Source organism: Triturus cristatus, chromosome 8, assembly GCF_964204655.1.
Source record: "Triturus cristatus chromosome 8, aTriCri1.1, whole genome shotgun sequence".
NCBI classification, from domain to species: Eukaryota; Metazoa; Chordata; class Amphibia; order Caudata; family Salamandridae; genus Triturus; species Triturus cristatus.
Window position 1 is genome coordinate 968716753 of NC_140591.1, and position 72089 is coordinate 968788841.

The 72089-nt window shown below is 52.0% G+C and overlaps 1 protein-coding gene across 3 annotated transcripts in view; it reads left to right on the forward strand.

The window, feature by feature from the left end:
* Positions 1–1296, forward strand: part of GPM6B (glycoprotein M6B) — a 367605-nt gene extending 366309 nt beyond the window's left edge. For all 3 annotated transcript variants that reach the window (XM_085622488.1, XM_085622487.1, XM_085622490.1), the window contains one exon: positions 1–1296. This exon is cut by the window's left edge and continues 262 nt beyond it. The gene's annotated coding sequence lies outside the window, so the exon portion shown is untranslated.
* Positions 1297–72089: the final 70793 nt, after the last annotated feature.

The window sequence follows — 72089 nt, forward strand, 5'->3', positions numbered from 1 at the left end:
TTAACTTACAAGTTAAGCCTAGTTTGAAGAATGATCGCCCAATGGATAACTGGTGACTTTTTTCCATTCTGCATCAGGTACTACATAATGGTGAGGATTTCCACCAAAACCTCTTAAAGGCAGCACTTAATATGTTCCTTGTACTAGAACATGGAAAATTGAGTTGCCAGTGCTCACCATGTTGGGCATAAAAATTATGGGCCGTTAGTGTCCATTGATCTAAAGGTTGTCCAGAAACAAAACGTTTTGAAATGTAATTTATATTCTACTGTCACCTCAGATTGATCAGCATTTTATAAAGTATTACAAGTCAAAAACGATTCTGGTTTAAAATTTCCCCAAAAAATCAAGTGATATCATTTGGAAGTTATATCTGCAATCTTATAACTAAAATGTGTTTGCTCTGTTCGCTTTCAAAATGTATTGTACAGGAAGAGTTATAAACTTGCTTTCTTACAATTTTTTTGTTTATAAATGGCTATATGGTACAGTAAATTAAAAAAAGGAACCTACTCCCGAAAATAGCTACAAAGCCTTGATTTGTGTTCCAGAAACTTTCAGTGAGATCTGTTTATTAGTGATTGTTAGAAATGATGTGCTGTTTTTCAATAAATGTTAATTTTGAAAATAAAAGGTGACTCGGTGCTTTGAAGATAAGGTAGTATTAATTTTTTTCTTTAAGTACAAATCAAGTTGAAAGTTGTACACTTGTGGTTAAATTAGTTCTGACATTTGCATTTCTGGGATAATAAAGCTTCTTTAAAATGTTTGTGGAGGTGTATTGAAAAATGTATATTGTATGTTTCTCCAGAAAAAAAAGAAACCACTTGATTACTGGTCTACAAGTATTGCTTTTAAAGTGTGGACAGATGTTGTTCAGGTATCTTACAATGTATTATATTTGAAATGTGCTTAGTACTTGCCTAAAACTTTAAAGATAGAAACTCATTTATAAAATTCAATTATGACAGAGTAGCCTAGTTATTTGTTTACCTTTTGCATGAATTATACTAGTTCAACAACAGTGCAAGGGTAATTGTTCAAACTAGTGTTCTTATGGGTAATTGAGGCAGTGTCTCAAAGCCTACATATTTTCTAATTCTATTTAGCCATTACTGGGAGTTTTCTGTTGGAGATTTGTTTAATTTGTCTAATATTTTTATGTAAAAAGCGTTACATTTTGCTATATGTATACATTTTTGTAACCTAACCGTGATTCAATATTTTCTATCAGTGCCAAGGGCTTCCTGTAGTTACATACAAGTGTTACAATAAATATTTGTAGATAATAAACAATGCTTTTGTGTATGCTTCCTCAAAAAATAGTTCCTAGACTCTGCCAACATTGAAAAGATTGTATATTGATTGTTGTCACTTAATTTGGAGTGCCAATGACTTGCCATCACTGCCAAGCATTCTCCCAATCGGCATCTTCCCAAACGGGATGGGTATACATCATATGGATTAAATTTAAAGCAAAAAGTGAACTTTTCTTTTTTATCAGTCCTTGTTAACATAATTTAGACCTAAACATTGAAAGGTTGGAATTTGTCATTTGAAAGCAATTGCTAGTTCAATCTTATTTAAGAACTGCAGCTATGAAAAACTGTATAACTCATTGGAATTCATTAAATTAATGCCTTGCACAACAGTTCTTTTCAGATCATTTTAGTTAGGGAAAATAAACAAGAAGTGCCTCTAAAAATGTAAAAGATATATAGAATTATAGCCGAAATAAGAACACAGAACACACTGTACACTGTCTCCTCTGCTTCAGGATGTTGCTGGCAAAGCTAGAATAAATGTAATCTCCAAAAAACAATATATTCATTAATATGCTAACTCTTTGTGCAGCTTTATAGTATCCTAGTATACATGCCACTAGGCCTTGGAATAAACTAAAGATATAGATTTTATGACCACAAAAAGCAAAGTGAATTTGAAGTGAAAGACCTTATAGTTTTTCAGCAAATCTAGTATGCTGATTCTGAAAGACCAATTTAAAAATATTCTGGCAATATTCTTAAAATCATCTCTGAAACGCATTTTGTGATTCAAATTAACCCCTTCAGCGCTGTGCGGATTCCCCCGCGGTGCTGAAGGGTTCTAGCGCGGGCGTGGTCATGACGGAACGGTTCCGTCATGAGCACAGCTCAACCGATGCTCATGACGGAACCGTTCCGTCATGAGCATCGAAGGGGTTAATCAGTTAGATACATATATAGAAGGCACAGACCAGGCAACAGTGTAACATGCCCTTGTAATTCCATAAGGGGGTTCTTGTGACAACATAAACCATGAAGCCAAAGCATATGGTTTCGAAATCCCACCTGAACCCCAATATTACAATATAGTAACCTATCAACCATATAGAATTTTCTCTTTTACATGTTAATTGTGGTGTAGGCATCATAAAAGCAATATTGTTCCCAAATAGGTGTGTTTATTGAAAATTGTAAGTGAAATTGGGATGTATATTATTTGATTGTATCCAGTGAAACGAAAAGTATTGAGGTATGTTTGAGACAAAACATTTTGCTTTGCTAAAAGCTCCTTCACTCTGTAGAAGTCCCATTTTTTAAGATACTGCCATGAATGTGGCGCTAACTATGGCCACTGATTGCAGTTAGGATATTTGGCTTTTGATAAATAGCTGATAGGCAATGGTTAATCTCAGAGCTTGTTTTAACCCACTCCTTTAATATTTAGTTAACATTGGGCTCTCATTGCAGTTAGAATGGTAAGGTTTTGCTTAGCTTTCATGAAGAGGTTGCTAACCAAACAATGGGTATGGTGATGCTTTGGAGGGCAGTTTTCCTGTTCTACATTCAAAGCACCCAAACAACTACATCACCAGAACCCTTGATGGCAATATTAAGACCATATAACATATATTGCTGGTTGTTTCTTTTTTGTTTGTATTACATGTTCATTTTGGAGCAGCTAGCTTGAGTAATGTGTGTGTGTTTTATTTTTTAAACAGGGATATGTTTGTTGAAAGTAGTAAGTGAAATACTGGACTTCAGCTGTTTGGCTGACTGTAGAAAAAAATTAGAAAAATGCCTTATGCACCACAGATTATAGGGGGAAAAAAGCTCAATGTGCATTGTTAAAAAAATGCTGTCTGTGTGAGGGAGGGGAGGTTGAAGTTTTTCTACTCAAGTTGCAGCTAACAATAAGCACCAATTAAAATTACACAGTTCAGGTTTTCTTTAACTTTTAGGGATAGAAGGTTGATTAACAATGAAAAAGCTCTGTAGATTGGTTTGGGGCGATCATGATGATGAATTTCCTAATTCACAAGTAACCTATGAAATATTTTCTGCATTTCATGGGATCCTAGGAAATCTGTCTGATGAAAATAAAGTTCACCGTTAACACTTCATTATTACCATGGTAGAGCTAAACTGTCGTGAATAAACATTCGCTCACAGATTCTATTTGAGAATCACTTTTTTACTGGGGGCCATATTCCTGAGGCCTAATTCTTGTGATTTTCCTCTCACTGCAAGGATTTTACCCTTCTGTTCTGGTTATGTTTAAACACCTTTTTTGATAAGTGCTGTACCTTTAAAAGCAGCATAGTGACACTTTTTTTAGTTTTCTGCAAAATACGGCACAGTTTTAGATCCCCTAACACTTTGGCCAAGCTCAGAGTCTGCTTACCAACTTGAGAAAGGGAACCTGGTGGTCTGTAACCCATTAACCTCTGGTGCATTACATGAGGATGGCGTGTTCCGGCTAACTATCAGTCCTGTGAGACAACAGGATTTGTTAGTGAGATGGACACACACAAGAATCCACACTATGGTAATTTAAGATGTTATTAATATCAGTGTCCCAATCTAGTGCAGATAATATGAATAGATGTAACTATAAAAACAATCAATATAGTGGCAATGAAAGCAGTTAATAAGTGTTTCAAATATTCATTGCATTGAATGATGAAACCAGTCTTTGTTACCCAACCCCTCCCTTCTAAGCATGTTTTAGCTTTAACAAGCTAAAATATACATTCCCTGAGAAGGTTGCTGTCTGTCTAAGTTGTGGTCTTCCCAAATGAGCTGGTAATGCTGTGCTGGCTCTGAGAAGTCGATGCCCCGGAGATGTTTGCAACTTCACTCACAGGACTAGACTCCCAGGGAAAAAGCTAAATATTTTCACCGAATTCTATCTCACACTAGAAATCACAGTGATACAAATGTAACAATATTTGATGCACTATACTATACTAAAGTAAATGTTACACATTATAAAACATTCACTCACTTCCATAAATATATGAAAGCAGTGGGAGTACATACGCAGAAAGCTCAAAGATTTCTTCAATGGCATAAACTAAAAATGCAGATCTGCTGAGTACAGCACGCTATTTATTAACACAATGGGTGGAGTGTATCTCAAAGCTTCGCCTCTTGTGAATCATATATATAGATATATATATATATTGATATATATATTTCAAAAAACAAATGATCAAGTGAAGTTATAGTTAGCTTTGTTTATAACACCTACATTTATAATTTAAAAACAAAAAAACATCACTAATGTAATTTGAGATGTCATCAGTGATATTATCATCAGAGATGTCATTCAACATGCCATGAGTGATGTCATCTACAATGCCTGCAGCAGTGCATGACAGGAGCGCATGTTTTGATTAGGTCGCCGGATCTTCACTAGTGAATTTCAGTTGTTTTTAGGTTTTGTTTAAGATTTTAAATGGTTTTTCATTGAATTTCTTAGTTTAAAAAAAAAATTATGTTCAGATGTTGTAACCAAAGCTAACTAGAGGTTCAATTTAATGTTAAAGTTTTCCCCCGTGAATTTCTAGGGTATTTTATCATACTCTGCATGCAACTTTGCTTTGAACCTTAACACCTGCTTATGGCTAACCCCTGCAGCACATGGACTTTGGTCGTTCGCAGCTGGGATTGGCAACAGGCCCTTATCTCAATCCACAAGCCTGTACCCAACACTGATGTGCTTAGTTTACCAACCCCCCCAGTGCATGACTTTCAGCTGTGCACAGCAGGGTTGGCCGCAGGGCTTGACCTACCTCTGGGCTGTGTGCCCAGCCCTACGTGGGCACCCAACCACTGCAAGCCCTGTGCCAAACCCACTGCAGGTCACCAATGTGCCATCTGTGTTCCCAAACCCCACTGTGCACAGCTAAAGACAATGCACAGTAGGGACTGATAGCAGGGCCTGGCCTACAACCACAGTCGGTGTCTATACCTCTGCAGGTGGCACACCGCTGTTGCACTCAGCCAAGGTTTAAATTCTACTTTCCTGTCAAGTTTGTTGGGATTCTGTTCAGCTGTGTTTCTGCATCGTGGAGCAAAGACAGCTGTAGGAGTTAACATTGGAAATGTCACTTTTAGGGTTTCTCATTTTTTTCGGCCCCTGCTTACTGGATCTACATTAAACTTGACAAGAAAGAAACACAAGTGGATTTTTTTAACTGGAAAATTATTAAGAAAACTAAAAATGTTATTTCTATGGAAACGCTGACCTAATCATAACTACAGCCTCTTACATATACAACCACTGTGCAGTTGCGGTTCAGATGCATTTTCAATTGATAAGACATTTTCGTGTTTATTTTTCATATAACTTGTGACCCCATAGTCATATAAGCCCCTAAAGTGGCATTCACTTGGCTCAGTCAGCTGAGGTTCGGTTAGCTCATTTTTGTGCAGATTCATTCAAGTGAAAAATATATTTTCCCATTGTTTTTGCTCCCATAGGAACCTTTGCTTGCATCTATAACTTAAACTCCTCTACACATTTACACACAACTTGGGACGAAAGTATAAGTTTACTCTGATCGTCTGATTTTTGTTAGTGAGAAGTTTTTAAGATAAAATCATTTAAACAAGGTTCCAGGTGAGCTTCAAAAGATTAACACTGTTGTATATTTCTTCTGTTTTAAGCCGCGATTCTCGATTCCATGCAATCACATTTGAGTTTTTGACAAATGTGATGAGGTGGAGAAGGGCTCTACATAATTGTTTTTCCATCTTGAAAATCACAAATCTATTCCGAATCGCAAACCTTTTTTCTTTCTTTTTTGCACTGTGGAAGAAGAGAATTCACCGCAATGGGGGTGCCCCATGAGAGGTGTTGGACCCCAGAGTAGTGGTTGGAGGCCCAGAGGCATGGAAAAATTGAGCACCACACTTAGGGGGGGAAAAAAGTAGAAAACTATGTACAATTCATGAGTCAAAACACAATTGTGCAAGCTGTCATTTTAGGTAGTGAATTTGTCTGCCAAGCGTGGTGTGTGCACAGTGGGGGTAGCAATTGTGGTGAGTGTGGTTCAGGCGCTGTGGCCAATCCCCGCTCCGCACAGCTAAATGCTGTGTGTAATGCGAGTTGACTGCCCAAGGAGGGTTTGTGTGCAGTGCAGGCGAAAGGCAAGTTTCTCCAGCCCATCCCTTAAGACCATGCACAGCAGGGGTTGGGAGCAAAGTGTTATATTATGAAAATTCTTGAAATGCCAGCTAAATTCTGAGTTGCACAGGAACAAAGGCAGTCTAGCAAGAGTAAAACATGGTGGATGACTTTAGACATGGCATGTGTTGTTTGCATCATGAACCATAACTAGCGAATTTGAGTGGCTTTACCTGTTACAGCCTGAACCATAGCTACATTTTTTACTGTAGTTGTGTCAGTGATATAGGTGCCTATTAAACAGGGGCTGTTGCCACTATGTAGTTATGGTTCAACCTCACTTTCTGTTGAAAAAGTTTTTATGATATGCCTATAACTTTTGACTTGTGGACAGGTGTGCACTAAATTTGGCTGACGCTTAATGCAGTCTTCTATGGGTCTCCATGAAAATTTCCATGTTGATCCATGCAGAGTAAAAAAGAAAACACTTCCATTTCTCTGTGGCCACGCCCATAGGAATCCAGAACATGAATCAGTTGCTACCAATATATACTTATATCGGTTAACAGAATTTATTGAGCTGATATGGTCCAAATAAATTACACAGAACAGGAAGTTGGAGACTGTGAGAGGAGTTGGCACGGGTCTTAACATAGTTTCTAGCCTGTTTATATGAACAAGGCCTCCAGAAGCGTTGCTGTATAATTGCTACAGTTGCATTAACCCCTGAATGAGCAGATGCCAATCCCTCATGTGCTTCCCCTGAAATGGCCAAATCTGGACAGCTTATTAGGAATTACCCTGACTCCTACTCCTGGTAGAGTAACCACAGAAATGTTGTCTAAATTAAAGGTGTAGGAATATTTAGGAAGATAGCCCACAGGAGGCTTTCTAACTTGTTTCATTGTATATATTGCGGGTAAATATATCTGTAATGATCTTTGTCTGAGATCTGGTTAAGGCTGCTACTGTGACAGTCTGAACTGCGGCTAAGTCAGCCGCCCAGTTCCCACTGGTCTGAATCCGTCACTCTGAGAGCCCAAAGTGTGGCTCAGATGGACCAATGGAAGCTTATCTGGTGAGATAGCTACCTTTCGCCAAAGCTGTTCCTCCCTAATAGGTTTCTCCTTTGAATCATTGAATCTGTATCTTTCTTACACCTTGCACGGCTGTGTAGTACTTAAATATTGTTCCTACTGCTAGTTAAGCAGACCCATTCATACAGAACACACACTGATAAGACTCTGATTAAGGCATTTAGAGTTGTAGTGGCTTTCTGTTCATATTGGAAAAAAGCCTGTGTATGAAGAGTGGTACAATGCACAAACTTTACATTCATTACACTTAAAGAAGAGGCCCATCACATCCATCTTTGGTGTGGACCACAAGCATTAGCCATGCTCACTTTAGTGTCTGTCTCTAGTGCCAGTACAGGAAAAACCGCAATCAAGAGTTTTTCCTGCGCCAAAGGGAGCTCCTTCAAAATAGCTGTCTGCAGTGCTGTAAGAACTTTTTCAATGGTATCAAACAGTGAGACTTGTATGCTATAGGAACAGTCTCCCCTCATTGCATGTCACATAAGTTTAACCTAACTTATTTGGTAAGACTCCAGCACTAGGTTGATCTTACTGTCCTAGTTTGTAAATATTGTGTCTCTAGCATATCTGCTTCCTGAGCACGCAAAATAACAGTGTGTTTGTTTGTCTACTATTTTGTTGTAAGTGTGAGAAATATCAAGTCATACAAGGGTTTTTTTACTCGCTCAGCATTGTGAGGTAAGTAAGTTCGCCCAAAGTTAAGAAATCTCAGCTGGGATTGTTACTACATCAGTGTATCAGAAGGCTGCAAGGTAGCACACTTTTGAAGGAAATCAGAGGCCAAATCCTTGCCCTCAATGGAAAACTCCTATCCAAGGAAGGTGACCCTAAGGTAGGCAGTCTTCAACTTTTTAAAGTTAATCTTGTAAACATGTTATGTTATTATTGTTACATTTCTGTCCACCCTAGTTAGGTGTACATCTAAATTATCATCAGTGAGATAAACATCATCAATGTATGACAATACCTAGGGATCTGGTTGTTAGATCTCCATGATGGGTGCTGAAAAGAAACCAGGAATCTTCTTCTAGCCCACAGTCAACTATCGAAATGAGAACTGCACACCGTCAAAACTAAAAGTGGTTAGATACTCACTTTCAGAGCTATGATTTGACAAAACAAAATTCAACAATGTCCAAGGTGGTTGTCATCAAACCCATGTTGTACACATTTTGCACCGCATATGTGAGTTTAATTTCCGATAGTCTAAAACTGTCCGATAGGATCTGTCTGGGTTGGAGACAGGAAAAAGGGGTGTGTTCATTGGTAAAAGATGAGGCGCTATTGTGCCATTATATTGGATTAATCCAAAATTGCTTTTATACCACCCTTTGCTTCTGTCTTTTAAGTTAATTGCACTTGAGGTTCACTGCGTAAGGGAATAATGTGGGGAATAGAGTGCTTATCCCACCCTACTTGATTTCTGTATATGGCTGGAGCCTGTCTTGCAGCCCATCCACTGGTGCAAATTTCCCTGATGGCTTTAGGTAGTGTGGGAGAAAAACTATCCTAATTCATTTCACCACCCCGGGGAGCTTCCCTAAGAAATACTGAAGGCCAATCATCATCATCTAGTATATCATAATCCTTAAAAAAACGCGGCCAGAAGACTGCTTTAATAATTCCATGGTGTATCTGTAGTTCTAAATTATAAACCCTATCATGAGGATCTAATGCTTATCTGGAATCTCAACTTGTATGTCATCGGTTGAACTCTCCACCAGAGTCCTCTGAAGCACTATTGTGACTTCTGCTGCACTGTCTAGAAGCGCTCTTCCCCAAATCTTGTTTTTCAGGAGTATCCGTAGCTGTATCAGCATGTTTCTTAGAAAGTCCTGCTACTTTCTTCTTCTTAACTAGGGTCTAGGAGTCAAATTCTTTCTCTTCCCTCCATATGCTGACTTGTGTCTCTTGTCCTGTTTTATCTTTACCGCAATACTCTTCCTTTCTTCGGTACTTGGATCGACTCCCTCTTTCTGCTCATTTACCATCCTTGTCCTAAAAAGAACGTGGAGAGTAGATATCCGAAAACTGATACCATTCTGTTTTCTATATTTTTATTTTATTGTGGACCCCTTAAGTTATAACCACCCCTGCTAGATTCCCAAAATATAGCCGATCCAGTCGCTCTCTCTCCCTCAGTTTCTTCCTACCTTCCATTGCAGATTTCTTTTTAACTGAACACTCAATGTCACTCTTAGTGTGGCCTAACAGCTCATAACCCCAAGGTATCACAACCCACAGAAGTGTCAACGTCCACAATTATTTTTGTTCACTGTTTATGATCTGAACTGAAACTGCTTCCAGCATATGGCCGGAAACGAAGCTTCTCTCTTAATGTTGCTCCAGATGATTGAGGCAACAGAAATGAAGTTACTGGGGAAACATTTCTACAAAGTCTAGCGCTGGTGCGGCCCCTTGCTAGTTCTGTACTTATTTCAGTACCTCCGGGAGAACTGCCAATGAAGGCATGCGTGTTAGTGTAAATGCATACAAATATGCTCCTTCAGGTGTTGCATTCCTCTTCAGCTAGCACCATCCCAAGAGAAAGACACATGGTCAATATTTTATGTTTGTTTCAGGGTGTAGTGTGCGGAAAGACCGTTTCCAACTAGTTGGTCTTGCGAGCAGTCATGAAGGCAATCTCATTGAGCTTCATAGCATCCTTTCCCTGATGACGTTTATAGTCTGTGGATTTGATTCTTGCAGGGTCACGCCCACTGTGTACCCTACAGAATAGTCATTGACCCACATAGATACTCATTTTTCTTTAGTAACTGCATACCCCACATACATTTATTAGATTAATGGATTGTACCTATCCCTAAACTACCGTCCCGCCGCGAGAGCAGGTCTAGACTTTATGGTACACGGTATAAACTGTACAAGTCTCCTATATAAGGCAACTGTGTAATTAAGGATCTGTACAACATCAGCTGGTGCTTGTGCGTCAGGACAAGGAATACGTGTGTAGCTAGCTAGTACTGGCCATGTAGCCCCATTGCTTAAGGGATCCAACACAGACATTTCTGTACATACTGTGACCTGCCAGCAAACCAGTTTCAGTATTCCAGGGCAAGTCAAAGGGATTTCCAGATAGTAGGATGCCCTGTACTGTGCAAGCGGTGCTACAGCCTTGAAAGCTTGAGACTGCCCTGAGGTAACATCCATAGCCTCAAACTCCACCCATGAGTAAAATAGCTCAAAGGCGTATGCTGCGTGAACCGCTACTACAGAAGTAACTTTCCCACATTGGGGACACCTCGAAGTTTGAGAGGTTGAGTAACTGCTTCCACGTAATTTGGCCCAATCACAGTAGAGGCCACTATGTAAACAAATGAATTCAACTAAATTTGATTAAAAGAATTAGAAAAAGCCACAAATGGGGAGTTACATTGTGAGAGGGACGGGCGGAAAAAGAATCGAGGAGCTCTTATGCGTGGATCAATGATGGCGGGTTTTATTTAAATAGCAGGGCAGTCAACACAAAAAAAATAACATGTAGGTTTCGGTGAGTTCTCTTTCCAGGTGGTTGGGGTTCTTCTTTCCTCCTTTCGTCTCCAGGTCAGTGGTGGTGAGGTTCCCCGGGTCCCATGGAAAGAGAAGGAAAAAAAGGGCGTAAGCCTGGCTATCCGGAAACTTAAAAAGGGATTTAAGGTCAGGAAAAAGGGTACTTTCAGCAGGGCTAGGAGTGAAAAACACCGGGTGCTCCAATTAAAGATAAAGTGCAGGGTTCTGGATGGTGCAAAATTTGGGCGTGCTTTAAAGAAAGTCTGATATATATATATTCTCGCCCCTTAAGTCAGGTTGCGAGATAACATACGCTTAGCGTATGGTTTTGACTAAATTACTCCGTTAGCAAAAAACCGTAAGGCGACTACATACAGGGTCTATACCTTCAGGGCACATGCGTGCATCCAAATGAACCTTTTACAGAAGTCATTACTTTCCCTTCATACCGTGTAATGTTTGTGCGGCCCCCTCCATTCCCTGAAAACAACCACAAGAAGGGTCCAACTGCCCCAGTGAGCCCGTGCCCCCCTTCTCCCTTCCTAGACCACGTACCGCGAAAGCCGTAACTCCGGAGTTACGGCGGCGTGTAGGCGTCTTCCGGGGCTGTCCACCAGACCTCTGACCAGGTCTCGGGCTCCACTGCTTCGTCGTCTGCTTCCTCTCGGTTGGCGGCTTCAGCCAGCCTTCGGTCCTCTTCAACTCCCGGGATATACCGCTTCACGACCTCTGTCTCCACTTTCTCTTGACTCCACGCGTTCAGTCCTCGCTGGCCGTTTTCCTGTCTCGCGGCGTCTTCCGGAAACTCCTCACTAGCTGACAGGTCCGTTCTTCTATTCCCCGAGGCCTCCTCCCATTGGTTCTTTTCCTCCTCTGGGTGTTCCTGTGGGGAAGAGGAGTCCGGGTTAATTAACCCCTTGCATGTCATCAGGGTTCTGTTTAGCTGATGACAAAGCGGCTCGTGATTCTGAGTTGGGGTCTGCCAAGTGGGTGAAAGCGGGCTCCTCCTCACATACATTTAAAAACTCAAGCTCGCGAACTTACGGCAATAGCTACTCCCCTATATCCTGTTGGAGGTAACCATGATTACTACGGATGTCTCCATATGGTTGTAATAATTGTTCATTTGTATATGTTTATTAAAGGAAACTATTCAAGGTTTCCAAAAATCCAGGCCCAGCATTGGGTGCCAATCTTGCATAAGCTAAGACCCTGGCTTAGCTCTACAAGGCTTGTTTTCACATCCACGGGTGACACAAGTGAACTTAGTTCAATGCACCAACGCTTGAATGTGAAACAGAGGTAATTGTAGCACCACTGAACCTTTTCCAGTACTTAGTTGAAGTAGTGTCAGTGCCTTTGGGTTGCTAACAGTGCATATACAGGGTTCCAGGGACACCGCCGTGATTGGCAAGAAACCTATTTCGTTCTTTACAAAATCACAAACTGTACCAAGAAAAAAACACTTTGAAACTGTTGTAATCAACGCTTTTTATTTAATCTATTGCTTAGTACATGTAAAATAACCACAAGGACTATAATTAAAGCAGCATTAATGCATGTTGCAAACAACAAGAATAAAATCAACATTTCTACCATATTTGAAATGCCATTGAACCTCTTAAAACCTGCTTCTATGCGCTACATTAGGAGTGCATGGAGTAGCATAGCTAGCATAGCTTTCGTCTAGATTTTCTTAGGGGGAAATCAATCTCCTCTTCTCCCAAACTAGGCTCAGTATCAGCTTTGAGCAGAAAGTGTGATGTGGCAGCTTCTCTGGCAGTATCTTGTGCGATAATCTGGGACGAAGTCCTACTTCTGACAAGTAGTCAATTGTTGGGCCTTCTATGCTGTATCTTATCGGAATTTCTGACATAAGCTACCTATGTGCATCAAGAAGCTAGTCTTGGACACATTCTTATAAACAAATAAGTTAAAATCACATCAATTCAGACTACACTGTTTATGTTCTTATTCTTGTTGAAATAGAGATACAAGGCACTTGTCCCAGACTGATTTTGCATCTGATGTCTTATCAGTGTCCTTGTCTGCACATCAGATGTCTTATTGGTGTCATTGTCTGAGTGACTTGATACTTTCAAAGCTTCTTGGAAAGATAAGAACAGGTGACATCTGGGTCAAATGAAGACATGTCAATGATTCTACAAAAATAGAGAAAATTGAGTCTCGGCCTGCTCAAGATGGAGTCGAACCTTATGGTCTTTGCGTCACAAGGATAGCTCTATGCCCAACCCTGCTGCAAACAGATGAAGGCTGTGCATAACGGCGATTTGTCGCCTACAGTGGGTCTCTGCAGGGCCTCACTTGTAGCCGGGATGATGGGAGTTGGAAAAGACATACATCATAAAAAATCCCAGGAAATTTACTGAGAAAACATAGCTAAAAACAAAGTTATGGTTCTTGTCCAAAGCCCAAAACCACAGAGATGTGGAATTCATGGTTACCAGCGCACACATCAAACTCCATAAGTTGTGCTGACAGTCATGCTCACAATATCATGGGCCTCATTTATGAGTTTTTGCTGTAGTGCAGCGCAGCAGTCCTTCCTGCTGTGCTGCCCTATGGCAAAAGAAAAGGGAAGTAATGCACCATATCTACCAGATACAGTACATTCCTGTACTTTTCCCCCTGCTCTGGTTCACAATGGGCTGCCGTGCACCAACGCAGGCATCTTTGCATCATGGTGTAAGGATGCGTGCGTTGCGGGGATGATTATTTTTGTGCAGGAAGGGAAAACTTCACAAGAGGCTTTTTCCTCTTTCTATTTGTGTTGCAGAATGCAGCACACATAGGAGAAATTAAGATATTTCTCCTCATTGTGCCTCCCTTATGCCTTTTTCCCTAGTTTTTGGCACTGCCTCAGAGTTATGATTTCTGAAATCTGGCGCAGTGTCAAAAAGCTATGGATGTTGATGGGAATGCCCGTAGCAACACCCATTGCACTCCTCTTTAATGCAGGAATCTGCTAGAAAGGGAACAATATTTATTAGGCAGCATCTGAACCTCTGACCTCACGGCCAGAGACCTGCTCTCTCCCTCGGTAGCTCCGCTGCTGTGCTGTGCCGCTGTCCTGTGCAGGGCTTAGTGCAGGGAGGGGTTCGATCCTCGGCTCGTGACTAGGTTGTGCCCGTTTTTAGTTTTACTCTGTTGTCTCTCTGCTTGCCTTTTCCTTATTGTGTCTTTTTCCTTATTGGACCACCTTCTGTGCCTTTTTCCCTATTGTACCACTTGATGTGCCTTGTTCCTTATTGTACCACCTGTGCTTTTTTCTTTATTGTACCACTTATTGTGCCATTCTTGTTCGCACTCTCTGCCCATTTTTCCCGCCCACCGCTGCTACCGCGGCCCCTCCCCCACCGATTCCCGCTCCTGCCTCCCAGCTGTGCCGCCCTCCCCCTCCCCTATTTAATGGCGGCCGCAGCGTGGGACCGCGAGCAAGACCTCTGACCTCACAGCCAGAGACCTGTTCTCTCCCTTGCCAGCTCCGCTGCTGTGCTGTGCCACTGCCCTGTGTAGGGCTTAGTGCAGGTAGGGGTTTTAGCCTCGGCTCCAGACTAGGTTTTACTCTGTCTCTCTGCTTGCCTTTTCCTTATTGTGCCTTTTTTACCTTATTGTACCACCTACTGTGCATTTTTCCCTATTGCACCACTTGTTGTGCCTTTTTCCTTATTGTGCCTTTTCCCTATTGTAGCACTTATTGTGCCTTTTTCCTTATTATACCACTTGCTGTTATTGTGCCATTCTTGTTTGCGGCCTCTGCCTGTTTTTCCAGCTTCCCCGCCCGTCCCTGCTGCTCCTGTGGCCCCTCCCCTTGCTAATTACCGCCTCCCAGCTGTGCCTCGATCCCCCCTCCCCTATTTAATGGCGGCGGCTGCGCGCATATGGTGCTCCGCTGGCACGCCAATGACAAGCCTGTCTGCGACCAGAGCCTGGGACCCTGGATCTCCAACCACCCACCGCTACGACTCAGCTGCCCTCCTCGCACTCCACCACCGCAGAAACAACTGCCAGCTGTCTGCGCCGAACACCACCCACAGCCACTTCTCCTGCCGCCAGACCTTCAACGTGTGCTCCCTTCACAGACACGCCACAGAGATCTGGGAACTCCTCGACACCCTCTCACCAGACGTCACCTTTACAGAAACCTGGACCAACGCCTCCTCCGCCCCCGACATCGCCATCCCGGACAGATCAAGATCCAGAGGAAGGACCACCCCAACCACCCAGGAGGAGGATTCGTCATCACACACAAAAACTCCCTCTGACTCTCCACCCCAAGCGACTCCTTCTCCAACGCCAAACACCTTCACTTCCAGGTCCAGACAAGCCCTAGAACCACACTTCGCAGCACCCTCGCCTACAGACCCCCCGGCCCCTGCTCTGTTTGCCACCACCATCACCGACTTCGTCGTATACCACGCCATAGCCTCCATGGACTACATACTCATCGGAGACCTGAGCTTCCACCTTGACAACCCCAGCGACCCCCAACTCTACCACCCTCCTGGACAACCTCACCATCATCAGACTGAAATAGCTCGTCACCACTCCTACCCACAAGGCAGGACACACCCTTGACCGCATCTTCGCAGGAGGAAACAGCATTCACTTCAACCACACCATGCAACCCCCATGGATGGACCAGTATTCCGTACACTTCCACGTCGACAAACCCAAGCCGCCCAATCGTGCACCGCGCCCTCTGTGAAGGAACTGGAGCAAAGTCACTGAGAAGCTCAACTCCACCCTCAACCCCGACACCCCCACCATCGCGACCAACGCCAATCTCACAGCCAAGAAATTATACAAATGGATCTCCAACTGCGCAGACAAGTTCACACCTGAAGACGTCTCGAGAAGAACTGGAGAAACAGCAAAATGTCAGAAGACCGCACCACCTACAAGAACGCCATGACGGAATACCACCAACACATCAGAACCACCAAAAGGACCTTCATTCATAACAAAATCCTCGCCAACTCCAGCAACTCCAAGGAACTCTTTAGCATCATCAAGGATTTCACCAAGCCCCACAGCGAAACCACGGACATCACCCCTTCCCACGACCTCTGCAACAAGCTTGGATCCTACTTCCATCTGAAAATCAAGAGCCTCTATGACAACTTCAACGACCAGACACCTGACTCTGCAACCACTCCCTAATCCAGTAACACCAGCCAGCCCACCATCTCCTCCTGGACACTGGTCATGACCAAAAAGGCCACTTTGACCATGAAAGGCATCCACGGGGGGCCCCCCCACAGATCCCTGCCAGCAGCACATCTACCACAGAGCCGCCGCTGCCATCACTCCAGAACTACGATGCACCATCAATGCTACCTTCAAGACCGGCACCTTTTCCAATGACTGGAAACGTGCAGAAGTCAGACCCCTGCTCAAGAAGCCCTCAGCAGATCCCATGGACCTCAAGAAGTACTGGCTCATCTCCCTCATCCCCTTTGCGGCAAAAGTCACTGAGAAGACCGTCTACGCACAACTAACAAGGTTCATCGAAGAAAACTCCATCCTCAACCCCTCCCAATCCGGATTCTGCAGCAACCACAGCACTGACACTGCCCTACTCACCGCCAAAGACGACATCTGCATCCTTCTTGACCAAGGACACACTGTGGCCCTGATCCTACCCGACCTCTCAGCAGCGTTCAACACGGTCTCCCACCGCACACTCACCACCAGACTCCACGACGCCGGCATAAAAGGAACTGCCCTCGACTTGATCCACTCGTTTCTCACCGGCAGAACCCAAAGAATCAGACTGCCACCCTTCCTCTCTGAACCCACGGAAATCAACTGTGGAGTACCCCAGGGATCATCACTCAGTCCCACTCTCTTCAACATCTACATGGCCCCCCTGGCCGCCATCGTCAGACAGCACGGTTTCAGCATAGTATCCTATGCCAATGATACCCAGCTCATCCTCTCCCTCACCAAGGACCCCACCACCACCAGACTTCGCTTCCAGGAAGGAATGCAGGACGTTGCATCCTGGATGAGCAACAGCTGCCTGAAGCTCAATTCGGAGAAGACAGAAGTCCTCGGACCCTCCCACTCTGCATGGGAGAACAACTAGCCGCCCTCGGCAGCCCCACGGACCTCGCCCAAATCCTCTGCATCATACTCAACTCCTCCCTCTCCATGAACTGACAGGTCAACATAGTCTCCTCCAGCTGCTTCAACACCCTATGCATCCTCCGAAAGACCTTCAAATGGATCACCCAGAGTCTAGGAAGACTATCACCTACGCACTCATAACCAGCAGACTGGACTACGGAAACGCCCTCTATGCCGGGATCAACATGTCACTACTCCGTAAGCTCCAGACCATACAGAACATCGCAGCCAGACTCGTCCTCGGCATCCCTCGACACGAACACATCACCCCACACCTACGGAACTTCTACTGTGTCCCCGTTAAGAAGAGAGTCACTTTCAAGATACTCACCCACACCTATAAATGCCTTCACAAGACCGGAACCCAATACCTCGAGAGAATCTCCTTCCACATACCCAAAAGAAACCTTCAATCCACCAACCTCGGCCTCGCTGAAATCCTGTGCATCCGCAGAGCCAAAACAGGAGGAAGAGCTTTCTCCTACATCGCTGCCAAGACCTGGAACGAGCTCCCGATCCACATCAGACGCGCCCCCTCCCTGAACAGCTTCAGGAAGACACTCAAGACCTGGCTCTTCGACTGAACGGAGCTGCTTTGGTTGTTGTACTGTAGTTGTTGTACTGTATTGTGGTGTTTTTCTTTTTGTAAATGTAATCCTATATATGTTCACAAACCACAAATAATCTTTTGTGAGCACCTGAAGTTGAGTTCATATGCTATGAGGCAAGCATAATAGGGTGCTGACATCAATATGCAAATATCAAGGGGTCACAAGCATGTAAAATAGAACCTACCACAATGTAGGCAAGGGCAAAGGCTCTGCTTGCCTGATTGTACAACTTTTTGTTTTATGGAATGTGATGTTTGCAAAAATGTGTATAAGGTTCCACTTAAAACACACAGAGCTAAACATCTGCACCAGGTCACAGAGCTGGTATATCTATATGAATCTTGATATAGGCTAAGCTAACACCCTGCCAATGCTAGAAGTTGGTGCTAAAAGGAATTTGAGATTACGAGTGCTAAATGTAAAGCACTGAATTACACACACTGAGCATTCAAGGAAAAACCTACTTTTTAGTTTGAGCATTTAAGACCTCTTGTATATACTTTAGTATATACTTACATGTGTATGTACTTTGTGGGCTCTGGAGATCAGCCCAAGTACTTGGCTGCTTCCTCTTAGGGACTTTTTTTTCTGTTCAACTGCCTCTATTTAACTGTCTTGATAGAAAACAACCTGTAGAGGTCAGTAAAATACCAGAATTGGTTTCTGCTGAGGGACTTTCTGGTTTTTAATTTTTCTGGCAACTGCCTCTATTGAACTTTCTTGATAGAAAACGACCAGCAGAGGTCAGTAAAATACCAGAATCACTTTAGCATTCTCTAGATTCCAGTCCAAAGAAATGGTCTTAGACGATAATATTTTTTGCAACTCTTGTATTTTCAGTGATGTAACCACCGAAGGCCCTGATTTTATATTAAAAAACAGAGCTTTGGACTATACCATTTTCCGCTGAAAGGCAATATTTCTCTCCATGTTTTCCCATACCTTGCATGTCACGCAGTTTGGTGCTTACTTTCCCTCCATGTTAAAGAACAGTAGATGTTTCAGCACCCAGGCTATTGTGCTGCATAGCTAAATACATATAATGTCCCAAAGGCGTGACCGATTGCATTGCAAATGCTTGTTAATAATTTTTGCAAACACCATAAGAAGTTTCTCCGTGGAATCGCAAACTCGGTGCTGTACACCTACATGAAATCCAGAATGGGTGAATTCTACATCCGGCTGAAGTGGACACTACACATGGACATTGCATGGAACATGAAGATTGAGAACCGTAAATAAAAGGCACTGCACCAAATATTAGTTACTATATATTAACAGACTGAAGATGCTATAGACCTATTCAGCCCAGTGTGGGCAAAGGCTATGCGCAGGTAATGATACGAGTTGGTGCAATATAATGTTCAGAGATGTATACCATTGGCCACTATATGACTAACGAAGCACTAAAGAATTAAGTTAACATACTAGGTAGGTGCTAAACATCCACATGGAGACAGATCAAGTGCTAGGTAACTGCTGGGACAAATACATGAGTGACAACCCTATAACACTTACCCTAAACAAGGTACAAGTTATGCTGTCTTACTATACAAAGTAGCATCAACAAATGTTCACGAAAAGTAGCTGCAACACAGACTGTGTTGGATTTTCAAAAATATACAACATCGAGCAAGTTACACGGAGGATGAAGACATAGCAGCGAACACAAAGGTAGTTGGATGTTAAAATCCTTCATGCAGTTCAATTCAAGCCCTTGGTGGAGGCAGAAGGCTACACTAAACAGCCAGCAGTATTTAAAGGAGATATGAATATTCCACTGTGCTGAGAAAAAGTGTGAATGACAAAGGGGTATATTTACTAATATGTGTCGCAACACAGTGACCAAAGTTGCTGTGTTGAGTTGCATGAGATGGAGGGAGCAAGGAAGCACAATACATACAGAGATATGGCACTGTCTTGCTCTCTCCCCTGCACTGGCACACAATCAGTCTGTCAGCGCCATCCACACACCTTTTCATCTTAGTGCAAAAGTATCTGCACCAAGTCTGGCATAGGTTTTGTAATGGAAAGTTACCCATCCAATTCAAAATACTATGGCCCTGATTTCGACTGTGGTGCAGGGGAGATGGTGCAATGCGGCCTCCACTGTGCGAAAGCCACGCAAGCACCGCCGACCGTGTTACAAGTCAAAAATGTGTAACTCTGTTGGCGGTCCTTAGCTATTCCCATGGCAGTGCCTGGAAAACAGGCACCGCAATTGGAACAGCAAAAAAGTTCCAGCACGGCATGGATGTCCATGCCGTTCTGGAACTTTGTGGGGGTACAGACTGGGGCACTTGTACCCCCCTGAATGTATCCCCATAGTGGGCGGGCCATGAAGGCCCTGTAGGGACCCATTTGTTTTTGTTTCTGCACCACCAGCCTTTTCATGGCGGGGCTCCCCCATGAAAAGGCTGGCAGTCCAGGAACTCAATATATGCTGAGTGGGACTGCCCCGCTCAGCATATTGCGTTGTGGCGCTCCTGCACCACCGCCAGGGAACAGCTGTTTCCTGGTCCAGGCGACAGTCCACCGCTGCAAAGGCTTTAGTAGTAATACGGCTGACGGTGGACCGCCACTGCGAGTCTGGCCAGACTCGACATCAGGCCCTATGCTTTACCATAACCTTTAAACTTTTCGTACTTTGCATGTGTTATGCACAGTGCAGCACACATGCAAAGTTGGAAAAGATTTGAGAAATAAATGCATTTATCTTCGATAGCATCAATGTCAAAATAGTGTTATTTTATATGCAAATCCCTGGCTACTTTGTTCTAGTAGCTAGGGTGCTGCATTAAAAACCATAAGTGGTTGCATGGAAACACCCATGTACCATCCATGAAATGCTCCTTTATTGCAAAGCAATGCAGAACCATTGAGGTGTAAGAAAAGAAACACATTTCCAATTAATCCCAATAAGTATTCAAAAATCAACATACAATTTTACCCTCTACACACTAACCCACTACATGACTATTGATTCAGCCCCTTCTGATCTAATTTCATCTAGAGATGTCATAACAAACTAACAGGTCAAAGCAAAATAGTTTCAAAGGCAGTATCGTATTAGTCTACACATGGGATTTCAAGTGTCAATTATTTACTCTGCATGCTATTAATAATGCACATTCTTGATTAATACGTAAATGCTCCCACAATTTCCCGCCTCTGATATTTCTTTCATCACCAAAAACCCTCCATGATTTTTGACACAGTCTGCATCACTTTCTGACTCTGTTTCGATTCTTTCAACATCTTGAGTTGACTATATACACTACCTCTGGCATCCACCATCTTCAATTCGCTCCTTTTATTGTTTGACAACATCTTTTTCTTCTTAAACCCATATTTAAAAATTATGAATTCAGAAATTGTGAACAAGAGAAACAGACCCCTACACGGCCCGACCACCACTACACTGCCCTAAACCCTGAAACACCACCCACAGCACCACCACCTACACTGCCCGAACACCACTGCACTGCCCTAAACCCTGAAACACCACCCCCAGCACCACCCCCTACACTGCCCGAACACCACTGCACTGCCCTAAACCCTGAAACACCACCCACAGCACCACCACCTACACTGCCCAAACACCACTGCACTGCCCTAAACCCTAAAACACCACCCCCAGCACCACCCCTACACTGCCCGAACACCATTGCACTGCCCTAAACCCTAAAACACCACCCCCTACACTGCCCGAACACCACTGCCCTAAACCACCACCCCCCTACACTGCCTGAACACCACTGTACTGCCCTAAACCCTAAAACACCACAATCTACACTACTCTAAAACACTCCCCTAAGCACCACTCCCTACACTTCCCGAACACCACTGCACTATCCTAAAACACTACCCCAGCATGACCCGAACACCACTGCACTAACATAAACCCTAAAACACTACTCCCAGCACGACCCCCTACACTACCCAAACAGCACTACTCTACCCTAAAACACTACCTCCAGCACGACCCCCTACACTACCCAAACAGCACTTCTCTACCCTAAAAAACTACCCCCAGCACGAACCCCTACACTACACAAACACAACTGCACTACCCTAAAACACTAGCTCCAGCATGACCCCAACACTACACAAACACCACTGCACTGACCTAAACTCTAAAACACGACCCCAGCACGAACCCCTACACTACCCAAACACCAATGCACTACCCTAAACCCTAAAACACTACCCCCAGCACGACCCCTTCACTACCCAAACACCAATGCATTACCCTAAAACACTACCCCCAGCACCAGACCCTACACTGCCCAAACACCAATGTACTACCCTAGAACACTACCCCCAACACGACCCCCTTCACTACCCAAACACCAATGCACTACCCTATAACACTACCCCAGCACAACTCCCTACACTGCCCGAACACCACTGCACTGCCCTAAACCCTGAAACAACACCCCCGTACGACCCCCTACACTCCCCTAAACTCCGAAACACCTCCCCCTGCATGACCCCCTACACTGCCCAAAGAACACTGCGCTGCCCTAAACCCTGAAACAACACCCCCGCACGACCCCCTACACTCCCCTAAACTCTGAAACACCTCCCCCTGCATGACCCCCTACACTGCCCAAAGAACACTGCGCTGCCCTAAACCCTGAAACACTACCCCCGCATGACCACCTACACTGCCCGAACACCACTGCACTGCCCTAAACCCTAAAACATAACCCCCAGCATGACCCCCTACACTGCCCGAACACCACTGCACTGCCCTAAAACACCACCCCCAGCACGACCCCCTACACTGCCCGAACACCACTGCACTGCCCTAAACCCTAAAACACCAGCCCCAGCACGACCCCCTACACTGCCCGAACACAACTGCACTACCCTAAACCCTGAAACACCACCCCCCTACACTGCCCGAACACCACTGCACTGCCCTAAACTGTGAAACACCACCCACAGCACCACCTACACTGCCCGAACACCACTGCACTGCCCTAAACCCTGAAACACCACCCCCAGCACGACCCCCTACACTGCCCGAACACCACTGCACTGCCCTAAACCCTGAAACACCACCCACAGCACCACCACCTACACTGCCCAAACACCACTGCACTGTCCTAAACCCTAAAACACCACCCCCAGCACCACCCCTACACTGCCCGAACACCATTGCACTGCCCTAAACCCTAAAACACCACCCCCAGCACCACCCCCTACACTGCCCGAACACCACTGCCCTAAATCTCCACCCCCCTACACTGCCTGAACACCACTGTACTGCCCTAAACCCTAAAACACCACAATCTACACTACCCTAAAACACTCCCCCAAGCACCACTCCCTACACTTCCCGAACACCACTGCACTATCCTAAAACACTACCCCAGCACGACCCGAACACCACTGCACTAACATAAACCCTAAAACACTACTCCCAGCACGACCCCCTACACTACCCAAACAACACTACTCTACCCTAAAACACTACCTCCAGCACGACCCCCTACACTACCCAAACAGCACTTCTCTACCCTAAAAAACTACCCCCAGCACGAACCCCTACACTACACAAACACAACTGCACTACTCTAAAACACTAGCTCCAGCATGACCCCAACACTACACAAACACCAATGCACTACCCTAAACCCTAAAACACTACCCCCAGCACGACCCCTTCACTACCCAAACACCAATGCATTACCCTAAAACACTACCCCCAGCACCAGTCCCTACACTGCACAAACACCAATGTACTACCCTAGAACACTACCCCCAACACGACCCCCTTCACTACCCAAACACCAATGCACTACCCTATAACACTACCCCAGCACAACTCCCTACACTGCCCGAACACCACTGCACTGCCCTAAACCTTGAAACAACACCCCCGTACGACCCCCTACACTCCCCTAAACTCTGAAACACCTCCCCATGCATGACCCCCTACACTGCCCAAAGAACACTGCACTGCCCTAAACCCTGAAACAACACCCCCGCACGACCCCCTACACTCCCCTAAACTCTGAAACACCTCCCCCTGCATGACCCCCTACACTGCCCAAAGAACACTGCGCTGCCCTAAACCCTAAAACATAACCCCCAGCATGACCCCCTACACTGCCCGAACACCACTGCACTGCCCTAAAACACCACCCCCAGCACGACCCCCTACACTGCCCTAAACCCTAAAACACCAGCCCCAGCACGACCCCCTACACTGCCCGAACACAACTGCACTACCCTAAACCCTGAAACACCACCCCCCTACACTGCCCGAACACCACTGCACTGCCCTAAACTGTGAAACACCACCCCCGCACGACCCCCTACACTGCCCGAACACCACTGCACTGCCCTAAACCCTGAAACACCACCCCCAGCAAGACCCCTACACTACCCGAACACCACTGCACTACCCTAAACCCTAAAACACTATCCCCAGCACAACCCCCTACTCTTCCTGAACACCACTACACTGCCCTAACCCTGAAACTAGCCCCAGCACGACTCCCTACACTGCCTGAACACCACTGCACTGCCCTAAACCCTAATACACCAGCCCCAGCACGACCCCCTACACTGCCCCAAGACCACTGCGCTGCCCTAAACCCTATAACACCACCCAGCATGACCCCCCTAAATTACCCGAACGCCACTGTGCTGCCCTAAATCCTAAAACACCAGCACGAACCCCTACACTGCCCGAACACCACTGCACTGCCCTAACACCTAAAACACCAGCCCCAGCATGACCCCCTACAATGCCCGAATACCACAGCACTGCCCTAAACCCTGAAACACCACCCCCTACACTGCCTGAACACCAATGCACTGCCCTAAATCTGAAATACCAGCACGACCCCTACACTTCCCGAACACAACTGCACTACCCTAAACCCTGAAACACCACCCCCCTGCACGACCCCCTACGCTGCCCGAACACCACTGCACTAAACCGTGAAACACCACCCCCACATGACCCCCTACACTGCCCGAACACCCCTGCACTGCCCTAAACCCTGAAACACCACCACCAGCAGACCCCCTACACTGCTCGAACACCACTGCCCTAAACCCTGAAACACCACCCCCAGCAAGACCCCTACACTACCCGAACACCACTGCCCAAAACGCTGAAACAGCACCCCCAGGAAGACCCCCTACACTGCCCGAACACCACTGCACTGCCCTAAACCCTGAAACACCACCCCCTGCATGACCCCCCCCTACACTGCCCGAACACCACTGCACTGCCCTAAACCCTGAAACACCATCCCCAGCAAAACCCCCTACACTGCCCGAACACCACTGCCCAAAACGCTGAAACAGCACCCCCAGGAAGACCCCCTACACTGCCCGAACACCACTGCACTGCCCTAAACCCTGAAACACCACCCCCTGCATGACCCCCCCCTACACTGCCCGAACACCACTGCACTGCCCTAAACCCTGAAACACCACCCCCAGCAAGCCCCCCTACACTGCACGAACACCAGTGTCCTAAACCCTGAAACCCCCCCAGTAAGACCCCCTATACAGCCTGAACACCACTGCACTGCCCTAAACCCTGAAACACCACCCCTTGCAAAACCCCCTACACTGCCCGAACACCACTGCACTGCCCTAAACTTTGAAACACCACCCCCAGCACGAACCCCTACACTGCGCGAACACCACTGCACTGCCCTAAACCCTGAAACACCACCACTAGCAAGACCCCCTACACTGCCCGAACACCACTGCCCTAAACCCTGAAACACCACCCCCAAACCCGGAAACACCACCCCCAGCAAGACCACTACATTACCCGAACATAACTGCACTGCCCTAAACCCTGAAACACCACCCCCTGCATGATGCCCTACACTGCCCGAACACGACTGCACTGACCTAAACCCTGAAACACTACCCCCAGCAAGACCCCCTACACTGCCCGAACACCACTGCACTGCCCTAAACCCTGAAACACCACCCCCGCATGACCCCTTACACTGCCCAAACACCACTGCACTGCCCTAAACCCTGAAACACTACCCCCAGCAACACCCCATACACTGCCCAAACACCACTGGACTGCCCTAAACCCTGAAACACCACCCCAGCAAGACCCCCTACACTGCCCGAACACCACTGCACTGCCCTAAACCCTAAAGCACTACCCCAGCATACCCCCTACTCTTCCCGAACACCACTGCACTACCCTAAACCCTGAAACACCACCCCCAGCAAGACCCACTACACTGACTGAACACCACTGCACTGCCATAAACCCTGAAACACCACCCCCAGCAAGACCCACTACACTGACTGAACACCACTGCCCTAAACCCTGAAACATAACCCCCAGGAAGACCCCCTACACTGCCCGAACACCACTGCACTGCCCTAAACCCTGAAACACCATCCCCAGCAAGACCCCCTACACTGCCCGAACACCACTGCCCAAAACCCTAAAACAGCACCCCCAGGAAGACCCCCTACACTGCCCGAACACCACTGCACTGCCCTAAACCCTGAAACACCACCCCCCTACACTGCCCGAACACCACTGCACTGCCCTAAACTGTGAAACACCACCCACAGCACCACCTACACTGCCCGAACACCACTGCACTGCCCTAAACCCTGAACCACCCCCAGCACGACCCCCTACACTGCCCGAACACCACTGCACTGCCCTAAACCCTGAAACACCACCCACAGCACCACCACCTACACTGCCCAAACACCACTGCACTGCCCTAAACCCTAAAACACCACCCCCAGCACCACCCCTACACTGCCCGAACACCATTGCACTGCCCTAAACCCTAAAACACCACCCCCAGCACCACCCCCTACACTGCCCGAACACCACTGCCCTAAATCTCCACCCCCCTACACTGCCTGAACACCACTGTACTGCCTTAAACCCTAAAACACCACAATCTACACTACCCTAAAACACTCCCCCAAGCACCACTCCCTACACTTCCCGAACACCACTGCACTCTCCTAAAACACTACCCCAGCACGACCCGAACACCACTGCACTAACATAAACCCTAAAACACTACTCCCAGCACGACCCCCTACACTACCCAAACAACACTACTCTACCCTAAAACACTACCTCCAGCACGACCCCCTACACTACCCAAACAGCACTTCTCTACCCTAAAAAACTACCCCCAGCACGAACCCCTACACTACACAAACACAACTGCACTACCCTAAAACACTAGCTCCAGCATGACCCCAACACTACACAAACACCACTGCACTGACCTAAACTCTAAAACACTACCCCAGCACGAACCCCTACACTACCCAAACACCAATGCACTACCCTAAACCCTAAAACACTACCCCCAGCACGACCCCTTCACTACCCAAACACCAATGCATTACCCTAAAACACTACCCCCAGCACCAGTCCCTACACTGCACAAACACCAATGTACTACCCTAGAACACTACCCCCAACACGACCCCCTTCACTACCCAAACACCAATGCACTACCCTATAACACTACCCCAGCACAACTCCCTACACTGCCCGAACACCACTGCACTGCCCTAAACCTTGAAACAACACCCCCGTACGACCCCCTACACTCCCCTAAACTCTGAAACACCTCCCCATGCATGACCCCCTACACTGCCCAAAGAACACTGCACTGCCCTAAACCCTGAAACAACACCCCCGCACGACCCCCTACACTCCCCTAAACTCTGAAACACCTCCCCCTGCATGACCCCCTACACTGCCCAAAGAACACTGCGCTGCCCTAAACCCTAAAACATAACCCCCAGCATGACCCCCTACACTGCCCGAACACCACTGCACTGCCCTAAAACACCACCCCCAGCACGACCCCCTACACTGCCCGAACACCACTGCACTGCCCTAAACCCTAAAACACCAGCCCCAGCACGACCCCCTACACTGCCCGAACACAACTGCACTACCCTAAACCCTGAAACACCACCCCCCTACACTGCCCGAACACCACTGCACTGCCCTAAACTGTGAAACACCACCCCCGCACGACCCCCTACACTGCCCGAACACCACTGCACTGCCCTAAACCCTGAAACACCACCCCCAGCAAGACCCCTACACTACCCGAACACCACTGCACTACCCTAAACCCTAAAACACTATCCCCAGCACAACCCCCTACTCTTCCTGAACACCACTACACTGCCCTAACCCTGAAACTAGCCCCAGCACGACTCCCTACACTGCCTGAACACCACTGCACTGCCCTAAACCCTAATACACCAGCCCCAGCACGACCCCCTACACTGCCCCAAGACCACTGCGCTGCCCTAAACCCTATAACACCACCCAGCATGACCCCCCTAAATTACCCGAACGCCACTGTGCTGCCCTAAATCCTAAAACACCAGCACGAACCCCTACACTGCCCGAACACCACTGCACTGCCCTAACACCTAAAACACCAGCCCCAGCATGACCCCCTACAATGCCCGAATACCACAGCACTGCCCTAAACCCTGAAACACCACCCCCTACACTGCCTGAACACCAATGCACTGCCCTAAATCTGAAATACCAGCCCCAGCACGACCCCTACACTTCCCGAACACAACTGCACTACCCTAAACCCTGAAACACCACCCCCTGCACGACCCCCTACGCTGCCCGAACACCACTGCACTAAACCGTGAAACACCACCCCCACATGACCCCCTACACTGCCCGAACACCCCTGCACTGCCCTAAACCCTGAAACACCACCACCAGCAGACCCCCTACACTGCTCGAACACCACTGCCCTAAACCCTGAAACACCACCCCCAGCAAGACCCCTACACTACCCGAACACCACTGCACTGCCCTAAACCCTGAAACACCATCCCCAGCAAAACCCCCTACACTGCCCGAACACCACTGCCCAAAACCCTGAAACAGCACCCCCAGGAAGACCCCCTACACTGCCCGAACACCACTGCACTGCCCTAAACCCTGAAACACCACCCCCTGCATGACCCCCCCTACACTGCCCGAACACCACTGCACTGCCCTAAACCCTGAAACACCACCCCCAGCAAGCCCCCCTACACTGCACGAACACCAGTGTCCTAAACCCTGAAACCCCCCCAGCAAGACCCCCTATACAGCCTGAACACCACTGCACTGCCCTAAACCCTGAAACACCACCCCTTGCAAAACCCCCTACACTGCCCGAACACCACTGCACTGCCCTAAACTTTGAAACACCACCCCCAGCACGAACCCCTACACTGCGCGAACACCACTGCACTGCCCTAAACCCTGAAACACCACCACTAGCAAGACCCCCTACACTGCCCGAACACCACTGCCCTAAACCCTGAAACACCACCCCCAAACCCGGAAACACCACCCCCAGCAAGACCACTACATTACCCGAACATAACTGCACTGCCCTAAACCCTGAAACACCACCCCCTGCATGATGCCCTACACTGCTCAAACACCACTGCATTGCCCTAAACCCTGAAACACCACCACCTGCATGACCCCCTACACTGCCCGAACACGACTGCACTGACCTAAACCCTGAAACACTACCCCCAGCAAGACCCCCTACACTGCCCGAACACCACTGCACTGCCCTAAACCCTGAAACACCACCCCCGCATGACCCCTTACACTGCCCAAACACCACTGCACTGCCCTAAACCCTGAAACACTACCCCCAGCAACACCCCATACACTGCCCAAACACCACTGGACTGCCCTAAACCCTGAAACACCACCCCAGCAAGACCCCCTACACTGCCCGAACACCACTGCACTGCCCTAAACCCTAAAGCACTACCCCAGCATACCCCCTACTCTTCCCGAACACCACTGCACTACCCTAAACCCTGAAACACCACCCCCAGCAAGACCCACTACACTGACTGAACACCACTGCACTGCCATAAACCCTGAAACACCACCCCCAGCAAGACCCACTACACTGACTGAACACCACTGCCCTAAACCCTGAAACATAACCCCCAGGAAGACCCCCTACACTGCCCGAACACCACTGCACTGCCCTAAACCCTGAAACACCATCCCCAGCAAGACCCCCTACACTGCCCGAACACCACTGCCCAAAACCCTAAAACAGCTCCCCCAGGAAGACCCCCTACACTGCCCAAACACCACTGCACTGCCCTAAACCCTGAAACACCACCCCCTGCATGACCCCCCTACACTGCCCGAACACCACTGCACTGCACTGCCCTAAACCCTGAAACACCACTCCCACCAAGACCCCCTACACTGCACGAACATCAGTGCCCTAAACCCTGAACCCACCCCCCGCAAGACCCCCTATACAGCCTGAACACCACTGCACTGCCCTAAACTCTGAAACACCACCCCCAACACGAACCCCTACACTGCGCGAACACCACTGCAGTGCCCTAAACCCTGAAACACCACCACTAGCAAGACCCCCTACACTGCCCGAACACCACTGCCCTAAACCCTGAAACACCACCCCCAAACCCTAAAACACCACCCCCAGCAAGACCCCTACACTACCCGAACAAGACTGCACTGCCCTAAACCCTGAAACACCACCCCCTGCATGACGCCCTACACTGCTCAAACACCACTGCATTGCCCTAAACCCTGAAACACCACCCCCAAACCCTGAAACACCACCCCCAGCAAGACCCCTACACTACCCGAACATGACTGCACTGACCTAAACCCTGAAACACTACCCCCAGCAAGACCCCCTACACTGCCCGAACACCACTGCACTGCCCTAAACCCTGAAACACCACCCCCGCATGACCCCTTACACTGCCCGAACACCACTGCACTGCCCTAAACCCTGAAACACTACCCCCAGCAACACCCCGTACACTGCCCGAACACCACTGGACTGCCCTAAACCCTGAAACACCACCCCAGCAAGACCCCCTACACTGCCCGAAAACCACTGCACTGCCCTAAACCCTAAAGCACTACCCCAATACGACGTCCTACACTATACGAACACCACTGCTCTGCCCTTAAACCTAAAACACTAGCCCCAGCACGACCCCCTACACTGACTGAACACCACTGCACTGCCCTAAACCCTGAAACACTACCCCCAGCAAGACCCCCAAACTGCCCGAACACCACTGCACTGCCCTAAACCCTAAAACACCACCCCCAGCAAGACCCACTACACTGACTGAACACCACTGCCCTTAACCTTGAAACAGAACCCCCAGGAAGACCCCCTACACTGCCCGAACGCCACTCCACTGCCCTAAACCCGGAAACACCATCCCCAGCAAGACCCCCTACACTGCCCGAACACCACTGCCCAAGACCCTGAAACAGCACCCCCAGGAAGACCCCCTACACTGCCCGAACACCACTGCACTGCCCTAAACCCTGAAACACCACCCCCTGCATGACCCCCCTACACTGCCCAAACACCACTGCACTGCCCTAAACCCTGACCCCACCCCCAGGAAGTCCCCCTATACAGCCTGAACACCACTGCACTGCCCTAAACCCTGAAACACCACCCCTTGCAAGACCCCCTACACTGCCCGAACACCTCTGCACTGCCCTAAACTCTGAAACACCACCCCCAGCACAAACCCATCCACTGCGCAAACACCACTGCACTGCCTTAAACCCTGAAACACCACCACTAGCTAGACCCCCTACACTGCCCGAACACCACTGCCCTAAACCCTGAAACACCACCCCCAAACCCTGAAACACCACCCCCAGCAAGACCCCTACACTACCCGAACACGACTGCACTGCCCTAAACCCTGAAACACCACCCCCTGCATGACGCCCTACACTGCTCAAACACCACTGCATTGCCCTAAACCCTGAAACACCACCACCTGCATGACCCCCTACACTTCCCGAACACGACAGCACTGACCTAAACCCTGAAACACTACCCCCAGCAAGACCCCCTAGACTGCCCGAACACCACTGCACTGCCCTAAACCCTGAAACACCACCCCCGCATGACCCCTTACACTGCCCAAACACCACTGCACTGCCCTAAACCCTGAAACACTACCCCCAGCTACACCCCGTACACTGCCCGAACACCACTGGACTGCCCTAAACCCTGAAACACCACCCCAGCAAGACCCCCTACCCTGCCCGAACACCACTGCCCTAAACCCTGAAACAGCACCCCCTGCATGACACCCTACACTACCCAAACACCACTGCACTGCCCTGAACCCTAAAACACTTCCCACAGCATGACCCCCTACACTACCCGAACCCCACTGCACTAAACCCTAAAGCACTACCCACAGCACGACCCCCTACACTACCCGAACATCAGTGCACTGCCCTAAACCCTGAAACACCACCCCCAGCATGTAAATGTAAATTTGAATGTAAATTTGACACTTGTATAGCGCACTACTCACCCGCAAGGGTCTCAAGGCGCTTGTACGAATACCGCTGTGGAACCCATCCTGGCTTTCCCTGTGAGGCGTCCACTCCTGGGCACCCCCAAGGTGGAGGCAGGCATCCTTAGCATTGTGGGGGCCGTTGTGGAGATTAAGCAAGCTATTGCCCAGAGTTGCAGAGTAGGACTCCATGATTGGAAAGGGCACCGAGGCGAGAGAATTATCAGGTCCGTGGAATTTTGAGCCCAAGACCCGCCGAGGCGGGGAATTGAACCCTGGTCCCGGGCTAGACCTCTGCATCAGGGTCTGCCGCTCTAATCATTGAGTCACACTTCTCCATGACCACCTACACTGGCCAAACACCACTGCACTAAACCCTAAAACACCAGCCCCCGTGTGACCCCTTACTCTGCCCAAACACCACTGCACTGCTCTAAACCCTGAAACACCACCCCCCTGCATGACCCCCCTACACTGCCCGAACACCACTGCACTCACCTAAACCCTGAAACACCACCCCCATGCGACCCCCTATACTGCCCGAACACCACTGCACTGCCCTAAACCCTAAAACACTACCCCCATACAACCCTCTACACTACCCAAACACCACTGCACTACCCTAAACCCTAAAACATTACTCCCCGCACGACCCCTATACTGCCCAAAGACCACTGCACTACCATAAACCCTCAAACACTACCCCCAGCACGACCCCCTACACTGCCCAAACACCACTGCACTGCCCTAAACCCTGAAACACCACCCACAGCACCACCACCTACACTGCCCGAACACCACTGCACTGCCCTAAACCCTAAAACACTACGCACAGCATCTCCCCCTACACTGCACGAACACCACTGCATTGCCCAAAACCCTAAAACACTAGCCCCAGAACGACCCCTATACTGCCCAAACACCACTGCACTGCCCTAAACCCTGAAACACTAGCCCCAGCACAACCCCTACACTGCCCGAACACCACTGCACTGCCCTAAACCCTAAAACACCACCCCCAGCACCATCCCCTACACTGCCCGAACACCATTGCCCTAAACCACCACCCCCAGCACCACCCCCTACACTGCCTGAACACCATTGCACTGCCCTAAACTCTAAAACACCACAATCTACACTACCCTAAAACACTCCCCCAAGCACCACTCCCTACCACTGCACTATCCTAAAACACTACCCCAGCACAACCCGAACACCACTGCACTACCTTAAACCCTAAAACACTACTCCCAGCACGACCCCCTACACTACCAAAACACCACTGCACTACCCTAAACCCTAAAACACTACTCCCAGCACGACCCCCTACACTACCCAAACAGCACTTCTCTACCCTAAAACACTACCCCCAGCACGAACCCCTACACTACACAAACACAACTGCACTACCCTAAAACACTACCTCCAGCATGACCCCCACACTACACAAACACCACTGCACTGACCTAAACTCTAAAACACTACCCCAGCACAAACCCCTACACTACCCAAACACCAATGCACTACCCTAAACCCTAAAACACTACCCCCAGCACGACCCCCTTCACTACCCAAACACCAATGCATTACCCTAAAACACTACCCCCAGCACCAGCCCCTACACTGCCCGAACACCAATGTGCTACCCTAAAACACTACCCCCAGCACGACCCCCTTAACTACCCAAACACCAATGCACTACCCTAAAACACTACCCCAGCACGACTCCCTACACTGCCCAAACACCACTGCACTGCCCTAAACCCTGAACCACCACCCCCTGCACGACCCCCTACACTGCCCAAACACCACTGCACTGCCCTAAACCCTGAAACAACACCCCACACGACCCCCTACACTCCCCTAAACTCTGAAACACCACCCCCTGCATGACCCCCTACACTGCCCAAAGACCACTGCGCTGCCCTAAACCCTGAAACACTACACCCGCATGACCCCCTACACTGCCCGAGCACCACTGCGCTGCCCTAAACTCTGAAACACTACACCCGCATGACCACCTACACTGCCCGAACACTGCACTGCCCTAAACCCTAAAACATTACCCGCAGCACGACCCCCTTCACTGCCCGAACACCACTGCACTGCCCTAAAACACCAACCCCAGCACGACCCCCTACACTGCCCCAAGACCACTGCGCTGCCCTAAACCCTAAAACACCACCCAGCACGACCCCCCTAAATGACCCGAACACCACTGTGCTGCCCTAAATCCTAAAACACCAGCCCCAGCACGAACCCCTACACTGCCCGAACACCACTGCACTGCCCTAACACCTAAAACACCAGCCCCAGCATGACCCCCTACACTGCCCGAATACCACAGCACTGACCTAAATCCTGAAACACCACCCCCTACACTGCCTGAACACCAATGCACTGCCCTAAATCTGAAACACCTGCCCCAGCACGACCCCTACACTGCCCGAACACAACTGCACTACCCTAAACCCTGAAACACCACCCCCTGCATAACCCCCTACATTGCCCGAACACCACTGCACTGCCCTAAACTGTGAAACACCACCCCCGCACGACCCCCTACACTGCCCGAACACCACTGCACTGCCCTAAACCCTGAAACACCACCACTAGCAAGACCCCTACACTTCCCGAACACCACTGCCCTAAACCCTGAAACACCAACCCCCTGCACAACCCCCTACATTGCCCAAACACCACTGCACTGCCCTAAACTGTGAAACACCACCCCCGCACGACCCCCTACACTGCCCGAATACCACAGCACTGACCTAAACCCTGAAACACCACCCCCTACACTGCCTGAACACCAATGCACTGCCTTAAATCTGAAACACCTGCCCCAGCACGACCCCTACACTGCCCGAACACAACTGCACTACCCTAAACCCTGAAACACCACCCCCCTGCACAACCCCCTACATTGCCCGAACACCACTGCACTGCCCTAAACTGTGAAACACCACCCCAGCACAAACCCCTACACTACCCAAACACCAATGCACTACCCTAAACCCTAAAACACTACCCCCAGCACGACCCCCTTCACTACCCAAACACCAATGCATTACCCTAAAAGACTACCCCCAGCACCTGCCCCTACACTGCCCGAACACCAATGTGCTACCCTAAAACACTACCCCCAGCACGACCCCCTTCACTACCCAAACACCAATGCACTGCCCTAAACCCTGAACCACCACCCCCTGCACGACCCCCTACACTGCCCAAACACCACTGCACTGCCCTAAACCCTGAAACAACACCCCACACGACCTCCTACACTCCCCTAAACTCTGAAACACCACCCCCTGCATGACCCCCTACACTGCCCAAATTGTGCTTGGGTGCTAGTGGGCTGCCAACTTCCCCCCCCCCTCTCACCGCATATAATCTTGTTGTTCACCGCCGCTTTGGTGGGTCCGGGTCACGGGGATTCCCGGGGTGGACGCCATTTTGGATTGGGCAGTCGATCTCTGTGGCGGGCGCCATTTTGAGCGATACAGCGCTCGGGTTTGCATCGCAGGAAGCCTATTTAAAGCTGCTTCCTCCCGCGCAGCGGTTCCGCGCAGTGGGACGCCGTCGCTTAGCCGGAGTCGTGCCAGAGTCCTGCCCGTCTGCGCTCGTCCGCCCTAGGGACGCGCGGGTTGTGGCGGGCTCTGGCTCTGGTTCGTGACAGTCATCGCTAGTGGGCCGTTGCCATGCTGATTTACTCTAGGGAGAGCTTGATGTCCATCAACCAGGTGAGCCGCTGCTGCGCTCTACCGCCTGTCCATCCTCTCTGTGGTCCGTATTATTGTCCTTGCAATGGTCTGATACTTGACCCCCCGATGCCTCTCCTTCGGAGATCTCCCTCTGTTGTCCATCATGGCAGGGTCTCTTTTCCTTTTCTGCGGATTATGAACCTAAATGTGAGGTCGATCCTGAAACATCAGCAGAATCTGTATGATCTCATTGAGGATGAAGCTCCGGATATCCTGGCTATCACTGAAACTTGGCTTCAGGAAGCTGACACTGCCATTTTCAATCTGGCATGCCCCTCTGACTATTCGATGTACACCTTGAATAGAGCATCTAGAGGGGGTGGAATAGCGCTGATAGTCAGGTCCTGTCTTCCCTGTGTGTGGAACAGCCTTAAGATCACTGGCTGTGAAAGCGCCTCTTTTAAAGTCTCTGTCAACCCAGAGTTTACACTCTCTGGGATGGTGGTATATCGCCCGTCGGGCAGTGACGTGTTGTTTAGAAATGCTTTCTCAGATACCGTCGGTACTTTGATTACCGGCTGCGCTAACTTTTCTATACTGGGCGATTTAAATCTGCATTTCGACACACTGTCCAGTCTGACAGCTCGTGCCATCTCTCTGGACTTAGAGGCTTTTCAATTGATTCAGCTGGTTTCCCAGCCTACGCACATTGGGGGACATACTTTGGATCCTTTCTTTACCAACTTGATTGAGGCCAAAGTCACTGCGATTACCCCAGTAGAATGGTCTGACCATTTCCTGGTGTCTATCCAGTGTCCTGTATCAGTGACTACTCCCTCTCCTTCAGCTAGACGGGTACTCAGGAGATCGTGGAACAAACTTAGGCTGGAAGACTTTCATCATCTTTTGTTGGCGGAGCCCTTGGGCCCATTGAACAATGTTGATGAAGGATACGACCTCTTCTGCTCCTGGCTTACCAGGGCTCTGGACGCTCTGATACCTATTGTATCGACTAAGATCAATCCTCGCGAGTCGAGTCCCTGGTATGATGGGGCATTGCGCGCCTTGAAGGGAGCCAGTAGACGGGCAGAGAGGGCCTGGCGTAAGACATATGGGGCCGATTTAAAAGCCGCATATTCTGCGTCAGTTAAGCTCTATCATCGGGCCATATGTCGTGCTCGTGCGGCCTTCTATGCCGATGAATTCCGGAACAGCACCAACCCGTCGAAGGCCATCTTCAAGGCGGTTAAAGATCTTATGGCCAAGCGGACTACTTCTTTAGCCGAGAGTTCAGTCTCCCATTGTGAATCTCTTGCCTCGTACTTTTTGGGAAAGGTCCAAGCAATCTATCGGGCTTTCCCTAGCATTGGGGTTCCGCTGGGAAGTGTTAATGAGACACCACGTCAGATCACCCTGCCTTCATTTCCCCCTCTCACCTCGGACGGGTTTGATAAACTTGCTTTGCAAGTTAAATCTGGATCTCCATCCGATCCAGTAAGGCCTGCTCTCTTTCGTGACCAGACCTTTATGGGACTCCCCATTGTGCGTTCCCTTGTCAACCTCTCCCTGGAATCTGGGGTGGTTCCTACTAAATGGAAGCAGGCGGTAGTGTCTCCGATCATTAAAAAACCTTCCTTAGATCCATCTAAGCCTGAAAGCTTTCGCCCCATCTCGCTGCTACCTTGGCCGGCGAAGTTGACAGAGGCCCATGTCAATCTGGCCCTGTCAGAACATCTAGCCCGGACCAATGCTCTTGATCCTACACAGAATGGGTTCCGTGCTGGGCACAGCACGGAGACCGCTCTCCTCGCAATGGTGGAATATCTGCGTGCAAGGTTGGATGCGGGTCAGACGGCGGCGCTGATATTGTTAGATCTCAGCGCCGCCTTCGATACTGTATCTCACGGCATCCTCCTGCATCGGCTTGAGGAGATCGGTGTCAGTGGCCTGGCGCTGCAGTGGTTCCGCTCCTTCCTGGATAACCGTTCCTTCTGTGTGGCTATTCCTCCCTTTTCGTCCAGTTTCCAGCCTCTGGCCATGGGGGTTCCGCAAGGGTCTTCGCTAATTCCCACGTTGTTCAATCTTTACGTGAGACCGCTGGCTGATGTTGCGAGGCAGTGGGGCCTCACTTTGGTCTTGTATGCCGATGACACTCAGCTGGCGGTTACTCTTAGCGGAGATGTTCAACAAGATGCCCCCAGGTTTCAGTCCGGACTGAAGGCGGTGGCTAGCTGGTTGACAGATAACTGTCTTCAGCTTAATGCCACAAAAACGGAGGTAATGGTTGTCGGGAAGGGAGTGGAGCTCTGGGGCGATCAGTGGTGGCCTGCTGAGTTGGGCCCTACTCCGACCCCAGTGTCGGAGGTGAAAAATATGGGGGTCTGGTTGGACGCTGGCCTTACCTTTATAGGACATACCAAAAAAACGGCAGCCTGTTGTTTCGGTCTTTTAAGAGGACTTAGACCTGTTCTTAAATATTTTGATGCCCCAACCAGACAGCTCGTAGTCCAGGCTACTATCATCTCTCGCCTGGACTACTCCAGTTCTCTTCTGGCTGGGGCTAATCAGGCTGAATTAACCCGCTTGCAGCGGGTCCAAAATGCTGCGGCTCGAGCCATTGTTGGCCTACCTAGATTCTGCCCGGTGGCGAATGTCCTTCGCTCCTTGCATTGGCTCCCTGTCAGGAAGCGTATTCTTTTCAAGGTCCTTTGCTTGGCTTTTAAAATATTAAGAGGTATAGGCCCTGAAATTCTGTCCAACTTCATTTCTTTCTATGTCCCCACCCGTAGCCTCCGTTCTCAGGGCCAGGCCCTTGCTGTGGTTCCTAGATTTAGACTTAGTCGGATGGGGGGTCGCTCCTTCAGCGTGAAAGCTGCACTGATTTGGAACACCCTCCCAGTTGAAGTCCGTCAGTTAGACGATCTGTTGTCTTTCCGGAGAGCCATCAAGACCTTTTTGTTTTAGCTCTCTATTTTAGGTATCTCTTCTCCGGCTGTGTTATGTTTCTCCTTGTTTCTGCGCCGGGACGCTCCTTTGCTGGAGTAGCTGTGCGCATAATAAATCAATATAACATAACATAACATAACAAAGACCACTGCGCTGCCCTAAACCCTGAAACACTACACCCGCATGACCCCCTACACTGCCCGAGCACCACTGCGCTGCCCTAAACTCTGAAACACTACACCCGCATGACCACCTACACTGCCCGAACACTGCACTGCCCTAAACCCTAAAACATTACCCGCAGCACGACCCCCTTCACTGCCCGAACACCACTGCACTGCCCTAAAACACCACCCCCAGCACGACCCCCTACACTGCCCCAAGACCACTGCGCTGCCCTAAACCCTAAAACACCACCCAGCACGACCCCCCTAAATTACCCGAACACCACTGTGCTGCCCTAAATCCTAAAACACCAGCCCCAGCATGACCCCCTACACTGCCCGAATACTACAGCACTGACCTAAACCCTGAAACACCACCCCCTACACTGCCTGAACACCAATGCACTGCCCTAAATCTGAAACACCTGCCCCAGCACGACCCCTACACTGCCCGAACACAACTGCACTACCCTAAACCCTGAAACACCACCCCCCTGCACAACCCCCTACATTGCCCGAACACCACTGCACTGCCCTAAACTGTGAAACACCACCCCAGCACAAACCCCTACACTACCCAAACACCAATGCACTACCCTAAACCCTAAAACACTACCCCCAGCACGACCCCCTTCACTACCCAAACACCAATGCATTACCCTAAAACACTACCCCCAGCACCAGCCCCTACACTGCCCGAACACCAATGTGCTACCCTAAAACACTACCCCCAGCACGACCCCCTTCACTACCCAAACACCAATGCACTACCCTAAAACACTACCCCAGCACGACTCCCTACACTGCCCGAACACCACTGCACTGCCCTAAACCCTGAACCACCACCCCCTGCACGACCCCCTACACTGCCCAAACACCACTGCACTGCCCTAAACCCTGAAACAACAACCCACACGACCCCCTACACTCCCCTAAACTCTGAAACACCACCCCCTGCATGACCCCCTACACTGCCCAAAGACCACTGCGCTGCCCTAAACCCTGAAACACTACACCCGCATGACCCCCTACACTGCCCGAGCACCACTGCGCTGCCCTAAACTCTGAAACACTACACCCGCAAGACCACCTACACTGCCCGAACACTGCACTGCCCTAAACCCTAAAACATTACCCGCAGCACGACCCCCTTCACTGCCCGAACACCACTGCACTGCCCTAAAACACCACCCCCAGCACGACCCCCTACACTGCCCCAAGACCACTGCGCTGCCCTAAACCCTAAAACACCACCCAGCACGACCCCCCTAAATTACCCGAACACCACTGTGCTGCCCTAAATCCTAAAACACCAGCCCCAGCATGACCCCCTACACTGCCCGAATACTACAGCACTGACCTAAACCCTGAAACACCACCCCCTACACTGCCTGAACACCAATGCACTGCCCTAAATCTGAAACACCTGCCCCAGCACGACCCCTACACTGCCCGAACACAACTGCACTACCCTAAACCCTGAAACACCACCCCCCTGCACAACCCCCTACATTGCCCGAACACCACGTCACTGCCCTAAACTGTGAAACACCACGCCCGCACGACCCCCTACACTGCCCGAACACCACTGCACTGCCCTAAACCCTGAAACACCACCACTAGCAAGACCCCTACACTTCCCGAACACCACTGCCCTAAACCCTGAAACACCACCCCCAAACCCTGAACCACCCCCCCAGCAAGACCCCTACACTACCCGAACACGACTGCACTGCCCTAAACTCTGAAACACCACCCCCTGCATGACGCCCTACACTGCTCAAACACCACTGCATTGCCCTAAACCCTGAAACACCACTGTTAGACCCGGCCTCATGGCATGGCCATCCCTGTCCCCACACCACATATCCTGACCCATGTACCTCATGCAGCCCCCGAGCACACGGCCTAGCCGATCCTTCCCACCAGGACACACACACACACGACCCGGACTTCCCCGTCCGTGGCCTTCCTCCTTTCGGCCACACCGGGCCCGCGTGCCCACTTCATGCACCATGATGGCCGCCCGACCCCAGCGCGACCCTGGCCTAGAGGCGCCACTCCGGCGGGAGGACATCGCGCTCCCATTGGGATGAGAGAGGGAGGAGCAGTTTCCATCGCACCTCTGAGCTCCCCTGGGAAGGTGGGTTTCGATCGGCCCTCCGGCCTCCCCGAGGGCTGGCTCCACGCCTGCTGGGTGTCTGGGACTCCTCCCGACCCGGCCCTGAAAGGATCAAAAGACAATGGCAGGAAACCCCGGCAAGCGACCCCCAGGTGACGAGACCCCTGCCTGCACAGACTCCGGACATCAAAGAGGAGTCGACCTATAACAAGGGGTGCTCTTGGACTATCCGGCAGATTCGCCTTTGGAAACCCCTGAGCCCTGCTGAGTGACTCGCGGCTCCCTGAAGATCGTAAGACCTCCGAACTTGTGCTTGAGCCCTGCTGAGTGACTCGCGGCTCCCTGAAGATCGTAAGACCTCCGAACTTGTGCTTGAGCCCTGCTGAGTGACTCGCGGCTCCCTGAAGATCGTAAGACCTCCGAACCTGTGCTTGAGCCCTGCTGAGTGACTCGTGGCTCCCCGAAAGATCGTAAGACCTCCGAACTTGTGCTTGAGCCCTGCTGAGTAACTCGCGGCTCCCACAGACTCTCCTGGTCCCGCCGGACCCCGATGACGACAAGCGTATCCCCCAGCTCGAGGATTGTGAGCTGTGCGCCGGGTACGCCCCTGCATTTGATCCATATCCCCAAAGACTGTCCCGCTACCTCCTACCCCCCCGAGACTCTATGAGCCCGTGCTCTACTTGTATATATTTGCCTTGCTGATCATAAAGATCCTACGGCTCCGATTTGATAAAGATTTGTTCTTAAGAACTCACGGTGTGGCGTCTCTCTGTCATGTGGTGCCGAGTGTACGATCCTAGATACGAGATTCCCCCCCTGAGGAGTCTCCCGCCAGTGCCCGGCTACGATACCTCGAGGGTTGGTCTCGGGATAGTCAGGGCCCTGAGGTCGCCTTCTAACATTGGTGGCAAGCGACGGGATTCGGGCCCATAATGTAGAGATCGTACCGTGAACGGCTAACGCACTACCGACAAAGATGGCAGAAGGAAACGCCATGAGTCTCACAGAAAACGACACCAGTACCGTGTTCCAGGCAGAACAACTGGAAGAGTACACGCACAGAGAACTGAAGCAATTCTGCAAAGAACTAAAAATCGCTACCACTGGTCTCAACACCAAAGAAGATATGCAGAAGGCACTGAAAGCTTGGGTGGATTCTGGAGCCCCCCGCCCAGAAGGAGCGGTGGAGCTCCCCGACGAAGCTTCGTACCAGACGGGGGCCTATCCCCGGAGGAACTCGCAGACAGAGAGAGAAGTCGCCATCACAAACTCGAATTGGCCACACTTAAAATCGAGGGCGAGTTGAAATTAGCCGAGAAAAAGCTAGCAGTGGAACAGATGCGAGTACAAGGAGAACTAGAAGAGAAGAAACTCCAACGGGAACACGAAGGAAGGAGACTTCAACTGGAGCACGAACGCAGCTTGAAGGAAATCGAGCTAAAAGCAAAAAGCGAAGAAGCGCGGCCCCCGGGAAACCGAGAGGCGGCCTCCCCGGCGGAGCAGAAGGTCCACATTCCCAAGGATGTAGTCCAAGAATATTACAAAAACGATGACATCCAACAGTGGTTCAGGGCATACGAGGTCGCCATGACCTCCCATCGGGTCCCTCAGAAGGATTGGGGGGCCGGGTTGTGGGGACGATTTCTGAGCGAAGGGAGAGACACCCTGCTCGACCTACCAACCTCCATGCAGACCTCCTACAACCACATGAAAGAGGCCCTCCTCACAAGGTACGGCCTCACCCCAGAGATGTACCGCCAGCGGTTCCGGGACTGCAGGAAGATCCCGGGCACCACCTGGGTGGAGTATGTAAACTTCTTCAGCCGTGCATTCGATGGGTGGATCAAGGGCAGCAAGGTAACCACCCTAGAAGAACTAACCGACCTCATGTTGTGGGAACACCTGGCTGCGAACTGCTTTGTGGAACTACGCCAGCATCTGCTCGACAGCAAGCTCACAGATCCGAGAAAGCTGGCTGTCGAGGCGGATCGCTGGACCAACACCCGGGTCTCCCGGGGCCCCGTAGGAGAGTACCCCCGAGCCAGTCAGGGACCACCCCGTCAGAGAGGGGGGGAACCAGGGAGGGCAGAGAGAGTCCCAGTCCAGTCCCCCGAAAACCCAACCTCCGCCTTTCCCGGCGCCCCCACCAGCTGTATCCGGCCCACCCGTGAGACGGGGGCACCGGGTGACCATCACTTGTTTCCGTTGTCAGAAGCCCGGGCATTACGCCAACGACCCTGAATGCCCCATGGCCCCACACATCACCCCGACAGCACCCCCCGCTAGACAGATAGCCAATGTAGCACTGGAGGAGGAGGTTGAGGAGACCGTAGAGTGCGAACCCGCCGCCATGGCCCTAGTATCCTTAGGAGATAGAGAAATGGTCCCTGGAAGCCTCCTGCCCTCCAACACGAAGAAATATGGGCAGCTCGTAACGATCAATGGCCACCAAGTAGAGGCCCTTCGTGACACCGGGGCCAGCATCACCGGTGTCCTCAGTCATTTAGTCAACGAAGACCAGGTCCTCCCCAACGTCTTTTGCCCGGTAATTTCCGCTGACAATACGGAAAGTCTGTGTAAGGTAGCCCTGGTGCCTTTTGAATGGGGAGGGGTGGCCGGTAAACTGAAAGTCGCAGTGAGAACCTCCCAGCCAGTCGACTGTCTCCTGGGGAATGACCTGGAAAGTTCCCCCTGGAAACAAGTCGAGCGCAAGACCCACCTAGGGATGATGGGTCTCCCTGAGTGGGTGTGCGCCACCACCCGATCTATGGCAGCCCGCCTGACCCCCCTTGGGGAAGTCGAAGACGCCCCGACCACAGAAGACAGGATGGTCCCCGCCGAGGGGCCCCACATCCCCCCACACGGAGGGTCGGTCGCCAGCGACGAACCCCCACCTTCCGACTCCGCACAGGTCACCGAGTTAGGCGATCTGCCCGAGTTGGCCCAGTGGCGCCACGAGGGGGGCCCCTCCCGAGAGGAGTTCTGCCGGGAGCAAGCTACCTCTCCTTCCCTGGTCGGGCCCCGGCAACAAGCAGAGGACCAGGCCGCGGGTGACCAAACTGGAACGCACCGGGTGTATTGGGAGAACGACCTTTTGTACAGCGAGCAGAAGGCGGTGGAGCTAGGATCCGCCCGGGTGCTGGTGGTACCCCTACGCTTCCGAGACCTCCTCCTGGGCTTGGCCCATGACGTCCCCCTCGCAGGCCACTTGGGCCAGGACAAAACCTACAGTCGCCTCGGGACTCACTTCTACTGGCCCAGAATGAAAGCGGATGTAGAAGCCCACTGCAAGTCCTGTCCCACGTGCCAGGCTAGTGGGAAGAGCGGAGGAAAGCGCAAGGCTCCCCTCCAACCCTTCCCTGTCATCAGTACCCCTTTTGAACGGGTCGGGATCGACATCGTGGGGCCCCTGGACCCCCCAACCTCCCAAGGTCACCGCTTTATCCTCGTCCTGGGGGATCATGCCACCCGATACCCTGAGGCCATACCCCTGCGCACCGTCACAGCCCCCGTGGTGGGCCGGGCGTTGATGGGAATCTTTTCCCGTATGGGTTTTCCCCGCGAGGTCGTGAGCGATCGCGGTACGAACTTCATCTCCAAATACATGACGTCCCTGTGGCAACAATGTGGAGTATCCTATAAGTTCACCACCCCGTACCACCCCCAAGGAAATGGCCTGGTAGAGCGGTTTAACCGGACTCTGAAGGGAATGATCGCGGGCCTAGAAGCGCCCCTCCGGCGTAAGTGGGATGTCCTGCTCCCCTGCCTCCTGTTCGCCTACCTGGAAGTCCCCCAGAAATCCTTGGGGTTCAGCCCGTTTGAATTACTCTATGGGCACCCCGTCCGGGGGGCCCTCAGCCTGGTCAAGGAAGGGTGGGAGGTGGCGCCCCGAAACACCCCACGAGATGTGTTCCGATACGTCCTGACCCTCCGGAACCAGACTAGGAAGTTCCGAGAGCTGACCGAGGCCAACCTGGAGGCGAGCCAGGAAGAGATGAAGCGCTGGTACGACCAGAATGCCACTCTGGTCGAGTTCCAGCTGGGCCAGCAGGTATGGGTCATGGCCCCCATGAAACCTTGCGCCCTCCAGGATAAATGGACCGGGCCCTTCAAAGTGATTGAGCGGAAGAGCCAGGTCACGTACTTGGTGGACGTCCAGTCACCACGGGACCCCCTCCGGGTCCTTCACGTGAACCGCCTCAAGCCTCACTTTGTGCAGACGGAACTGAGCCTCCTGCTGGCCACAGGTGACGGGGCCGAAGAGGAGTCGGATCCCCTCCCTGATCTCCTGTGTACCAAAGAGAAGGATGGCTCCGTAGAGGGAGTGAACCTCTCCCCATCCCTCACTTCCCAGCAACGTGAGGATTGCCGCCAGCTCCTAGGGCAGTTTTCCGACCTATTCTCTCTGGTCCCCCAAGTCACCGACTGGTGTGTCCATGACGTGGACACCGGAGACAGCCCACCGGTGAAACACCGAGCCTACCGAGTCCCTGATCGGGTCCGGTCCTGCATTCAAGCCGAGGTCTCGAAGATGTTGACCTTGGGAGTGATCGAACCCTCAGACAGTCCCTGGGCCAGCCCCGTGCTCCTGGTCCCGAAGGCAGCTGCCCCCGGTGTCACCCCAGAACTCCGCTTCTGCGTGGACTACCGGGGACTCAATGAAGTCACCCGAGCCGATGCCCACCCCATTCCCCGAGCCGACGAGCTCATTGACCGACTCGGGGCTGCTCGGTTCCTCAGCACATTCGATCTCACCTGCGGCTTTTGGCAAATTGCGCTCACAGAAGGAGCCAAGGAGCGGTCCGCCTTCTCCACCCCGGATGGGCACTATCGCTTTCACATAATGCCCTTCGGGATGAAAAATGCCCCGGCCACCTTCCAGCGACTGGTAAATAGAGTCCTGGCCGGGCTGGAAAAGTTCAGCGCTGCCTATCTAGACGATATCGCAGTTTTCAGTTCCGAATGGAGTGAGCACCTCCCTTTTCGTCCAGTTTCCAGCCTCTGGCCATGGGGGTTCCGCAAGGGTCTTCGCTAATTCCCACGTTGTTCAATCTTTACGTGAGACCGCTGGCTGATGTTGCGAGGCAGTGGGGCCTCACTTTGGTCTTGTATGCCGATGACACTCAGCTGGCGGTTACTCTTAGCGGAGATGTTCAACAAGATGCCCCCAGGTTTCAGTCCGGACTGAAGGCGGTGGCTAGCTGGTTGACAGATAACTGTCTTCAGCTTAATGCCACAAAAACGGAGGTAATGGTTGTCGGGAAGGGAGTGGAGCTCTGGGGCGATCAGTGGTGGCCTGCTGAGTTGGGCCCTACTCCGACCCCAGTGTCGGAGGTGAAAAATATGGGGGTCTGGTTGGACGCTGGCCTTACCTTTATAGGACCCCCCCAGCAAGACCCCTACACTACCCGAACACGACTGCACTGCCCTAAACTCTGAAACACCACCCCCTGCATGACGCCCTACACTGCTCAAACACCACTGCATTGCCCTAAACCCTGAAACACCACTGTTAGACCCGGCCTCATGGCATGGCCATCCCTGTCCCCACACCACATATCCTGACCCATGTACCTCATGCAGCCCCCGAGCACACGGCCTAGCCGATCCTTCCCACCAGGACACACACACACACGACCCGGACTTCCCCGTCCGTGGCCTTCCTCCTTTCGGCCACACCGGGCCCGCGTGCCCACTTCATGCACCATGATGGCCGCCCGACCCCAGCGCGACCCTGGCCTAGAGGCGCCACTCCGGCGGGAGGACATCGCGCTCCCATTGGGATGAGAGAGGGAGGAGCAGTTTCCATCGCACCTCTGAGCTCCCCTGGGAAGGTGGGTTTCGATCGGCCCTCCGGCCTCCCCGAGGGCTGGCTCCACGCCTGCTGGGTGTCTGGGACTCCTCCCGACCCGGCCCTGAAAGGATCAAAAGACAATGGCAGGAAACCCCGGCAAGCGACCCCCAGGTGACGAGACCCCTGCCTGCACAGACTCCGGACATCAAAGAGGAGTCGACCTATAACAAGGGGTGCTCTTGGACTATCCGGCAGATTCGCCTTTGGAAACCCCTGAGCCCTGCTGAGTGACTCGCGGCTCCCTGAAGATCGTAAGACCTCCGAACTTGTGCTTGAGCCCTGCTGAGTGACTCGCGGCTCCCTGAAGATCGTAAGACCTCCGAACTTGTGCTTGAGCCCTGCTGAGTGACTCGCGGCTCCCTGAAGATCGTAAGACCTCCGAACCTGTGCTTGAGCCCTGCTGAGTGACTCGTGGCTCCCCGAAAGATCGTAAGACCTCCGAACTTGTGCTTGAGCCCTGCTGAGTAACTCGCGGCTCCCACAGACTCTCCTGGTCCCGCCGGACCCCGATGACGACAAGCGTATCCCCCAGCTCGAGGATTGTGAGCTGTGCGCCGGGTACGCCCCTGCATTTGATCCATATCCCCAAAGACTGTCCCGCTACCTCCTACCCCCCCGAGACTCTATGAGCCCGTGCTCTACTTGTATATATTTGCCTTGCTGATCATAAAGATCCTACGGCTCCGATTTGATAAAGATTTGTTCTTAAGAACTCACGGTGTGGCGTCTCTCTGTCATGTGGTGCCGAGTGTACGATCCTAGATACGAGATTCCCCCCCTGAGGAGTCTCCCGCCAGTGCCCGGCTACGATACCTCGAGGGTTGGTCTCGGGATAGTCAGGGCCCTGAGGTCGCCTTCTAACATTGGTGGCAAGCGACGGGATTCGGGCCCATAATGTAGAGATCGTACCGTGAACGGCTAACGCACTACCGACAAAGATGGCAGAAGGAAACGCCATGAGTCTCACAGAAAACGACACCAGTACCGTGTTCCAGGCAGAACAACTGGAAGAGTACACGCACAGAGAACTGAAGCAATTCTGCAAAGAACTAAAAATCGCTACCACTGGTCTCAACACCAAAGAAGATATGCAGAAGGCACTGAAAGCTTGGGTGGATTCTGGAGCCCCCCGCCCAGAAGGAGCGGTGGAGCTCCCCGACGAAGCTTCGTACCAGACGGGGGCCTATCCCCGGAGGAACTCGCAGACAGAGAGAGAAGTCGCCATCACAAACTCGAATTGGCCACACTTAAAATCGAGGGCGAGTTGAAATTAGCCGAGAAAAAGCTAGCAGTGGAACAGATGCGAGTACAAGGAGAACTAGAAGAGAAGAAACTCCAACGGGAACACGAAGGAAGGAGACTTCAACTGGAGCACGAACGCAGCTTGAAGGAAATCGAGCTAAAAGCAAAAAGCGAAGAAGCGCGGCCCCCGGGAAACCGAGAGGCGGCCTCCCCGGCGGAGCAGAAGGTCCACATTCCCAAGGATGTAGTCCAAGAATATTACAAAAACGATGACATCCAACAGTGGTTCAGGGCATACGAGGTCGCCATGACCTCCCATCGGGTCCCTCAGAAGGATTGGGGGGCCGGGTTGTGGGGACGATTTCTGAGCGAAGGGAGAGACACCCTGCTCGACCTACCAACCTCCATGCAGACCTCCTACAACCACATGAAAGAGGCCCTCCTCACAAGGTACGGCCTCACCCCAGAGATGTACCGCCAGCGGTTCCGGGACTGCAGGAAGATCCCGGGCACCACCTGGGTGGAGTATGTAAACTTCTTCAGCCGTGCATTCGATGGGTGGATCAAGGGCAGCAAGGTAACCACCCTAGAAGAACTAACCGACCTCATGTTGTGGGAACACCTGGCTGCGAACTGCTTTGTGGAACTACGCCAGCATCTGCTCGACAGCAAGCTCACAGATCCGAGAAAGCTGGCTGTCGAGGCGGATCGCTGGACCAACACCCGGGTCTCCCGGGGCCCCGTAGGAGAGTACCCCCGAGCCAGTCAGGGACCACCCCGTCAGAGAGGGGGGGAACCAGGGAGGGCAGAGAGAGTCCCAGTCCAGTCCCCCGAAAACCCAACCTCCGCCTTTCCCGGCGCCCCCACCAGCTGTATCCGGCCCACCCGTGAGACGGGGGCACCGGGTGACCATCACTTGTTTCCGTTGTCAGAAGCCCGGGCATTACGCCAACGACCCTGAATGCCCCATGGCCCCACACATCACCCCGACAGCACCCCCCGCTAGACAGATAGCCAATGTAGCACTGGAGGAGGAGGTTGAGGAGACCGTAGAGTGCGAACCCGCCGCCATGGCCCTAGTATCCTTAGGAGATAGAGAAATGGTCCCTGGAAGCCTCCTGCCCTCCAACACGAAGAAATATGGGCAGCTCGTAACGATCAATGGCCACCAAGTAGAGGCCCTTCGTGACACCGGGGCCAGCATCACCGGTGTCCTCAGTCATTTAGTCAACGAAGACCAGGTCCTCCCCAACGTCTTTTGCCCGGTAATTTCCGCTGACAATACGGAAAGTCTGTGTAAGGTAGCCCTGGTGCCTTTTGAATGGGGAGGGGTGGCCGGTAAACTGAAAGTCGCAGTGAGAACCTCCCAGCCAGTCGACTGTCTCCTGGGGAATGACCTGGAAAGTTCCCCCTGGAAACAAGTCGAGCGCAAGACCCACCTAGGGATGATGGGTCTCCCTGAGTGGGTGTGCGCCACCACCCGATCTATGGCAGCCCGCCTGACCCCCCTTGGGGAAGTCGAAGACGCCCCGACCACAGAAGACAGGATGGTCCCCGCCGAGGGGCCCCACATCCCCCCACACGGAGGGTCGGTCGCCAGCGACGAACCCCCACCTTCCGACTCCGCACAGGTCACCGAGTTAGGCGATCTGCCCGAGTTGGCCCAGTGGCGCCACGAGGGGGGCCCCTCCCGAGAGGAGTTCTGCCGGGAGCAAGCTACCTCTCCTTCCCTGGTCGGGCCCCGGCAACAAGCAGAGGACCAGGCCGCGGGTGACCAAACTGGAACGCACCGGGTGTATTGGGAGAACGACCTTTTGTACAGCGAGCAGAAGGCGGTGGAGCTAGGATCCGCCCGGGTGCTGGTGGTACCCCTACGCTTCCGAGACCTCCTCCTGGGCTTGGCCCATGACGTCCCCCTCGCAGGCCACTTGGGCCAGGACAAAACCTACAGTCGCCTCGGGACTCACTTCTACTGGCCCAGAATGAAAGCGGATGTAGAAGCCCACTGCAAGTCCTGTCCCACGTGCCAGGCTAGTGGGAAGAGCGGAGGAAAGCGCAAGGCTCCCCTCCAACCCTTCCCTGTCATCAGTACCCCTTTTGAACGGGTCGGGATCGACATCGTGGGGCCCCTGGACCCCCCAACCTCCCAAGGTCACCGCTTTATCCTCGTCCTGGGGGATCATGCCACCCGATACCCTGAGGCCATACCCCTGCGCACCGTCACAGCCCCCGTGGTGGGCCGGGCGTTGATGGGAATCTTTTCCCGTATGGGTTTTCCCCGCGAGGTCGTGAGCGATCGCGGTACGAACTTCATCTCCAAATACATGACGTCCCTGTGGCAACAATGTGGAGTATCCTATAAGTTCACCACCCCGTACCACCCCCAAGGAAATGGCCTGGTAGAGCGGTTTAACCGGACTCTGAAGGGAATGATCGCGGGCCTAGAAGCGCCCCTCCGGCGTAAGTGGGATGTCCTGCTCCCCTGCCTCCTGTTCGCCTACCTGGAAGTCCCCCAGAAATCCTTGGGGTTCAGCCCGTTTGAATTACTCTATGGGCACCCCGTCCGGGGGGCCCTCAGCCTGGTCAAGGAAGGGTGGGAGGTGGCGCCCCGAAACACCCCACGAGATGTGTTCCGATACGTCCTGACCCTCCGGAACCAGACTAGGAAGTTCCGAGAGCTGACCGAGGCCAACCTGGAGGCGAGCCAGGAAGAGATGAAGCGCTGGTACGACCAGAATGCCACTCTGGTCGAGTTCCAGCTGGGCCAGCAGGTATGGGTCATGGCCCCCATGAAACCTTGCGCCCTCCAGGATAAATGGACCGGGCCCTTCAAAGTGATTGAGCGGAAGAGCCAGGTCACGTACTTGGTGGACGTCCAGTCACCACGGGACCCCCTCCGGGTCCTTCACGTGAACCGCCTCAAGCCTCACTTTGTGCAGACGGAACTGAGCCTCCTGCTGGCCACAGGTGACGGGGCCGAAGAGGAGTCGGATCCCCTCCCTGATCTCCTGTGTACCAAAGAGAAGGATGGCTCCGTAGAGGGAGTGAACCTCTCCCCATCCCTCACTTCCCAGCAACGTGAGGATTGCCGCCAGCTCCTAGGGCAGTTTTCCGACCTATTCTCTCTGGTCCCCCAAGTCACCGACTGGTGTGTCCATGACGTGGACACCGGAGACAGCCCACCGGTGAAACACCGAGCCTACCGAGTCCCTGATCGGGTCCGGTCCTGCATTCAAGCCGAGGTCTCGAAGATGTTGACCTTGGGAGTGATCGAACCCTCAGACAGTCCCTGGGCCAGCCCCGTGCTCCTGGTCCCGAAGGCAGCTGCCCCCGGTGTCACCCCAGAACTCCGCTTCTGCGTGGACTACCGGGGACTCAATGAAGTCACCCGAGCCGATGCCCACCCCATTCCCCGAGCCGACGAGCTCATTGACCGACTCGGGGCTGCTCGGTTCCTCAGCACATTCGATCTCACCTGCGGCTTTTGGCAAATTGCGCTCACAGAAGGAGCCAAGGAGCGGTCCGCCTTCTCCACCCCGGATGGGCACTATCGCTTTCACATAATGCCCTTCGGGATGAAAAATGCCCCGGCCACCTTCCAGCGACTGGTAAATAGAGTCCTGGCCGGGCTGGAAAAGTTCAGCGCTGCCTATCTAGACGATATCGCAGTTTTCAGTTCCGAATGGAGTGAGCACCTCCAGCACCTCCGGAGGGTGCTAACCGCCCTGCGCCAAGCAGGCCTCACCGTGAAAGCCAGCAAGTGCCAGATTGGGCAAGGTTCAGTAGTCTACCTGGGGCACCAGGTCGGAAGCGGCCAGGTCGCCCCTCTACAGCCCAAGATCGACGCCATCCTAGCCTGGGAACCACCCACTACCCAAACGGAGGTCCGACCCTTTCTGGGCCTCACGGGCTACTACCGGAGATTCATCCGGGGGTACGGCAGCCTGGTCGGTCCCCTCACGGAACTCACGTCCAAGAAACAACCCAAGAAAGTGCAGTGGACCTCTGCCTGCCAAGAGGCGTTCGATGCCCTGAAAGCGGCCATGTGCACTGCCCCCGTCCTCCAGGCCCCCGACTACTCCAAGGAGTTTGTGGTACAAACGGACGCCTCCGAGCATGGCATTGGGGCCGTCCTGTCCCAGATGAATGACCAGGGCCTAGACCAGCCCGTAGCCTTCCTCAGCCGAAGGCTGTTGCCCAGAGAACAGAGATGGAGCACCATCGAGCGCGAGGCGTTCGCCGTAGTCTGGGCCCTCAAGAAGTTACGCGCCTATCTGTTCGGCACCCATTTCAAAGTCCAAACCGACCATCGCCCCTTGCGATGGCTCATGCAGATGCGAGGAGAAAACCCCAAACTACTGCGGTGGTCAATCTCCCTCCAGGGGATGGATTTCACCGTGGAACATCGCCCTGGTACTGACCACGCCAAGGCCGATGGCCTCTCCCGGTTCTTCCGCCTCCGCGAAGAGAACCCCCAAGAAGATGGGTAGTTCTCTCCGGCTTTCAGCTGGGGGGGACGCATGTTAGACCTGGCCTCATGGCATGGCCATCCCTGTCCCCGCACCACATATCCTGACCCATGTACCTCATGCAGCCCCCGAGCACACGGCCTAGCCGATCCTTCCCACCAGGACACACACACACACACGACCCGGACTTCCCCGTCCGTGGCCTTCCTCCTTTCGGCCACACCGGGCCCGCGTGCCCACTTCATGCACCATGATGGCCGCCCGGCCCCAGCGCGACCCTGGCCTAGAGGCGCCACTCCGGCGGGAGGACATCGCGCTCCCATTGGGATGAGAGAGGGAGGAGCAGTTTCCATCGCACCTCTGAGCTCCCCTGGGAAGGTGGGTTTCGATCGGCCCTCCGGCCTCCCCGAGGGCTGGCTCCATGCCTGCTGGGTGTCTGGGACTCCTCCCGACTGGGCCCTGAAAGGATCAAAAGACAATGGCAGGAAACCCCGACAAGCGACCCCCAGGTGACGAGACCCCTGCCTGCACAGACTCCGGACATCAAAGAGGAGTCGACCTATAACAAGGGGTGCTCTGGGACTATCCGGCAGATTCGCCTTTGGAAACCCCTGAGCCCTGCTGAGTGACTCGCGGCTCCCTGAAGATCGTAAGACCTCCGAACTTGTGCTTGAGCCCTGCTGAGTGACTCGCGGCTCCCTGAAGATCGTAAGACCTCCGAACTTGTGCTTGAGCCCTGCTGAGTGACTCGCGGCTCCCTGAAGATCATAAGACCTCCGAACCTGTGCTTGAGCCCTGCTGAGTGACTCGCAGCTCCCCGAAAGATCGTAAGACCTCCGAACTTGTGCTTGAGCCCTGCTGAGTAACTCGCGGCTCCCACAGACTCTCCTGGTCCCGCCGGACCCCGACGACGACAAGCGTATCCCCCAGCTCGAGGATTGTGAGCTGCGCGCTGGGTACGCTCCTGCATTTGATCCATATCCCCAAAGACTGTCCCGCTACCTACTACCCCCCCCCCGAGACTCTATGAGCCCGTGCTCTACTTGTATATATTTGCCTTGCTGATCATAAAGATCCTACGACTCCGATTTGATAAAGATTTGTTCTTAAGAACTCACGGTGTGGCGTCTCTCTGTCGTGTGGTGCCGAGTGTACGATCCTAGATACGAGATTCCTCCCCTGAGGAGTCTCCCGCCAGTGCCCGGCTACGATACCTCGAGGGTTGGTCTCAGGATAGTCAGGGCCCCCTCCGGGCTCCTCTGAGGTCGCCTTCTAACAACCACCACCTGCATGACCCCCTACACTGCCCGAACACGACTGCACTGACCTAAACCCTGAAACACCACCCCCGCATTACCCCTTACACTGCCCGAACACCACTACACTGCCCTAAACCCTGAAACACTATCCCCAGCAACACCCCGTACACTGCCTGAACACCACTGGACTGCCCTAAACCCTGAAACACCACCCCAGCAAGACCCCCTACACTGCCCGAACACCACTGCCCTAAACCCTGAAACAGCACCCCCAGCATGACACCCTACACTACCCAAACACCACTGCACTGCCCTGAACCATAAAACACTTACCACAGCATGACCCCCTACACTACCCGAACATCACTGCACTGCCCTAAACCCTAAAACATTACCAACAGCACGACCCCCTACACTACCCGAACACGACTGCACTGCCCTAAACCGTAAAACACCATCCACAGCACGACCACCTACACTGCCCGAACACCAGTGCACTGCCCTAAACCCTGAAACACCACCCCCAGCATCACCACCCACACTGGCCAAACACCACTGCACTAAACACTAAAACACCAGCCCCCATGTGACCCCTTACTCTGCCCAAACACCACTGCACTGCTCTAAACCCTGAAACCCCACCCCCTGCATGACCCCCTTACACTGCCCGAACACCAGTGTACAACCCTAAAGCCTGAAACACCACCCCCATGCGACCCCCTATACTGCCCGAACACAACTGCACTGCCCTAAACTCTGAAACACCACTCCCTGTTCGACCCCTAAACTGCCCGAACACAACTGCACTGCCCTAAACCCTAAAACACTACCCCCGTACGACCCTCTACACTACTCATACAACACGGCACTATCCTAAACCCTAAAACACTACTCCCCCGCACGACCTCCTAGACTACCCAAAGACCACTGCACTTCCATAAACCCTCAAACACTACCCCCAGCGCAACCCCCTACAGTACCCAAACACCACTGCACTGCCCTAAACCCTGAAACACTAGCCCCAGCACAACTCTCTACACTGCCCGAACACCACTGCACTGCCCTAAACCCTGAAACACTAGCCCCAGCACGACCCCCTACTCTTCCTGAACACCACTACACTGCCATAACCCTGAAACACTAGCCCCAGCACGACTCCCTACACTGCCCGAACACCACTGCACTGCCTTAAACCCTAAAACACTAGCCCCAGCACGGCCCCCTACTCTTCCTGAACACGACTACACTGCCCTAACCCTGAAACACTAGACCCAGCACGACTCTGTACACTGCCCAAACACCACTGCACTGCCCTAAACCCTAAAAAAAACAGCCCCAGCACGACCCCCTCCACTGCCCGAACACCACTGCACTGCCCTAAACCCTAAAGCACTACCCCAACACGACGTCCTACACTATACGAACACCACTGCTCTGCCCTTAACCCTAAAACACTAGCCCCAGCATGACCCCCTACTCTTCCTGAACACCACTGCACTGCCCTAAACCCAGAAACATCCCCCCAGCAAGACCCACTACACTGACTGAACACTACTGCCCTAAACCCTGAAACAGTACCCCCAGGAAGACCCCCTACACTGGCCGAACACCACTGCACTGCCCTAAACCCTGAAACACCATCCCCAGCAAGACCCCCTACACTGCCCGAACACCACTGCCCAAAACCCAGAAACAGCACCCCCAGGAAGACCCCCTACACTGCCCGAACACCACTGCACTGCCCTAAACCCTGAAACACTACCCCCTGCACGACCCCCCTACACTGCCGGAACACCACTGCACTGCCCTAAACCCTAAAACACTATGCACAGCATTTCCCCTTACACTGCACGAACACCACTGTATTGCCCAAAACCCTAAAACACTAGCCCAAGCACGACCCCTACACTGCCCAAACACCACTGCACTGCCCTAAACCCTGAAACACTAGCCCCAGCACAACCCCCTACACTGCCCGAACACCACTGCACTGCCCTAAACCCTAAAACACCACCCCCAGCACCACCCCTACACTGCCGAAACACCACTGCACTGCCCTAAACCCTAAAACACCACCCCCAGCACCACCCCTACAGTGCCTGAACACCATTGCACTGTCCTAAACCCTAAAACACCACAATCTACACTACCCTAAAACACTCCCCCAAGCACCACTCCCTACACTACCCGAACACCACTGCACTATCCTAGAACACTACCCCAGCACGACCCAAAAAACCACTACACTACCTTAAACACTTAAACACTACTCCCAGCATGACCCCCTACACTACCAAAACACCACTGCACTACCCTAAACCCTAAAACACTACTCCCAGCACGACCCCCTACACTACCCAAACAGCACTACTCCACCCTAAAACACCACCCCCAGCACGACCCCCTACACTACCCAAACAGCACTTCTCTACCCTAAAACACTACCACCAGCACGAACCCCTACACTACACAAACACAACTGCACTACCCTAAATTACTACCTCCAGCATGACCCCCACACTACACAAACAGCACTGCACTGACCTAAACTCTAAAACACTACCCCAGCACGAACCCCTACACTACCCAAACACCAATGCACTACCCTAAACCCTAAAACACTACCCCCAGCACGACCCCCTTCACTACCCAAACACCAATGCACTGCCCTAAAACACTACCCCAGCACGACTCCCTACACTGCCCGAACACCACTGCACTGCCCTAATCCCTGAACCACCACCCCCTACACTGCCGAAACACCACTGCACTGCCCTAAACCCTGAAACAACACCCCGCACGACCCCCTACACTCCCCTAAACCCTAAAACACCAGCCCCAGCACGACCCCCTCCACTGCCCGAACACCACTGCACTGCCCTAAACCCTAAAGCACTACCCCAACACGATGTCCTACACTATATGAAAACCACTGCTCTGCCCTTAACCCTAAAATACTAGCCCCAGCATGACCCCCTACTCTTCCTGAACACCACTGCACTGCCCTAAACCCAGAAACATCCCCCCCAGCAAGACCCACTACACTGACTGAACACTACTGCCCTAAACCCTGAAACAGCACCCCCAGGAAGACCCCCTACACTGGCCGAACACCACTGCACTGCCCTAAACCCTGAAACACCATCCCTAGCAAGACCCCCTACACTGCCCGAACACCACTGCCCAAAACCCAGAAACAGCACCCCCAGGAAGACCCCCTACACTGCCCGAAAACCACTGCACTGCCCTAAACCCTGAAACACCACCCCTGCACGACCCCCCTACACTGCCCGAACACCACTGCACTGCCCTAAACCCTAAAACACTATGCACAGCATCTCCCCCTACACTGCACGAACACAACTGCATTGTCCCAAACCCTAAAACACTAGCCCAAGCACGACCCCTACACTGCCCAAACACCACTGCACTGCCCTCAACCCTGAAACACTAGCCCCAGCACAACCCCCTACACTGCCCAAACACCACTGCACTGCCCTAAACCCTAAAACACCACCCCCAGCACCACCCCTACACTGCCGAAACACCACTGCACTGCCCTAAACCCTAAATCACTACCCCCAGCACCACCCCCTACACTGCCCGAACACCATTTCCCTAAACCACCACCCCCTACACTGCCTGAACACCATTGCACTGCCCTAAACCCTAAAACACCACAATCTACACTACCCTAAAACACTCCCCCAAGCACCACTCCCTACACTACCCGAACACCACTGCACTATCCTAGAACACTACCCCAGCACGACCCAAAAAAACACTACACTACCTTAAACCCTTAAACACTACTCCCAGCATGACCCCCTACACTACCAAAACACCACTGCACTACCCTAAACCCTAAAACACTACTCCCAGCACGACCCCCTACACTACCCAAACAGCACTACTCTACCCTAAAACACTACCCCCAGCACGACCCCCTACACTACCCAAATGGCACTTCTCTACCCTAAAACACTACCCCCAGCACGAACCCCTACACTACACAAACACAACTGCACTCCCCTAAAACACTACCTGCAGCATGACCCCCACACTACACAAACACCACTTCACTGACCTAAACTCTAAAACACTACCCCAGCACGAACCCCTACACTACCCAAACACCAATGCACTACCCTAAACCCTAAAACACTACCCCCAGCACGACCCCCTTCACTACCCAAACACCAATGCACTACCCTAAAACACTACCCCAGCACGACTCCCTACACTGCCTGAACACCACTGCACTGCCCTAAACCCTGAACCACCACCCCCTGCACGACCCCCTACACTGCCGAAACACCACTGCACTGCCCTAAACCCCGAAACAACACCCCGCACGACCCCCTACACTCCCCTAAACTCTGAAACACCACCCCCTGCATGACCCCCTACACTGCCCAAAGACCACTGTGCTGGCCTAAACCCTGAAACACTACACCCGCATGACCCCCTACACTGCCCGAGAACCACTGCACTGCCCTAAATCCTGAAGCACGACCACCTACACTGCCCGAACACTGCACTGCCCTAAACCCTAAAACACCACCCCCAGCACGACCCCCTACACTGCCCGAACACCACTGCACTGCCCTAAACCCTAAAACAACAGCCTCAGCACGACCCCCCCTACACTGCCCGAACACCACTGCGCTGCCCTAAACCCTAAAACACCACCCAGCACGACCCCCCTAAATTGCCCAAACACCACTGTGCTGCCCTAAAACCTAAACACCAGCCCCAGCATGACCCCCTACACTGCCGAACACCACTGCACTGCACTAACACCTAAAACACCAGCCCCAGCATGACCCCCTACACTGCCCGAACACAACTTCACTACCCTAATCCCTGAAACACCACCCCCCTGCACAACCCCCTACACTGCCTGAACACCACTGCACTAAACTGTGAAACACCACTCCTGCACGACCCCCTACACTGCCCGAACACCACTGCACTGCCCTAAACCCTGAAACACCACCCCCAGCAAGACCCCTACACTACCCGAACACCACTGCACTGCCCTCAACCCTAAAACACCACCCACCGCACAACCACCTACACTGCACGAACACCAGTGCACTACCCTAAACCCTGAAACACCACCCCCAGCATGACCACCTACACTGGCCAAACACCACTGCACTAAACCCTAAAACACCAGCCACCGTGTGACCCCTTACTCTGCCCAAACACCACTGCACTCACCTAAAGCCTGAAACACCACCCCCATGCGACCCCCTATACTGCCCGAACACAACTGCACTGCCCTAAACTCTGAAACACCACTCCCTGTGTGACCCCGTACACTGCCCGAACACCACTGCACTGCCCTAAACCCTAAAACACTACCCCCGTATGACCCTCTACACTACCCAAACACCACTGCACTACCCTAAACCCTAAAACACTACTCCCCCGCACGACCTCCTAGACTACCCAAAGACCACTGCACTACCATAAACCCTCAAACACTACCCCCAGCACAACTCTCTACACTGCCCGAACACCACTGCACTGCCCTAAACCCTAAAACACTAGCCCCAGCACGACCCCCTACTCATCCTGAACACCACTACACTGCCATAACCCTGAAACACTAGCCCCAGCACGACTCCCTACACTGCCCGAACACCATTGCACTGCCCCTAAACCCTAAAACACTAGACCCAGCACGACCCCCTACTCTTCCTGAACACCACTACACTGCCCTAACCCTGAAACACTAGACCCAGCATGACTCCGTACACTGCCCAAACACCACTGCACTGCCCTAAACCCTGAAACACCAGCCCCAGCACGACCCCCTCCACTGCCCGAACACCACTGCACTGCCCTAAACCCTAAAGCACTACCCCAACACGATGTACTACACTATACGAACACCACTGCTCTGCCCTTAACCCTAAAACACTAGCCCCAGCATGACCCCCTACTCTTCCTGAACACCACTGCACTGCCCTAAACCCTGAAACACCACCCCCAGCAAGACCCACTACACTGGCCTAACACCTAAAACACCACCCCAAGTACAACGTCCTACACTACACGAACACCACTGCACTGTCCTAAACCCTAAAGCACTACCTACAGCATGACCCCCTACACTACCCAAACACCAATGCACTACCCTAAACCCTAAAACACTACCCCAGCACGACCCCCTACACTACCCCAGCATGAACCCCTACACTACCCAAACACCACTGCACTACTCTAAACCCTAAAACACTACTCCAGCATGACCCCCTACACTACCTAAATACCACTGCACTACCCTAAACCCTGAAACACCACCCCCTGCATGGCCCACTACACTGCCCGAACACCACTGCACTGCCCTAAACCCTGAAACACCACCCCCAGGAAGAGCCCCTTCACTGCCCGAACACCAATGCACTGCCCTAAACCCTGAAACACCACCCCCAGCACGACCCCCTACACTGCCCGAACACCACTGCACTCCCCTAAACCCTGAACCACCACCCCAGGACGACCCTCTGCACTGCCCGAACACCACTGCACTGCGCTAAACCCTGAAACACTACCCCCAGCAAGACCTCCTACACTGCACCGAAAACCACTGCACTGCCCCAAACCCTGAAACACCACCCCCAGCAAGACCCCTACACTACCAGAACATGACTGCACCGCCCTAAACCCTGAAACTCCACCCCCTGCATGACGCCCTACACTGCTCAAACACCACTGCATTGCCCTAAACCCTGACACACCACCACCTGCATGACCCCCTACACTGCCCGAACACGACTGCACTGACCTAAACCCTGAAACACTACCCCCAGCAAGACCCCCTACACTGCCCGAATGCCACTGCACTGCCCTAAACCCTGAAACACCACCCCCGCATGACCCCTTACACTGCCCGAACAACACTGCACTGCCCTAAACCCTGAAACAAAATCCCAAGCAACACCCCGTACACTGCCCGAACACCATTGGACTGCCCTAAACCCTGAAACACCACCCCAGCAAGACCCCCTACACTGCCCGAACACCACTGCCCTAAACCCTGAAACACCACCCCCAAACCCTGAAACACCACCCCCAGCCAGACCCCCCACACTGCCCGAACACCACTGCACTGCCCTAAACCCTAAAACACCACCCCAAGCACGACCACCTACACTGCCCGAACACCAGTGCACTGCCCTAAACCCTAAAACACCACCCCCAGCACGACCACCTACACTGCCCGAACACCAGTGCACTGCCCTAAACCCTGAAACACCACCCCCAGCATGACCACCTACACTGGCCAAACACCACTGCACTAAACCCTAAAACACCAGCCCCCGTGTGACCCCTTACTCTGCCCAATCAGCACTGCACTGCTCTAAACCCTGAAACACAACCCCCCTACATGACCCCCCTACACTGCCCGAACACCACTGCACTCACCTAAAGCCTGAAACACCACCTCCATGCGACCCCCTATACTGCCCGAACACAACTGCACTGCCCTAAACTCTGAAACACCACTCCCTGTGCGACCCCCTACACTGCCCGAACACCACTGCACTGCCCTAAACCCTAAAACACTACCCCCGTACGACCCTCTACACTACCCAAACACCACTGCACTACCCTAAACCCTAAAACACTACTCCCCCGCACGACCTCCTAGACTACCCAAAGACCACTGCACTCCCATAAACCCTCAAACACTACCCCCAGCGCAACCCCCTACAGTACCCAAACACCACTGCACTGCCCTAAACCCTGAAACACTAGCCCCAGCACAACTCTCTACACTGCCCGAACACCACTGCACTGTCCTAAACCCTGAAACACTAGCCCCAGCACGACCCCTACTCTTCCTGAACACCACTACACTGCCCTAACCCTGAAACACTAGACCCAGCACGACTCCGTACACTGCCCGAAGACCACTGCACTGCCCTAAACCCTAAAACACCAGCCCCAGCACGACCCCTCCACTGCCCGAACACCACTGCACTGCCCTAAACCCTAAAGCACTACCCCAACACGACGTCCTACACTATACGAACACCACTGCTCTGCCCTTAACCCTAAAACACTAAACCCAGCACAACCCCCTACTCTTCCTGAACACCACTGCACTGCTGTAAACCCTGAAACACCACCCCCAGCAAGACCCACTACACTGACTGAACACCACTGCCCTAAACCCTGAAACAGCACCCCAGGAAGGCCCCCTACACTTGCTGAACACCCCTGCACTGCCCTAAACCCTAAACCACTACCCCCAGCACGACGTCCTACACTACACAAACACCACTGCACTGCCCTAAACTCTAAAATACGACCCACTGCACGACCCCCTACACTACCCAAACACCAATGAACTACCCTAAAACACTACCCCCGGCACGACCCCCTTCACTACCCAAACACCACTCTCTTCATGACCCCCTACACTGTACGAATACCACCGCACTGCCCTAAACCCTAAAACACTACCCCCAGCACAACCCCCTTCACTACCCAAACACCAATGCTCTACCCTAAACCACCACCACCAGCAAGACCCCCTACACTGCCCGAACACCACTGCCCTAAACCCTGAAACACCACCCCGAGCAAGACCCCTACACTACCCGAACACAACTGCACTAACTTAAACCCTAAAACACGACCCCCTATACTGCCCGAACACCACTGCACTGCCTTAAAACCTGAAACACCTGTCACCGTCCAATAGTCCTCGGGGTCGCACGATGCTGTAAGGGGTCCACCTCCAGATAGCCCCTTGGTCTGATATAAATATGACAGACACAGAAGGGCGATCAGGCGAGGGAAGGAAAGGATGGGAACTGCGGGGAGGGAGACCTGCAAAGAGAAATAAACAGAAGGCTATGGTTAGAACCGCCCTAGAACCCTGGGCACATTGCTATCCCCAGCTACCCTGCAGTACCTGTAAAGGAAATAACGGCTTGGGAGACGTGGATCCCCTTGAAGCTGATGTTCATGAGTCCTACAGAGAAGGCAAGGATTAGCATGGGGGTCACCCTCTCACTCTACTCCCACGCTCACGTATCTCCCTAGGTTTTTGGTACCTACCACCAATCCTGGGTTTCTGACCGTACAGGGGGGGGAGGACGTATGCCAGAAGTCACCTCACCGCCCCTGTATGGAGTACAAAATAAACAAATGACGTGCAGATGGGACTAGCACCCCGGGTAATTCCTGCACCCCTGTGATGGGTTCAACACACCCCTATAGCACTGCTCCAATACGTCTTGTGCAGTACTAGCAAGTATCAAGGTATGACCCCCACCAGTATCGCAGAGGTCTCACTACCATAATGTTCAGATAGTAAGTACTGCTAGCTCTGGGAGCCTTCGCTGAGTCCCTTCTAAGACGAAACCGCTGTATGCCTGGTTTCTTACGGACTCGAACACCTCGTGTGAGGCAAAACTCGAGTCAGCAGTTCGTTTAAGCAATAACATGTGAACGCAGTGTCGTGTGCAAAAGCAGTAAGATGACTTTCTAACTTCTGACGTGGTTATGCTAACTTAACAATGTATGTACGTATTAAGGGAGTCCTTACGACATGCCCCCTTGATCGAAGCACTACTTAGTATGCAAGAAAAGAGAGAACGCAGAGTTCAAGCACGACAGAGCAGAACAAGGCGTATCCAATTTAAAAAGGAACTGGTCAGTTCAGGCAAAGTTCGAACAGGAAAAAAAAAAAAAAAAAAAAAGCGATAGAAAAAACAAAAAACCTCAAACGTGCCGTGGGAGTTGAAAAATGAACACACGCCTCACCGGGCCGAAGTGCAGACGCACAGGGACAGTTCAAGACACGTGAGGAAAACACAGTGGACGAAAGTTCACTCAATCCATGAAAGTATATGCAGCATATGTGGCCACAGCTTCCAGCAGAAAATCATTGGCACGGCCACTGAAGGTTTCAGCCATCCAGTTAAGTAAAGAAAAGGAACATACGTGTTCTTCTATCAGCGGAGCCTCTAGCACCATCGGAGGGCAACCAGCGTGTACTTCCAAGTAACTCATATTCAAGAAGTCATATGCCGCTCTCACGATGTCCCAATTACCCATGATACCATGCGCCGCACCGCAGGCCATAATCCGAACACCAGAACAGGCAGACTCGTGAGACACTAAGGGCCTCATCAGTCGATCAAAATCCGGGTCCGGAGACACCATGTTGGTTAAGCACAAATCCATAGGCCATTCAAAGGGACAATCTAGGCAGTGGAAGACAGGTTGCACGCAGGTGAAGTAGGAATACCGGAAGGATAATCCATATGCCAAGCTCAAAGTCGCCAACGGCAGGACACCATAGTAATCAAGCATCCTGTCACGAAGAAGCTGCAGACGGGACAGGCTGTCGTGTGGCACAGAAAGAGCAGCCATTCCGCAAGATGAAAAGTAAAAGTAGCACACCTGCCACTAGAGCCAGAATTAACGGGACACCTCCAAAGACGCTGGAGAAAATAGAATGAAAAAATGCCGGAATCACACCAAAAATAGTTTGGAAAGAGGTCACGAGGCCCGAGCCCACAAGTTTAAAAAAATGAGCCAGGCCAGTCGTGGACGAGGCATTGAAAATTGTTTGGATCAAAGCACCAAAATGCAGGGGGAGGTCAGTATTCAACAGCGCCTGTACCTCGGTGCGCGTATTTGCTACGTGAAGGACAAATGTTTCCCGGGAGGAAGTCAATGGCACCTCCTTTTGGGACAATAGCGCTCTTATTCTGCTCATTTTGTCGAACTCTGCTTTCAAGGTTGGAATTGAAGGCCAGATAGAAGCATCCAGCCTCCCATGCGGGGGTGGAAACAGGACGTTATTGCAGCAGACAACCCTCTGTGTTACAGTTACTATATACGTGATCCCTACTAACATCCCGCAGCAAGCTTCATTATTCAAAATTAAATAACTACCGTTTGCAAGCAGCGTGAAAGATGGCGTAATCACTGGTAGTTATTTAATTTTGAATAATGAAGCTTGCTGCGGGATGTTAGTAGGGATTGTCTTGAGAATTCTACAACATGAATTCGCGACCCCGCAATGCCTCGTAAGGCGCCCAACGGGATCGACAATGGTCTATCCGGAAGCGAAAGCAAAAGCCTTGGCGATCCCGCAATGCCTTGATCGGCGTCCAACGGGATCGACTACGTCCGAATCACTACCGAGTAAGTTCAGACCGGTAATGCTCAAGAATTGCAAGCCCTTGAGCCTGCGAGGAAAAAGTAAGTCGGTGCGGGGCACCCCTACCAGTACGCAGCACTCTGTCTTGCTCGAACCAGGAAACCAAAATAACCGGCACCTGAGTTCCGCCGGATGTTCCTTTTGTTCTTGATTGCGCCGAGCGCGCTGACGTATGTACGTCTGCCCGCCTTGCGCCCTGGGAACTGTAGTTCCCCTTACTCCCGTTTACCACGGGTGTTCTTCCTGGAACCTGGCAGTGCTCGTCGGCGCCATCTGTGGGTCGTGACAGTACATCCCTCCCCCGAAGAGCACTGACATAAACAAGCCTTCTTCGGATGGGCCTTATGAAACTGAGCAATCAGCTCGGGAGCATGGACGTTGGAAGCAGGTTCCCAAGAGTTCTCCTCCTCCCCGTAGCCCTCCCACGCCAGCAGGTACCACAACCGGTTGCGATAGATCTTGGAGTCCAATATTCCCTTCACCTCGTATTCGACCTCACTATCTATGATGGTAGGCGCAGGGGTTTTACTGGGCCCTCCCACGGCAGGCTTCACGAGGGACACGTGGAATGCCGGGTGGATTCTCAGCGAGGAAGGCAAGGAAAGCTTCACCACTACAGGGTTTACTAACTGCACCACCCTATATGGCCCGATGTATTTGGGATTAAAGATGCTATAGCGCTTGAACCGTATGTGTTTTGTGGACAACCAAACGTAATCTCCTACCTTATAAACAGGACCCTGCCTTCTACTCCTGTCCGCATAAGCCTTGTAACTGCCCTTCGCTGCCCTTAAATTGGTTTTTGCTACCTGTAAGTTCTTCCGGATGCGTTCTATTCTATACTGCGCCTCAGGCACCTTAGTAGCAAGAACGGGTTTAAGGAAGGGAGAAAACCAGGGGTGGAAACCATACGAGCAGAAAAAAGGAGTAAGCTTGGTGGACGAGTGGGAAGCGCTGTTATATGCCACCTCCGCCAACCAAAGTAAGTCCACCCACTCGTTCTTGGATGCGCTGGAATAACACCTAAGATATTGTTTCAGGGTTTGGTTCACCCGTTCGGTTTGCCCATCCGTCTGTGGGTGGAAGCTGGTGGAGATGTTGGACTCGATCCCCAAGGCCGAACACCATGCCTTCCAGAAATGGGCAGTGAACTGACCCCCTCGATCCGAAACAATCTTCCTTGGCAATCCGTGCAGTCGCACCACGTTCTCTAAAAGCAGGTGCGCTAATTGTCCTGAAGAGGGTAGTGTCTTACAAGCCACGAAGTGTGCCATTTTCGTTAAATAGTCCACGATGACCGTAATCACGGTACATCCTTTATCATTAGGCATTCCAACGATAAAATCCACTGAAACGTTTTCCCAGGGGAGGTCGGGTGTGGGGAGAGGATGCAATAGTCCCGCTTGTTTCGTATGTGAGGATTTCATCTGACTGCACACTCGACATTCCTCAACCCAGGCTGTGATATCTTTGTGTACCGAAGGCCACCAGAATTGACGCAAAATCCTGTCTAGAGTTTTCTCTTTGCCATTGTGACCTGCACAAGGTAGTTGATGACACCATTTAAACGCCTGCAGGCGTAGAGCTCGGATTGGAAGGAGCAACTGCTTTTCCCTCATCGGCAGGCCTTGCACTATCTTCCATTCAGCATTACTTCTCAGCCAGTCCCTCCACCTGGGAGTTCTGACGTTCTGGGCTATACTCCGAAGGAACGGATCCGTGCAAGTAGCCCCGATGACGTGCTCCGAACTGATGATGGCTCCTTTGGGAACTGCCGAGGGGATACCCTGAGAGGCTTGTCGGGATAAAGCGTCTGCTTTTTTATTCTCTCTCCCGGGCCTGTAGGTAACAAGAAAGTTGTACCCCGCAAAAAAGAGAGTCCATCTCAGTTGACGGGGTGTGAGGTGTCTCGCTGCCGTCATGAACTGTAAGTTCCTGTGGTCGGTGTAAACCGTGACCACATGTCTGGCGCCCATCAAGTGGTGCCTCCATTCGCAGAACGCATCCTTGATGGCAAGCAGCTCTTTTTCTGCGATGTTATAATTACACTCCGCGGGATTTAACTTTCTGGACATGTAAGCCACTGGATGCAGTCTGCCTGTCTCGAAGTGTCGCTGCGACAACACCGCTCCCACGGCTGTGTCAGAGGCGTCTGCTTCCACGATGAATGGGTATTCCGGGTGAGCATGAGCCAAGACCGGGGCCTTTGAGAATGCGTCCTTCAGCTCTTCGAATCCTTGTTGGGCTCTTGCGGTCCACTGAAACACTGTTTTCTTGCGCAATAGTTGAGTGAGGGGATTTGCCATGTCTGAGAATCGATCGATAAACCGACGATAAAAGTTGGCAAACCCCACGAAACATTGAACGTCTCGAAGGTTGTGAGGGGTTGGCCAGTTCTTCACTGCCAGTATCTTCCTTTCCGACATTTCCTGGCCCCAGGGGGTGACGTTCACCCCTAGGAATTCCACCATGGTTACCCCAAACTCACACTTACTGATCTTACAAAATAAGTGGTGTTTTCGCAAGGTGTGGTATGATCTTTACATGGCGAGTATGATCCTTGGTGTCTTTAGAATAGATCAAGATATCGTCTATGTAAACTATGACGAAATGATCAAGGTATTCACGAAGGACGTCATTTAGGAAAAACTGAAAGGCAGCCGGGGCATTGCACAGCCCAAACGGCATAACCAAATACTCGTATAGGCCGAAGCGCGTTTTAAACGCGGTCTTCCACTCGTCACCTCTCCTCATACGAACCAAATGATAAGCTCCTTTTAGGTCCAGACGCGTGTATATCACAGCCTCCTTCACCTGCTCCAGCAGCACATTAATTAACGGTAGAGGGTACCGGTTTTTGACTGTAATGGCGTTTAACGCCCTGAAGTCCACACACGCACGGAGCTCGCCATTTGCTTTGGGAATAGAAAAAAGAGGTGACGCGGCGGGAGACTTAGATACTCTGATAAACCCCAGGCCCAAGTATTTATCAAGATATTCCCTAAGGTATTTATGTTCGGGCTCCGTTAGGGCATACACTCGTCCGGCAGGAATGACTGCTCCGGGTATCAGATCTATTTGGCAATCGTATGCCCTGTGCGGAGGTAAAACTTCAGCCTTGTCTTCATTAAAGACGTCTTCGAATTCGGCATAGGCTTCCGGCAACGCAACCGCGTGTTCCACCGCAGTTGCCACTTGATATCCAGTTGCCAACGAGGAGGCTGGGTTCCGAGGGGAAACGGAGCAATTAGCCATGCAGTAATCCGAGGCGAACTGTAGGGTCTTATTGTGCCAGTTGATGAGCGGATTGTGGAGACGTAACCACGGCAACCCCAAAATGACTCCGTAATGGGGGGCCGGAATAACATTAAAGGAAAGAACCTCCTGGTGCTCCTTTCCCTGCCGCACCGACAAGGGTCCTGTATGGAATCTCACTGGACCGGAATCCAACTTCTTTCCATCCACCGCAAACACCATCTCTGGCTTACTCTTCTCCTGTAAGGTTATTCCGAGACGTACCACCTGGTCCTGATCGATAAAGCACCCTGTGGCCCCAGAATCCACTAACGCCTGGACTGGAAGCCACTCTCTCGCTACCAGGATATGCAAGTCCACATAAAAGTGATTTCTGTTCGGGGTTTTCAGCTCCTCCAATGAAGGGATATACAAGGTGCTCAAAGAATTCCCTTCCTTCTTCTTTAAGCCGAGTCGTTTCCCGCCGAAGAGAAACTAGTTCGGGTTACTGCTGCCTTTTGATCGGGACGCGAAACTTTCGGCCTCATACTGCATTCCCGTATGAAATGACCCTTCCGCCCGCAATACAGACACAGGCCTCTCTTCCTCCGATACTCTCGTTCCTCGGCGGTGAGCGGGGACCGTACCGCTCCAATTTCCATGGGCTCTGGTTTAATGGGCGCCGCGTTGTGGGTCGACCTGGTATTCTCCATGTTAGGTACTGGTCTCTCTCGCCTTCTGTGCTCCCCTTTTCTCTCGCTCATCCTATGGTCCAGCCGAAGGACCAGACTTATGAGAGCCTCACAGGAAGTGGGTTGTGGGTCGATCTGTGCCAAAACGTCTTTCATCTCGTCGCATAAGCCCTGATGGAATATAGCCGCGTGTTTCCCTTCTGGCCACTCTGATTCCTCTATTAGTCGCCTGAAATCATTGAGATATGAGATGACATCCCTATTGCCTTGTCGCAACTCCAGCAGATCGCTGTCTGCCGAAAGCGTAGCGGCTCTGCGATTGAAGGTTTTCGCAAATTCTGCCAGAAAGGCGGTCCAATCGTACAGGAGCTGGTTGTCCCTCCTCACTAAGGGAACTGCCCATTGGGCTGCATCCCCTGATAAATAGGAGAGAAGGAAAGCGACCTTCGAATGGTTGGTATTGAAAGCCCTGGCCTTACATGTAAAATGCAACATAACTTGCGCCAGGAAGACTTGCAATTTACCGCTGTCCCCGCTGTACCTTTCCGGGGTGGCTAAAGGAATTGGTGTGGGGATTTCCACCACTACAGGGGCTACGGGGTGAAGGCGTTGTGAGCCAGCATCAAAGGGATTCCGCTCCAAGCGGTCTACCTGCGCCTGTAGTGTGGCAGTTTCTGTTCTAGAGGCAACCACCTCGGCCTGTAACAGGGCCAAAGCGGCTAAGACGTCCTCTAAGGTGGCCATCCCACCGTGCGACTGGGAGGACAGCAATTCGTGGGCCGGTTATTTTGTCACCGTCCAATAGTCCTCGGGGTCGCACGATGCTGTAAGGGGTCCACCTCCAGATAGCCCCTTGGTCTGATATAAATATGACAGACACAGAAGGGCGATCAGGCGAGGGAAGGAAAGGATGGGAACTGCGGGGAGGGAGACCTGCAAAGAGAAATAAACAGAAGGCTATGGTTAGAACCGCCCTAGAACCCTGGGCACATTGCTATCCCCAGCTACCCTGCAGTACCTGTAAAGGAAATAACGGCTTGGGAGACGTGGATCCCCTTGAAGCTGATGTTCGTGAGTCCTACAGAGAAGGTAAGGATTAGCATGGGGGTCACCCTCTCACTCTACTCCCACGCTCACGTATCTCCCTAGGTTTTTGGTACCTACCACCAATCCTGGGTTTCTGACCGTACAGGGGGGGGGAGGACGTATGCCAGAAGTCACCTCACCGCCCCTGTATGGAGTACAAAATAAACAAATGACGTGCAGATGGGACTAGCACCCCGGGTAATTCCTGCACCCCTGTGATGGGTTCAACACACCCCTATAGCACTGCTCCAATACGTCTTGTGCAGTACTAGCAAGTATCAAGGTATGACCCCCACCAGTATCGCAGAGGTCTCACTACCACAATGTTCAGATAGTAAGTACTGCTAGCTCTGGGAGCCTTCGCTGAGTCCCTTCTAAGACGAAACCGCTGTATGCCTGGTTTCTTACGGACTCGAACACTCTGATTGTCTTGAGAATTCTACAACATGAATTCGCGACCCCGCAATGCCTCGTAAGGCGCCCAACGGGATCGACAATGGTCTATCCGGAAGCGGAAGCAAAAGCCTTGGTGATCCCGCAATGCCTTGATCGGCGTCCAACGGGATGGACTACGTCCGAATCACTACCGAGTAAGTTCAGACCGGTAATGCTCAAGAATTGCAAGCCCTTGAGCCTGCGAGGAAAAAGTAAGTCGGTGCGGGGCACCCCTACCAGTACGCAGCACTCTGTCTTGCTCGAACCAGGAAACCAAAATAACCGGCACCTGAGTTCCGCCGGATGTTCCTTTTGTTCTTGATTGCGCCGAGCGCGCTGACGTATGTACGTCTGCCCGCCTTGCACCCTGGGAACTGTAGTTCCCCTTACTCCCGTTTACCACGGGTGTTCTTCCTGGAACCTGGCAGTGCTCGTCGGCGCCATCTGTGGGTCGTGACAACACCACCCCGTGCAACCCCTACACTGCCCGAACACCACTACACTCCCCTAAACCCTGAAACACCACCCCCATGCGACCCCCTACACTACCCGAACACCATTGCACTGCCCTAAACCCTAAAACACTAGCCCCAGCATGACCCCCTATACTGCCCCAACACCACTGGGCTGCCCTAAACCCTAAAACACCACCCCAGCACGACCCCCCTAACTTAGCCGAACACCACTGTGCTGCCCTAAAACCTAAAACACCAGTCCCAGCATGACCCCCTACACTGCCCGAACACCACTGGACTGCCCTAAACCCTGAAACACCACCCCAGCAAGACCCCCTACACTGCCCGAACACCACTGCACTGCCCTAAACCCTAAAGCACTACCCCAACACGACATCCTACACTATACGAACACCACTGCTCTGCCCTTAACCCTAAAACACTAGCCCCAGCACGACCCCCTACTCTTCCTGAACACGACTGCACTGCCCTAAACCCTGAAACACCACCCCCAGCAAGACCCCCCTACACTGCCCGAACACCACTGCACTGCCCTAAACCCTGAAACACCACCCCCAGCAAGACCCACTACACTGACTGAACACCACTGCCCTAAACCCTGAAACAGAACCCCCAGGAGGACCCCCTACACTGCCTGAACACCACTGCACTGCCCTAAACCCAGAAACACCATCCCCAGCAAGAGCCCCTACACTGCCCGAACACCACTGCCCAAAACCCTGAAACAGCACCCCCAGGAAGACCCCCTACACTGCCCGAACACCACTGCACTGCCCTAAACCCTGAAACACCAACCCCTGCATGACCCCCTACACTGCCCGAACACCACTGCACTGCCCTAAACCCTGAAACACCACCCCCAGCAAGACCCCCTACACTGCACGAACATCAGTGCTCTAAACCCTGAACCCACCCCCAGCAAGACCCCCTATACAGCCTGAACACCACTGCACTGCCCTAAACCCTGAAACACCACCCCTTGCAAGACCCCCTACACTGCCCGAACACCTCTGCACTTGCCTAAACTCTGAAACACCACCCCCAG